General features: G+C 38.7%; 2 protein-coding genes across 7 annotated transcripts in view; both read right to left on the bottom strand.

Annotated features, from left to right (window-relative positions):
- The window catches only part of LOC133543493 (uncharacterized), a 33475-nt gene extending 15082 nt beyond the window's left edge, over positions 1-18393 (bottom strand). The window contains exons 1-4 of one of the 2 annotated variants that reach the window (XM_061888079.1): positions 18207-18393; positions 16489-16575; positions 4821-4879; positions 4134-4743 (exon numbers count right to left, since the gene is read on the bottom strand). In XM_061888079.1, coding sequence (XP_061744063.1) covers positions 4134-4743; positions 4821-4879; positions 16489-16575; positions 18207-18279 — 829 coding nt within the window. In that variant the 5' untranslated portion in view covers positions 18280-18393. Of the gene's footprint in view, positions 1-4133; positions 4744-4820; positions 4986-16488; positions 16576-18206 lie in introns of both variants that reach the window. The other variant, XM_061888080.1, reaches the window with a different exon arrangement.
- Positions 18394-20888: 2495 nt separating this feature from the next.
- On the bottom strand, positions 20889-60537 carry rad54l (RAD54 like). 5 transcript variants are annotated; one of them, XM_061888021.1, is made up of 19 exons: positions 60478-60537; positions 59940-60019; positions 59760-59849; positions 49598-49708; positions 49465-49525; positions 49268-49403; positions 49127-49196; positions 42449-42737; positions 39078-39202; positions 38848-38998; positions 36332-36458; positions 36199-36273; positions 35996-36126; positions 29184-29294; positions 28999-29122; positions 28845-28923; positions 26136-26315; positions 22960-23123; positions 20889-21173 (listed from the first exon to the last, which is right to left on the bottom strand). In XM_061888021.1, exons 2-19 carry the CDS (start codon positions 59940-59942, stop codon positions 20972-20974), a joined length of 2229 nt encoding a protein of 742 aa, XP_061744005.1. In that variant the 5' UTR covers positions 59943-60019; positions 60478-60537; the 3' UTR covers positions 20889-20971. The 5 variants fall into 5 exon arrangements, with proteins under 5 accessions (XP_061744005.1, XP_061744006.1, XP_061744004.1 ...); XM_061888022.1 differs by having other exon boundaries at positions 59940-60009; positions 60478-60514; XM_061888020.1 differs by lacking the exon at positions 60478-60537 and having other exon boundaries at positions 59940-60449.
- Between the last annotated feature and the right edge of the window lie 3868 nt (positions 60538-64405).

Raw genomic sequence — 64405 nt, forward strand, 5'->3', positions numbered from 1 at the left:
GGGGATAAGGGGGGTCAGCTGGGGAGAAGTCTAATTTCCGACTTCCACCGCAAACGTCAAAGGTTGTTGGGGTTTAGCGACACTTACTGGCGCTGGTGCTGTCTCACTGATAAAACTCATTTAGTGGCATTTTTGGCGGAAACTTTCAGGGGCAGGAAAATAAAATCCCTGAAATATTGTATGATAAAAAAACACTGTTGGTTATTAACACACCACTTATGCTATTATTATTTAATCCAGGGGTCAGCAACCTTTTTGAACGCAAGAGCTACTTCTTGGCTACTGATTAATGCCAAGGGCTACCAGTTTGATACACACTTAAATAAATTACCAGAAATAGCCAATTTGCTCAATTTACCTTTAACTCTGTGTTATTATTAATAATTAATGATATTTATCTTTGTGGAAAAACTGATCATCTTAATGATTTCTCAAAATAAATATATATATTTTTGATGACATGTTTTAAATAGGTTAAAATCCAATCTGCACTTTGTTAGAATATATAACAAATTGGACCAAGCTATATTTCTAACAAAGACAAAACATTATTTCTTCTAGATTTTCCAGAACAAAATGTTTAAAAGTTTTTTTGTAGAGAATAAATGATGAAAAAAACATTCAATTGAACGGTTTATAAGAGGAGAAAACACAAAAAAAATTAAAATAACATTTTGAAACAGTTTATCTTTAATTTCGAATCTTTAAAATTCAAAATTCAACCGAAAAAAATTAAGAGAAAAACTAGATAATTTGAATCTTTTTGAAAAAATTAAAAAAATAAATTATGGAACATCATTAGTAATTTTTCCTGATTAGGATTAATTTGAAAATGTTGATGACATGTTTTGAATAGGTTAAAATCCAATCTGCACTTTGTTAGAATATATAACAAATTGGACCAAGCTATATTTCTAACAAAGACAAAACATTATTTCTTCTAGATTTTCCAGAACAAAATGTTTAAAAGTTTTTTTGTAGAGAATAAATGATGAAAAAAAAACATTCAATTGAACGGTTTATAAGAGGAGAAAACACGAAAAAAATTAAAATAACATTTTGAAACATAGTTTATCTTCAATTTCGACTCTTTAAAATTCAAAATTCAACCGAAAAAATGGAGAAAAACTAGCTAATTTGAATCTTTTTGAAAAAATTCAAAAAATAAATTATAGAACATCATTAGTAATTTTTACTGATCAAGATTAATTTGAGAAATGTGATGACATGTTTTAAAAAAGTCCAAATCCAATCTGCACTTTGTTAGAATATATAACAAATTTGGACCAAGCTATATTTCTAACAAAGACAAATCATTATTTCTTCTAGATTTTCCAGAACAAAATGTTTAAAAGAAATTCAAATAAATTTGAAATAAGATTAAAATTTGATTCTGCAGATTTTCCAGATTTGCCAGAATAATTTTTTTGAATTTTAATGATAATAAGTTTGAAGAAATATTTCACAAATATTCTTCGTGGAAAAAACAGAAGCTAAAATGAAGAATTAAATCAAAATGTATTTATTATTCTTTACAATAAAAATAATAAATTTACTTGAACATTGATTTAAATTGTCAGGAAAGAAGAGGAAGGAATTTAAAAGGTAAAAAGGTATATGTGTTTTAAAATCCTAAAATCATTTTTAAGGTTATATTTTTTCTCTAAAATTGTCTTTCTGAAAGTTATAAGAAGCAAAGTAAAAAAATATATGAACTTATTTAAATAAGTGAAGACCAAGTCTTTCAAATATTTTCTTGGATTTTCTAATTCTATTTGAGTTTTGTCTCTCTTAGAATTAAAAATGTCCAGCAAAGCGGGACCAGCTTGCTAGTAAATAGAGGCAGCTCACTGGTAAGTGCTGCTATTTGAGCTATTTTTAGAACAGGGCAGCGGGCGACTCATCTGGTCCTTACGGGCAACGTGGTGCCCGCGGGCACCACGTTGGTGACCCCTGATTTAAACGTTAGTAAAAAAAAAAAAAAAAAAGGCAATCAATAAGCGTATCAGTGTTCTCTGACTCTGCTTGGCCTTGGGATTTTACAATATACATTTCTGTTAGTCTTTATTTATATAGCTTTAAGACACACGTGTCAAACTCAAGATCCAGCCTAACACCTCATTTAATGTGGCCTAGAAATAATGTGCATTCTTTATCTTTCTTACTAAATTTTTCATGGTTTACATTTTGACAGAAAAAAAACGTACATTAAAATTCACGTTTTGTTTTTGTTATCACTGCAAACTCGCATGTTCTTTGACTCTGCTCCCTTGGACCTACAATTATCATATAGTTGTATTTAATAAACAAATAATTAAGATGTCTCTAAACTATGAAAATACAGCTTCATCCCTTTAGTCATTTTTTTTGCGCTGAAGAAACTTCTCTATGACTTTAGCTCCAGACTTCCTGTTTACTTTGAGATGATCATTACTGCCACGTGTGGTGAAAACGTGTATTACACCTGACCGCCCATACGGAGCACAGCTGAGAACCGGATGCTTTAGGCCAGGGGTCCCCAACATTTTTTCCCATCAGGGACCGGTTTAATTTATGCATTATTGTCACGGACCGGCAGATAAAAACAGCAAAAAAGAGGACTAAAAATTAGCCTTTAGGTACCATCTGACACATTAACATTCTATATGTCCATTAATGTTCCATATGTCCCATGTACTTTAAAAAGGAGTTGTAATATACATCTATTAATAGGCTTATTGGTGTGTTTAGTGGGATAGGCGACCGTTAAGTCAGAGAAAAATGCAGAAGTTCATAAATGAATTATTGTTTCTGTGCGACCCGGTAGCAAATGCCCCGCGGACTGGTACCGGTCCCCGGACCGGTGTATGGGGACCACTGCTTTAGGCGGTAGAGTTAAACACTGAAGGTCCTCAAGGAAATGTTTGAAATGTAGGAACAAAAAATCCTAATGTGACCTCTTTCAACAATTTATTTGGCAGTAACAGGTTCATGTTTGCTTTAAAGTAAAAAAGAAGTACTGTATTTCCTAGAATTGTTGCCGGGTATATAGTATGCACCTGCCTTCAACTACTGCCGGGTCAAACTCGTTTGGCAAAATAAGTAGCGCATGCTTAGCATTACCGCCGGCTCAGGATTAACGCCGGGTCAAACCCGTTTCGCTAAACATTATTTTTATTAGCGCATGTATAGAATTTCCGCCGGGTCAAACTCGCTTCGCAAAATAATTAGCTTATGTCTAGAATTTCCGCAAGGTCAAACTCGTCACGTCACGAGTGACACTTCACCTGTCATCATTTTCAAAATGGAGGAGGCTGATTTCAATCATTTGAAATCGCATAAAGGGAAAAAGATTAAGAGCTATTCAGTAGGATTTAAGGTCCAAGCTATTGAATATGCTAAAAAGAACAGTAAGAAGCTATATTTTATTAATATACCATAGCTGCGTGTGTCAAATATGAGTCATTAAATGACTCCCGCGTCCTGGTGGTAGAGGGCGCTAGTGATCCTTCTTGCGACTACTCGGCTGCAGAAGAAGTGACAACAAGCAGCAAGAGTGAGTAGCGATCGTTTATATTTTCCTCTCGCTTGCACTTTTAACATGGAGGATCACTAAAATAAAACAGTTTTCTAAACTGGACTTTCAATCGAAGCAGGAGGTAATAAAGTAACGAAATTTCGTTCTTATCTGTGCTGAAAAGTTCAAATTTGAATGTCTAAGTCTCTCAGTCTAAAGGAAGATCTCCATCGAGACAGAGACTTTTAAAACTGAAGAAAGATAAGGAAAACTTCTATGAACAAGTTATCGATGCTTTTGATCAAAAGGAGCTGCGCATGGACTTCATTTATAAGTAAAGGTAAGACCATAATAACGTTTTTTTTAATTAAATGTGCGTTTCATAATGGTATCCTTACATCACACTCAAATTTTTAAGCACAGGCCTAAATGTAACGCATGCCTTTGTTAAGTGTCGGAGTGAGAAGAGGTTTTAAAATAATTAGCGCATGCTTGCCTTTACCGCATGCCTTTGGTAAGCGCCGGAGTGAGAAGAGGTTTTAAATTAATTAACACCCCGGCGGCAATTCAAGGAAATACGGTAATAAAAATCCATGGAGAAGACGTGATTTGACAAGAGGAAAGGTGGATTACTCACATTCGCTGTGCAGCGTCACGGACGACAGGTTGGAGCAGGATGGAAGTGTGTCCGTCAGACTTGGTGAACAGTCCGCCAACTTCAGATGTTCAAGGACTCTTTTTGGACACTCGGCGCATGTTTGCATTTTTTCAGCAAAATCGGATTTGTTCTTCTTTGCCGGGGGGCCTTCTTCATCATCGTCTTCTTCTTCTGTGTGTTCCCTGCTCAGACATCCTCCAGCCAAGAGCACTTTAGATAAGAGTCTGTCTTCACAGGTGCGTAGAATGACATGTTTGGTGACGCCGTGCTGCACCAGGCGATGGATGATGCCCATCAGTACTTCCTCCTTCTCCCTGGGCACAGTCTTCCCCAACCACAATGTGAGTTTAGTCACCGTCTTCTCTAGAACGCTGAGAACGGCCGTCTCTTTCGCTATCAAGTTGACCTTAAAGCTGTGCTCGGAGGACAGTGTCAGGGAGTTGACGCTTTTAGCTGCCGCCAGCAACAAGGTTGAGGTGTTTAAATGCTTCCAAACAGTGGCAGAAAGGTGGCAGTCGTTGATGACCGCGGCAAATATCTGCTCCATGACCGCTTGTTTCACGCCTTGCTCCGTGTGATCCTGGGACTTCTGGAATCCGAGACATGAAAGCGCGTCAGTCATCGTCTTTGAAGGTACAATACCTATCCATCACGGAGGGTACCTACTTTGCCTCTGCCTTGCAATCGCCGGGAGAGTTCCACCCATGAAGACAGCGTGGATATTCCTGGGAGGAAACATGAAGAGAGTGTGCTGATGCAATAGTGTGAGGTTGTCCATTTTCTACCGCTTATCCCGGGGGTGTCCAAACTTTATCCACTGAGGGCCACAGACTGAAAAATCAAAGCAAGCAGGGGCCATTTTGATATTTTTTATTTTAAAAAACAATACAATATATTTATGAAAAATATACATTTCGGCCTCCACTCAGGCTTGATCCCAAAGGGTTTTAGTCAAAAAATATAAAAAATGTGTCATTATTCAGTATTATTATGCAAGTTTTAAATCTCCAGATCAACATTAGGTCTATCTCAGGGTATCTGCAGGTTTCAGCAGGTCCAATTTAAGACTTTTTAAGACCTTTTTAATGCCACTTTGAATGAAATTTAAAGGGGAACATTATCAGCAGACCTATGTAAGCGTCAATATATACCTTGATGGTGCAGAAAAAAGACCATCTATTTTTTTAACCGATTTCCGAACTCTAAATGGGTGAATTTTGGCGAATTAAACGCCTTTCTGTTGATCGCGCTGGAGGCGATGACGTCAGAATGTGACGTCGCCGAGGTAACACACCCACCATTTTCATTTTCAACACATTACAAACACCGGGTCTCTGCTCTGTTATTTTCCGTTTTTTTTACTATTTTTTGGAACCTTGGAGACATCATGCCTGGTGGGTGTGTTGTCGGAGGGTGTAACAACACTAACAGGGAGGGATTCAAGTTGCACCACTGGCCCCAAGATGCCAAAGTGTCAACCAAATCACAAAGGTGAGTTTTGTTGATGTTGACTGCCAGCTAATCGATGCTAACATGCTATGCTAATCGATGCTATTTACCGGCGGTGCTAAAGCAGACATGGAACAGAGATGTATGGATAACCTGCAGATGCACTTGCAACGATAGTCAACAAAATCACAAAGGTGAGTTTTGTTGATGTTGACTGCCAGCTAATTGATGCTAACATGCAATGCTAATCGATGCTAACATGCTATTTACCAGCGGTGCTAAAGCAGACATGGTACAGAGATGTATGGATAACCTGTAGATGCATTTGCAACTATATTACGTTTCCTCCCACCCACATTTAATGCGAAAAAAACACTTACCAATCGACGGATTTAAGTTGCTCCAGTGTCAAAAGATGCGAAAGTCCTGATCGTTTGGTCCGCACATTTTACCGGCGATGCTAACGCAGCTATTCGGCCATGCTATGGCTATGAATAGCGTCAATAGCTATTCACTCAATAGCTTCAGTTTCTTCTTCAATACTTTAATACTCCAACCATCTGTTTCAATACATGCGTAATCTGTTGAATCGCTTAAGCCGCTGAAATCAGAGTCTGAATCCGAGCTAATGTCGCTATATCTTGCTGTGGTATTCCCATTGTTTGTTTACATTGGCAGCACTGTGTGACGTCACAGGGAAATGGCCAGTGTCTTCGCAAAGAGTCGAAAATAAGGCACTTTAAAGCTTTATTTAGGGATATTCCGAGACCGGTAAAATTTTGAAAAAAACTTCAAAAAATACAAGAAGCCACTGGGAACTGATTTTTATTGTTTTTAACCCTTTTGAAATTGTGATAATGTTCCCCTTTAAGACCGAAAAAAAAAAAAATCTATAAATATAAGCGATGGTTGGGGATCCCACTGTACTACAACCTCAATGACAATCAGTCAAGTTTACTTTTTGTATGTTTATTAATAAACAATATGATAAGCACCACTCTGCCAAACAGCTTATCAAAAATCTTGAGGGTTCCAAATACTTTGACATCCAAAACAAACAAACCAACGTCAGTAAAAACATAATAACCGAGGTGAGGGTGAAAATAAATAACATTTCATTAACACATACCGTTGACTTGGTCGAAGAGCAGGTTTTGGATGTGAGGTTCTAATCCGTGTCTCGTAATATATGCTGTTTTATCCTTTCCGCAGGAAAATGTATTAGCAACTAGGGATGCACCGAAATGAAAATTTGTGGCCGAAGCCGAATAAAATCTAAACGCTTGGCCGAAGGCCGAATAATGAATGCAGTTTTTCACAATTTTTTTAATATTGCATAAATAGCCTAGAATAAATATTTAGACATTTTTTTCAAATAAAGTATTTTTTTTATTGAATATTGACATTTTTTAAATATTCCAGTAGCCTTTGCTTTTCAAAAAAAGCACAAAGTTTTTCATTTTTCATTTCGTTTTTCATTTCACAGGGACGGCGTGCGCAGTGGGAGAGTGGCCGTGTGCAACCCGAGGGTCCCTGGTTCAAATCCCACCTAGTACCAACCTCGTCACGTCCGTTGTGTCCTGAGCAAGACACTTCACCCTTGCTCCTGATGGGTGCTGGTTGGCGCCTTGCATGGCAGCTCCCTCCATCAGTGTGTGAATGTGTGTGTGAATGGGTAAATGTGGAAGTAGTGTCAAAGCGCGTTGAGTACCTTGAAGGTAGAAAAGCGCTATACAAGTACAACCCATTTATTTATATTAGGCCTTCAAACAAAACATGCATTCCAAAAAAAAAAAAAAAGTGCATTAAAGTGGATAAACCCACAACAAATGAACTATTGTCCTTTTGGCAAAAGTCTGCTTAGCCACAGTAGATATGCTAATAATGTAAACAGAAGGCTCAAGTAAATCTCAATAAGTGTGTGCTTGTAACCTCATACACTTATACAGGTAGCCTACACAACAGGCTAATAATGTAAACAGAGGCCCCACTAAATCTCAATTAGTGTGTGCTTGTAACCTCATACACTTATACAGGTACACAACATTGTAACCTCACACTTATACAGGTACACAACATTGTAACCTCATACACTTATACAGGTACACAACATATCCCAACGTCACTGCACGTTGGTTGATTGCGTCACCGCGTCAAAAAAATTGTCACACGCCACTATTTGGCCTTGTTTTTAACTCATTCCACCAAAGGCCGAATGTGGCTTTTTTTGCCATATTCGGCCGAATATATTCGGTTACCGATTAATCGGTGCATCCCTATTAGCAACCTGAGAATCAGGAAACATCACACAAAAAAGATCGACAATCCCGTCATTTGAGGTGTAGGATTGATGTTTCACCACAGTGTGCAAGATCCATAACACCTCGGATTTTAATGTTGCTGTCCCGCCGAAGATTAGTGTCAGGTCAGTGCTGCTAGCGGCAGTTGTTGCTAGCTGGGGGGGCGTTGGCGCTGGACCCACGCTAAACTGAGAGATGCCCGGTGTTTGTTTTTGGCTCTCTGCCGCGATTTTATGCTTACCGCACTGCATGTACGACTCGACCGCTCTAATTCCCATGGTGCCAAGTTTGAAATCCCTCTTACAAAGTATGCACCTGGCCTCCTCGGGATTGCCAACAGGCTTAAGCCATCTTTTAATCCGGCTGTCCTCCAGCCAACGCTCGCAAAACTTGCATTTCCCCATGCTGACTGAAAGGCGAGACGCCAGGAAGATAGGAAGGAGTCTGCGTGCGACTGACACTGAAATCACTCACTTTTACTCAAAGACGTGCCCCGAAAAAAAACAAAAAAAAACTGGCCCGACAATTTAAGACCATTGAGTACTGAATTTAAGACCGTCTTAGGAATTTCTAATAAATGTAATACTTTTTAAGGCCTTAATTTTAGATACATGAAATAAAGACTTTTTAAGGATCTGCGGATACCCTGTATCTGTCAATATAATGATTTTAAAGATTTAAATTGTATGCTCTTTTCGTCACAAAAAAAAACGTTTTTTAATGGAAAAAAAAATCACAAAAAATGCAATATTTTCACCCAATAATTTTTAAAGTGGAATATTTGAGATTATATAATAATTGGAGCATTAAACAGGTCAATAACTCATAACACCATTCATTGTTATTTTTTGAGCAATGACACTTCAAAAAAAAAAAATCACACTAAAATGATTTGGGATCCAAAAGGGTCCTACTCATTTAAGTGTTAGAAAATAATTATACATTTTTTTACTGTTTACTTTTAACACAATAATCTCGAGATCAACTTTAGATCAATTTTAAGTTCCATTGTTGTTGTTTATGTTTTTGTTTGTTCGTTTTAGGCCCTTTTTAAAAAAAAAACAGCTCAGTTTTTTATATGGCAAACAGAAAATATGCTACATTTTCCCCAAAAAATATTTCAAAGTGGAAAATTGAACGTGACGTAATTGGAGCTTTGAATAGGTCAATAATTCCTAATGACATTGATTTTGATTCATTAATATTTTTTAAAGAAAGAAACAGCCTTCATGGCAGCTTTTTGTTATTAGAGTAAACATTGCAACGTTTTCTTGTTACATTTCACCCGTTTGATCCTTTATATCACTTTTTACGTTTTAAAAATTTTTCAATCGTACTTTTTAAATGTGCCGTGGGGCCTTTAAAAAAATGACCTGCGGGCCACAAATGGCCCCCGGGCCGCACTTTGGACACCCCTGGCTTATCCCCTTCAGGCGCTGGAGCCTATCTCAGCTACAATCGGGCGGAAGGCGGGGTACACCTTGGACAAGTCGCCACCTCTTTGTTGCGCTATAGAATTAACTTGACAGGGTGTTATATTTTACTTGGAAGTATCGCTTTTATTTGTGAAGAACCGGATGTCCGGTGCGGGAAGTGTTCTCGTTTGTTTACTAGCTTCGGACTTTTCAGTTGGAAGGTAATAGTTCTTCACTGCTCCGTGTTTCTTCACTTTCTGTGGTAAATATTCTTCCCAGACGTTCTTAAATACCGTATTTTCCGCACTATAAGGCGCACCTAAAAACCTAAAATGTTCTCAAAAGCAGACAGTGCCCCTTATGATCCGGGGCTGCTTATATATGGACCAATATTGAGCCACAACAGGTCTCACAACTACAGTAAGCAGCCGCCGATTTAATTTTCCTCCGTAGAAGAAGCGCGCGGTGCATGCTGGGATATATGACTGCGCTAGGCCGTGCCGTTTCATTTCCATTTGTGTGTTTATGTAAAGACCCCAAAATGGCTCCTATTGAGAGACATGATTTCAGGAAAGCAGGAATTGTCACTGAACTGCTAGACGACAGCAGCCCACTGACTCGTTTATCAATCAATCAATCAATCAATCAATGTTTACTTATATAGCCCTAAATCACTAGTGTCTCAAAGGGCTGCACAAACCACTACGACATCCTCTGTAGGCCCACATAAGGGCAAGGAAAACTCACACCCAGTGGGACGTCGGTGACAATGATGACTATGAGAACCTTGGAGAGGAGGAAATCAATGGATGTCGAGCGGGTCTAATATGATACTGTGAAAGTTCAATCCATAATGGATCCAACACAGTCACAAGAGTCCAGTCCAAAGCGGATCCAACACAGCAGCGAGAGTCCCGTTCACAGCGGAGCCAGCAAGAAAACATCCCAAGCGGAGGCGGATCAGCAGCGCAGAGATGTCCCCAGCCGATACACAGGCAAGCAGTACATGGCCACCGGATCGGACCGGACCCCCTCCACAAGGCAGAGTGGGACATAGGAGAAAAAAGAAAAGAAACGGCAGGTCAACTGGTCTAAAAAGGGAGTCTACTTAAAGGCTAGAGTATACAAATGAGTTTTAAGGTGAGACTTAAATGCTTCTACTGTGGTGGCATCTCAAACTTTTACCGGGAGGGCATTCCAGAGTACTGGAGCCCCAAATGAAAACACTCTGTAGCCTGCAGACTTTTTTTGGGCTTTGGGAATCACTAATAAGCCGGAGTCCTTTGAAGGCAGATTTCTTGCCGGGACATATGGTACAATACAATCGGCAAGATAGGATGGAGCTAGACCGTGTAGTATTTTATACGTAAGTAGTAAAACCTTAAAGTCACATCTTAAGTGCACAGGAAGCCAGTGCAGGTGAGCCAGTATAGGTATATATGTATGTATATATGTATATAAAGGTATATACAGTATAGGTATATATGTATGTATATATGTATATAAAGGTATACACAGTATAGGTATATATGTATGTATATATGTATATAAAAGGTATATACAGTATAGGTATATATGTATGTATAGGTATATACAGTATAGGTATATATGTATGTATATATGTATATAAAGGTATATACAGTACAGGAGTAATGTGATCAAACTTTCTTGTTCTTGTCAAAAGTCTAGCAGCCGCATTTTGTACCAACTGTAATCTTTTAATGCTAGACATGGGGAGACCCCAAAATAATACGTTACAGTAGTCGAGGCGAGACGTAACAAACGCATGGATAATGATCTCAGCGTCTTTAGTGGACAGAATGGAGCGAATTTTATCGATATTACGGAGATGAAAGAAGGCCGTTTTTAGTAACGCTTTTAATGTGTGACTCAAAGGAGAGAGTTGGGTCAAAAATAACACCCGGATTCTTTACCGAGTCGCCTTGTTTAATTGTTTGGTTGTCAAATGTTAGAGTTGTATTATTAAATAGAGTTCGGTGTCTAGCAGGACCGATAATCAGCATTTCCATTTTTTTGGCGTTGAGTTGCAAAAAGTTAGCGGACATCCATTGTTTAATTTCATTAAGACACGCCTCCAGCTGACTACAATCCGGCGTGTTGGTCAGCTTTAGTGACATGTAGAGTTGGGTGTCATCAGCATAACAGTGAAAGCTAATACCGTATTTGCGTATGATGTCACTTAGCGGCAGCATGTAGATGCTGAAGAGTGCAGGGCCAAGGACCGAACCCTGGGGAACTCCACACGTTACCTTAACGTAGTCCGAGGTCACATTGTTATGGGAGACACACTGCATCCTATCAGTAAGATAAGAGTTAAACCAAGACAGGGCTAAGTCTGACATACCAATGACGACTTCGACGAGACGTATATACCTTTATATAAATATATACATACATATATACCTATATTGTATATACCATGTTAGATGCCGTATTCACCCAACTGTTTGATTCGAACACTGAAGAAAAAGAATTTGAGGGATTCGTGGATGAGGAATAACTTAATAAAGTGAGCTTTACATGTTTATTTTGTGTGTTGTGTTGTGTGACATTATCCTTGGAGCAACTTTGAGTTATTGATATATTATTGCTTTGCACTATTTCCAGTGTTACTATATTGTGATTGCACTAACGTTTGATTTACCGTAACAGTATCAGACTGTTTTTTACCTGTTTATTGAATCAGGGTAAATAATAAAACCACTGTTTATTCATTTTGGGAGTGAACGGAGTTGTCAGAACGCTGGTTTGTAATTTATTAATAAAGTTTGACTGACCTTTCTGACTGTTTTGTTGACATTCCCTTTAGCGCAGCTCCATCTAAAGCAGGGGGTCACCAACCTTTTTGAAACCAAGAGCTACTTCTTGGGTACTGATTAATGCGTTGGGCTACCAGTTTGATACACACTTAAATAAATTGCCAGAAATAGCCAATTTTCTCAATTTACCTTTAATAAATAAATCTATATATATATAAAAAATGGGTATTTCTGTCTGTCATTCCGTCCGTCGTACATTTTTTTTTCCTTTTACGGAAGGTTTTTTGTAGAAAATAAATGATGAAAAAAAACCCTTAATTGAACGGTTTAAAATAGGAGAGAACACGAAAAAAATGAAAATTAAATTTTGAAACATAGTTTATCTTCAATTTCGACTCTTTAAAATAGAAAATTCAACCGAAAAAAAGTAGAGAAAAACTAGCTAATTGGAATATTTTTGAAAAAAAAAATAATAATAATTTATGGAACATCATTAGTCATTTTTCCTGATTAAGATTAATTTTAGAATTTTGATGACATGTTTTAAATAGGTTAAAATCCAATCTGCACTTTGTTAGAATATATAACAAATTGGACCAAGTTATATTTCTAACAAAGACAAATCATTATTTCTTCTAGATTTCCCAGAAATTTAAGATTTAAATTTGATTCTACAGATTTTCTAGATATGCCAGAATGATTTTTTTGAATTTCAATCATAATAAGTTTGAAGAAATATATCACAAATATTCTTCGTGAAAAGACAGAAGCTAAAAGGAAGAATTAAATTCAAATGTCTTTATTATTCTTTACAATAAAAATAATAAATTTACTTGAACATTGATTTAAATTGTCAGGAAAGAAGAGGAAGGAATTTAAAAGGTAAAAAGGTATATGTGTTTAAAAATCCTAAAATCATTTTTAAGGTTGTATTTTTTCTCTAAAACTGTCTTTCTGAAAGTTATAAGAAGCAAAGTAAAAAAATAAATGCATTTATTTAAACAAGTGAAGACCAAGTCTTTCAAATATTTTCTTGGATTTTCAAATTCTATTTAAGTTTTGTTTCTCTTAGAATTAAAAATGTCCAGCAAAGCGAGACCAGCTTGCTAGTAAATAAATACAATTTAAAAAAATAGAGGCAGCTCACTGGTAAGTGCTGCTATTTGAGCTATTTTTAGAACAGGCCAGCGGGCGACTCATCTGGTCCTTACGGGCACTGCGTTGGTGACCCCTGATATAAAGGATGCACAACGTAACCCCAGCCTCTACTGTAGCATTTATTTTATGCGCCTTATAATGCGGTGCGCCTTATATATGAACAAATTATTCAAATAAGCCATTCATTGAAGGTGTGCCTTATAGTGCGGAAAATAGGGTACTTGAAAAGTTAACACAATAAGACGCTGAGATCATTATTCATGCGTTCGTTATGTCTCGGTTACTGTAACCTATTATTTTGGGGTCTCCCTATGTCTAGTATTAAAAGATTACAGTTGGTACAAAATGCGGCTGCTAGACTTTTGACAAGAACAAGAAAGTTTGATCACATTACACCTGTACTGTATATACCTTTATATACATATATACATACATATATACCTATACTGTATATACCTTTATATACATATATACATACATATATACCTATACTGTATATACCTTTATATACATATATACATACATATATACCTATACTGGCTCACCTGCACTGGCTTCCTGTGCACTTAAGATGTGACTTTAAGGTTTTACTACTTACGTATAAAATACTACACGGTCTAGCTCCATCCTATCTTGCCGATTGTATTGTACCATATGTCCCGGCAAGAAATCTGCCTTCAAAGGACTCTGGTTTTTTAGTGATTCCCAAAGCCCAAAAAAAGTCTGCGGGCTACAGAGCGTTTTCTATTCGGGCTCCAGTACTCTGGAATGCCCTCCCGGTAACATTTAGAGATGCTACCTCAGTAGAAGCATTTAAGTCTCACCTTAAAACTCATCTGTATACTCTAGCCTTTAAATACACCCCCTTTTTAGACCAGTTGATCTGCCGTTTCTTTTCTTTTACACTCTGCCCCCCTCTCCACTGTGGGGTAAAGGGGATGGGACAGGTCCGTTGGCCATGGATGAAGTGCTGGCTGTCTAGAGTCGGGACCCGGGGTGGACCGCTCGCCTGTGCATCGGTTGGGGACATCTCTGTGCTGCTGACCTGTCTCCGCTTGGGATGGTCTCCTGCTGGCCCCTCTATGGACTGGACTCTATTATGTTAGATCCACTATGGACTGGACTCTATTATGTTAGATCCACTATGGACTGGACTCTCACACTATTATGTTAGATCCACTATGGACTGGACTCTCACACTATTATGTTAGATCCACTATGGACTGGACTCTCACACTATTATGTTAGATCCACTATGGACTGGACTCTCTCACACTACTATGTTAGATCCACTATGGACTGGACTCTCACACTATTATGTTAGATCCACAATGGACTGGACTCTCACACTATTATGTTAGATCCACTATCGACTGGACTCTCACACTATTATGTTAGATCCACTATGGACTGGACTCTCACACTATTATGTTAGATCCACTATGGACTGGACTCTCTCACACTATTATGTTAGATCCACTATGGACTGGACTCTCAATATTATGTTAGATCCACTATGGACTGGACTCTCACACTATTATGTTAGATCCACTATGGACTGGACTCTCACACTATTATGTTAGATCCACTATGGACTGGACTCTCAATATTATGTTAGATCCACTATGGACTGGACTCTCACACTATCATGTTAGGTCCACTATGGACTGGACTCTCACTATTATGTTAGATCCACTATGGACTGGACTCTCACTATTATGTTAGATCCACCATGGACTGGACTCTCACTATTATGTTAGATCCACCATGGACTGGACTCTCACACAATTATGTTAGATCCACTATGGACTGGACTCTCACACTATTATGTTAGATCCACTATGGACTGGACTCTCACACTATTATGTTAGATCCACTCTGGACTGGACTCTCACACTATTATGTTAAATCCTCTATGGACTGAACTCTCACACTATTATGTTAGATCCACTATGGACTGGACTCTTCACACTATTATGTTAGACCCACTATGGACTGGACTCTCACTATTATGTTAGATCCACTATGGACTGGACTCTTCACACTATTATGTTAGACCCACTATGGACTGGACTCTCACTATTATGTTAGATCCACTACGGACTGAACTCTTCACACTATTATGTTAGATCCACTATGGACTGGACTCTCTCACTATTATGTTAGATCCACTATGGACTGGACTCTCACTATTATGTTAGATCCACTATGGACTGGACTCTCACACTATTACGTTAGATCCACTATGGACTTGACTCTCACACTAACATGACTGTCATTATTATGTTAGATCCACTATGGACTGGACTCTCACACTATTATGTTAGATCCACTATGGACTGGACTCTCACACTATTATGTTAGATCCACTATGGACTGGACTCTCACACTATTATGTTAGATCCACTATGGACTGGACTCTCACACTATTATGTTAGATCCACTATGGACTGGACTCTCACACTATTATGTTAGATCCACAATGGACTGGACTCTCACACTATTATGTTAGATCCACTATCGACTGGACTCTCACACTATTATGTTAGATCCACTATGGACTGGACTCTCACACTATTATGTTAGATCCACTATGGACTGGACTCTCTCACACTATTATGTTAGATCCACTATGGACTGGACTCTCAATATTATGTTAGATCCACTATGGACTGGACTCTCACACTATTATGTTAGATCCACTATGGACTGGACTCTCACACTATTATGTTAGATCCACTATGGACTGGACTCTCAATATTATGTTAGATCCACTATGGACTGGACTCTCACACTATCATGTTAGGTCCACTATGGACTGGACTCTCACTATTATGTTAGATCCACTATGGACTGGACTCTCACTATTATGTTAGATCCACCATGGACTGGACTCTCACTATTATGTTAGATCCACCATGGACTGGACTCTCACACAATTATGTTAGATCCACTATGGACTGGACTCTTCACACTATTTAGTTAGATCCACTATGGACTGGAACCTCTCACTATTATGCTAGATCCACTCAAGGTTTCTCATTGTCCCAATGGGTTGAGTTTTTCCTTGCCCCGATGTGGGATCTGAGCCGAGCATGTGGTTGTGGCTTGTGCAGCCCTTTGAGACACTGGTGACTTAGGGCTATATGAGTAAACGATTGATTGATATGCGATTCTAAGACAAAGAGTTTGGCCGCCATTGACCATGCTTGCAAGTCACTCACAGGCTCACCTTTGAGGTTGAGGCCCGCTTGAAGCTCATCCAGCTGGATCACATCCAAATAGGGAAGAAGATCCTTTAGAAGTTTCTTGGGAAGACCTGAAGACATAATTTGGAGCGTATCACCGGAACAAACTGACAGGACCTCAGAACAAAATTTGCTTAGTCTTTGTTTCAAGTGGAATGTCTCACGTCAGCTCAACATGAAAATGCACACCATCATGACATCATACGACATTCCAGAAAGGTGGATCTGTTTCTTGGATCAGCTGTCTTTAGCAAAACAAACACAGCCGGTGTTTCTTTGTTTGTTGTGAAGCTTTAACACAGAGCGGTCAAGCGAACATGTTTCTCTACCACATTTCAACCAGCAAGTTTTTAGATGGGAAAATTGTGATACTAAGTCGGCTCATACCAGAGACTTGAGCGGATTATGGGACCTTGTCCTGCAGCTGTCAAAAAGGCAGATGTGATCTTGGCTCCTCCATTGGCTTATCTCAGAGACACTGGCGGTCACCGCAGCGCTCAGACTTTCAGGTATGACTTTATAATCTCACTAAAACACTATTAACACAATAAGCAGATATGGGATTTTCCAGAATTATCCTAGTAAATGTGTCTGATAGCATCTGAATCGCTGCCACGGCCATCGCCTTTTTTTTTTCTAGTGCTATACTCTAACTTTCCTCATCCACGAATCTTTCAACCTCGCTCAAATTAATGGGGAAATTGTCGCTTTATCGGGTCAAATCACTCTTGCTGCTGGTGGCTATGATTATAAACAATGTTCAGATGTGAGGAGCTCTACAACTTGTGACGTCACGCGCACATCGTCTGCTACTTCCGGTACAGGCAAGGCTTTTTTTATTAGCGACCAAAAGTTGCGAACTTTATCGTCGATGTTCTCTACTAAAATATGGCAATATCGCGAAATGATCAAGTATGACACATAGAATGGACCTGCTCCCCCGTTTAAAAGAGAAAATCTCATTTCAGTAGGCCTTTAAATCGGGGTCCACGTTAATCAATTCATTCTAGATACTTTTTGCACACTTTGCATGTGACCCTTTGGAATATAACATTTGTGAACCATGACTGACGACCTTGGTCCTTGGAAGGGGATCAAGATGACTGATTCTTTCAAATGCTATTTTTAATGAATATTCTCATCAATTCGGGTCCTTGTATCCTCAGGGTGCTCAATGACTCCCAACTGGATGGTTCAGTTGGGATGTTAGAAAATAAACAATTAAAATTGTTATTTATTACAATTGTAAATTGATTAACAAGTTTCTGGAAACTATTTGGGGTTTTTTTAAGAACACATTTTTTAAATATGTTATTTTTAATGCCAGCTCTGTGCTTACTTGCGGCGGGTAGAGCTTTGTTAACATGTATGAATGCTTTTATTGTTAAATTCATATCCGATAATATAATACAAAAATCGGTTTGAATGGAGAATCGATTCTGGCTCAAATCGTCACCTTCATCGCAATCGAGTTCCCTTACTCCCTTTTTGAAAACCAGCTGTAAAACGAGAATACAAAGTTTTACTTCCAGCAACAACTTAAATATTGTCTACAAATATATTTTATTTTATTTTAAGTGGTTTTAGGCATCGGAGCCTCCGCTTAAATCCTCTTTATATCATGATTAAGGTTAGTGTTGTTTGTTGTCTTGGCGCATTCATTCGGGATTTTTGGAAAAAGCTTTCAATTCAATTTACTCACCAAGTATCGCTGTTGTCCCCAAAACATGAAAATGTTCACTGACCGCGTTGAGACACATGGTATTTAAAGACATTTTTACAATACTTTGTGCCAATAATCGTTATTTTCTGCTGACAACTTCATAGGCTTCGACACACCGGCGACCAGCTTTGAAGGTAGCACACATGACGTAATTTCCTGTGCTGACAAAGAAAATTAGTGCCACCTAACGGCTGGGAGGAGACAACGCATGCACGCTTTCTGTGAATAATCTGTGGACACTTTTTTTTTTTAACGATCAAAAGGAGGCATTTTTAATGCAAACAATCAGGCTGAACAACTCACAATCAATACGAAACAAACACATTCCACATGTAAACACAATCTGTTAAAATAAATAAAAGTTAAAATAACAGAATAATAACAATAACTGTGTGAGGTTGCAATATTAGACTAGATAGTACTTTATTTATTCCGTCAGGAGAGTTCTGTTTTGTGGCGACTTGTCCAGGGTGTACACCACCTTCCGCCCGAATGCAGCTGAGATAGGCTCCAGCACCCCCCGTGACCCCAAAAGGGACAAGCGGTAGAAAAAAGGATGGATGGAATGTTGCTCGTTTGTGTTACATCTGTGTTGTAAACATAATCGATAACCTATTCTTAAACATCGATTATTTTTTTTAAGTTAATTTTTTTTTTTTTTAATTTTCTAAACCTTTGTAAAAGTTGAAATTTATAAATAAACAGTTGAGGAATGATAATAATCAAAAACAGTACAAAACAGCGCCAGGGGGTTGTAAATTCAAAGTAACTAAAATAGAATGCTATATATAAATATATATATATATATATATATATATATATATATATATATATATGCATTTATACATATACAGTACATATATATATATACACTCACGTACGTACGTACATACATATATATATATATATATATATATATGTACACATATACATACACATATATACAGGACTGTCTCAGGAAATTTGAATACTGTGATAAAGTCCTTTACTTTCAGTAATGCAACTAAAAACATGAACATGTCATACATTCTGGATTCATTACACATCAACTGAAATATTGCAAGCCTTTTATTATTTTAATATTGCTGATTATGGCATACAGCTTAAGAAAACTCAAAAATCCTATCTCAAAAAATTTGAATATTTCCTCAGACCAAGTAGAAAAAAAATATTTATAACAGCAAAATAAAATCAAACATTTGAAAATGTCAATTAATGCACTCAGTACTTGGTTGGGAATCCTTTTGCACGGATTACTGCATCAATGCGGCGTGGCATGGAGGCAATCGGCCTGTGGCATTGCTGAGGTGTTATGGATGCCCAGGATGCTTCAATAGCAGCCTTTAGCTCATTTGCATTATTGGGCCTGGTGTCTTTCAGCTTCTTCTTCACAATAACCCACAAATTCTCAATGAGGTTCAGGTCAGGGGAGTAGGCAGGCCAATGGAGGACAGTATTGCCATGGTCAGTACACCAGTTACTGCTGGTTTTGGCACTGTGGGCAGGTGCCAGATCATGCTGGAAAATGAAATCATCATCTCCATAGAGCTTTACAACAGATACAGCCACAATAGCCGTATTCCCATGGTCAAGCCACTCCTGAACTCTAGACCACGGAAGAAGCGTCTGACTTGGGCTATGGAAAAGAAGCACTGGACAGTTGCAGAGTGGTCCAGAGTTTTGTATTTCATTTGGTAGTTGAGGCGCTAGGCTCTGGAGGAAGGCTGGAGAGGAGCAAAATCCAAATTGCCTGAAATCCATTGTGAAGTTCCCACAGTCAGCAATGGTTTGGGGAGCCATGTCAGCTGCTGGTTTTGGTCCACTGTGTTTCATCAAGTCCGTAGTCAATGCAGCTGTGTACATGCTTCCATCTGTTGTAAAGCTCTATGGAGATGATTATTTAATTTTCCAGCATGATCTGGCACCTGCCCACAGTGCCAAAACCAGCAGTAACAGGTGTACTGACCATGGCATTACTGTCCTCGATTGGCCGGCCAACTCTCCTGACCTAAACCCCATAGAGAATTTGTGGGTTATTGTGAAGAAGAAGCTGAAAGACACCAGACCCAATAATGCAAATGAGCTGAAGGCCATTATTGAACCATCCTGGGCATCCATAACACCTCAGCAATGCCACAGGCCGATTGCCAACCAAGTACTGAGTGCATTAATTGACATTTTCAAATGTTTGATTTTGTTTTGCTGTTATAAATCTTTTTCTTTTTAACTTTGTCTAAGGAAATATTCAAATTTTTGGAGATAGGATTTTTGAGTTTTCTTAAGCTGTATACCATAATCAGCAATATTAAAAGACTTGCAATATTTCAGTTGATGTGTAATGAATCCAGAATGTATGGCAGTTTCATGTTTTTAGTTGCATTACGGAAAATAAAGGACTTTATCACAATATTCTAATTCTCTGAGACAATCCTGTACATATACATATATACATATACACTTATATATACATATATATACATACAAATACATATATATATATATATATATACACACATATATACATTTCCATATAATGTTGCGTTTGTGTTGACATGAATTCAACTCTTCATCTTGAGTCTGGTGACAAAATGAAATGGTGTTTTGTGTTCTTCATTGTTTCCAAGCTTTACCTCAGTCAGACTTTAGTGTGAAAGCCAAACATCTTATTCAAACAAACTTTATTTTAGAGTTTTGATGTAAACTTAAAGACAGGTGAAGTAATAAATATGTCTGTAGGGAGGCACTCACAGGACGCCCCTCTGGTCTTCGTGAGAGCGCTGATGGAAGACGAAAGAGATGGCGGCGTCCCAGGAGGCCTTCAACACCTGGTCTCTCAGGCCCTTCTTGTCCAAGCAGTGGTTCCACTGGGAGAGGTCGCTGGTGCAGTCGGACTCCGGCGGGGGAGGGCGGGCCTGGATGCCGTTGACGCAGCGGCGGCAACGAAACCTTATTTCGCCACAAGGAGGAGTCGTGGTGAGGGTTAAGTCAAGAACACACTGTTTAGTTCTTTAAAAATATAGATTGTTAAACTTAGCTAATATTCAAAGATTAGCATCAATACGAATGGCCCATCAAATCCTTAAAAACACCGCACCAGCGCCTTTTAAGCACTTTGTCCAGTTTATATCTGCTGTGTCAACCAGAAACACGCGAGCCTCCACCAGGGGGCAGTGTAGCGTACCCAGATGTAAAACATCTTTTGCACAATTAGCCTTTTCATTTAAAGCCATAAAGCAGGGGTGTCGAACTCAAATACAGAGTGGGCCAAAATTTTAAACAGGTTGAACAAATTAACCTTTTTAATAGGGACCCAAACAAGTTTTGCATTAAATATTGAACAAGCAAGGCTTATATAACTTTAGTGACATGCAAAATCCAGTTTCAAATAATAATAATAATAATTAAAAAAATATCAATGGCATATCAAATAAAATTTAAATAAAAATGTTATGCCTTTTTTTCTATTTGCAATTTTCTGAGGTAAATATCAATTTTTTTCCACAGGCTAATAATAAATTTGAAAATAAAATAACAATAATGAATGAACCAAACATTCAAGCCTTGAAGTAGCAAGAAAAAAATGCATGAATAAAACGTTAATTATTGGTCAGTTTGCTGGAAGTTTCCCGGAAGAGTTAGTGCTGCAAGGGTTTCTGGGTATTTGTTCTGTTGTGTTACGGTGTTCGCCAGAAATGTGTTTGTCATTCTTGTTTGGTGTGGGTTCACAATGTGTGGCACATATTTGTAACTGTGCTAAAGTTGTTTATACGGCCACCCTCAGTGTGACCTGTATGGCTGTTGACCAAGTATGCCTTGCATTCACTTGTGCGTGTGTGTAAAAGCCACAAATATTATGTGACACGCTGTTAGTATGGAGGAAAAGCGGACGTGACGACAGGTTGTAGAGAACGCTAAAGGCAGTGTCTTAAATGCACGCCCCCAATATAGTTGTCCAGGTAGAACTTCGGGAGTCTACTGGGAAAATTAGGAGGGTTGGCAAGTATGAGTATTAGCGGTGAATGCGGTGTTACAGCGGCACAGACGCTGCATAACACCGGCGGGCCAGCTCTAATGCTAAATTGATATTGCCTCAAGGGTCAAATTAAATTACACGGCGGGCCAGATTTGGCCCGCGGGCCAGAGTTTGACACCAATGCCATAAAGGAACGGTACCACCTCACAAGAAACTTGAAAAGTTTAACAGATGACTCTACATTTACAATTAAAGTTAAAAAGTGGCTTTGGAGCAATCAAAGCTGCTCACACGGTCACTAAGGGGGGCACTGTGTTTGACAGATCAAATTAATGTGTATTATATTCATCCATGACAGCATTTTTGTTGTAAATTATGAGGTGTGTGTTAAAATCATGCTTGTTTTTGTTGTTTTACAAATGACAGATGTAAACAAGAGCATGTATTATCTTTGTGTGATGATGTAAATGAGATGTGGTTGTATTGTATATTAAGTATGTGTCCATGAAAGGGCATTTTATGACCTTTTTTTTAATTTGATTATGTGACATGATATGATTTTATTGTAATGATTTTACTGCATGATTTTTGTATCCCTTTAATTTAGGTAGCTAGGGACTAAAGATGGAAATGAGCTATTTAGCTATAATCTGGTACAGATCATCTCTGTCTTTGAACTTAATGTTTCTGTGCATTGTCCCTTTAAATAAAGACTAAACTAAACTAAAAAAAGAATGCGGCAGAAGTCGCCATCCTTACTTGTCGTGTGTGTCGCTGGCGGTCTCCTCGTTGAGCGCAAAGAGCTCGCGTAGTTCTCCCAGCGAGAAGTGGCGCTCCACGTCCTGCTCCTCGTCCACCACGCAGCTGCTCAGGGCTTTCTTGTGGGCCTGCCTCTGCAGGATCTTCTCCTCGATGGTGCCCGTCTGCGGGGAGGAAACTAAATATTCTTCACGTTTTCCACATTCCAATAAGTTGCCAGTTTTCCACTGAATTTTGTATTTTCCGGAACAAAATTTCCCATTAAAATGAACAGGGTTCCCCCCTGCATGTGAATGACCGCAGCAAAATAAAAGCCGGCACAACTTTAAAAATTAAGGTTTATTACGTGAAAACAAATTAAAGTACCGTATTTTCCGGACTATAAAGCGCATTTATTTTTTCTCTCAAAAATCGACACTGCAACCTTATAACCCGCTGCGCCTAATGTACGGAATAATGTCAGAATAATTGTATCTAAGTTATCACAAAACTTTCGGTTTCCATGAGTTCCTGGCGAGGAGACAAAAGCTGTCTTAGATCTTACGGAGCAAAAGGCTTGTAAAACTCCACTGTGGACGATGGGAAGCGACATGAAGGTGTCGCTTTCTTAGATCTATTGTAATCCACAGGAAGATCTACGAAGCGCAGAGGAAGCAGGACCTGACGCAAACTCCAGGCATCTTTTCTTTGAACTGTTTTGTGACCGAGGGCGACGGCTGTTTACGACCCCCTCCCCCCTTATAAAACAGCTGTTGCCATGTAATCAGGGAAAGTCCAAATAAAAGAGGCGGCGTGCAATCTTTTCGTCAGAGCGTGGGACGACATTGTACAAGGGTACAGGTCTACGCGTTCTCCTCATTGAGCTAAATTGAATCCTGCCTCTATTTAATTCCTTGCTTCTTGTCTGTTTAATAGATGTCATCGGTGTTTGAACCTGACAAATAATTCTGGTTTTGCTTACCGACCTCGAAGCTATTTTATTTGGTAAATGGTGTAATGATAAGTGTGACCAGTAGATGGCAGTCACACATAAGAGATAAGTGCAGACTGCACTATGATGTGAATGAAGTGAATTGTGAAGTGAATTATATTTGTATAGCGCTTTTCTCTAGTGACTCACAAGCGCGTTTACATAGTGAAACCCAATATCTAAGTAACATTTAAAGCAGTGTGGGTGGCACTGTGAGCAGCTGGGTAAAGTGTCTTGCCCAAGGACACAACGGCAGTGACTAGGATGGCGGAAGCGGGGATCGAACCTGGAACCTTCAAGTTGCTGGCACGCCCATTCTACCAACCGAGAAGTACCGCCCCATTGCCATATTGATGGCAATATGACTCAAGGAAACAACAACATTTTACATGTTCCATTGAAAATACAGAACATTACACACAACGTTAAAAATTCTATCAAAATGTTTTAGTAGGACTTTGATAGATAGATTGAGAGTACTTTATTGATTCCTTCAGGAAAATTAAAAATTTGGTAAGCTATGAAGCCACACCGCTTGATGGATTGTACCGTGCCTCAACATAGGAGTATTAATATGGTGTGTGTATAAGGTAAACCATTACCTGGCATTTTGTTTCGCAATATTATGCAAAAACAACTTTTCTTACCTTCTGGTACCTGCTGATATGTATTTGGGATCTGCATGAATCCTGAAAAATTGTACAAGTCCGCCTTTGTAGTCCGTGCCAACAACGTAGTCGATAATCTTCTTTTTCTCTATCTTATTGTTATGTGACATTCATCCTCCACTGTTGCCATTTTGTAATATAAAGTAGTGTAAAGTTCTTACTTATATCTGTCAGTCAACTCACCTTGAAAGCACTAAAACATACCGGTGTAGTGACTTTACATTATTCACCTAAGGAACTTTAGTTATTAGAGAGTTCTGGTCACGGGACACATTTCGGGCGTTGTTGTTGCACACGTGATCCACGGATGAGGAGATGCTGCTCCATTATTGATTGAAATGAGTTTGAATGTCAATTAAAACAGTTAGCGCCGTCTTTTGACACTTCTTCCACTACCGTCCTTGCATGCAACACCGCGACAACAAAGATGACGGGGAGTAGTCGCTGTCCAAGGTGAACCATGTAAATAAGACCCGCCCGCAAAACGGCGCATCCCGAAGCGACTGTCAGAAAGTGGCTGGAAGATGATGTATAAAACATCATCTATGCAACATTTTGAGCAAAGAACCACCATTACATGTTATGTGGACCACAAGGAAGTCAGTTACATTTAGAAAATAACAATAATAATAATATGACTCCTTTAATGCGCCTTATAATCCGGTGCGCCCTATGGTCCGGAAAATACGGGAATATAATGTATGCATGGTAATAATATATAGCAGGGGTCGGGAACCTTTTTGGCTGAAAGAGCCAAGAAGCCAAATATTTTAAAATGTATTTCCCTAAGAGCCATATATATATTTTTTAACACTGAACACAACTAAACGCGTGCATTTTTAAGTAAGACCAACATTTCCAGAGTATAATAGGTCTCTTATTCTTTATAATAACATTGTTATTCCAAAGCTAACTGTGGAGGGGGCGTGGCCTGCGGGCCTGCAGCAAAGCAGGATGTTGCCAGGACCGGCCTCGAAATCAGCGACAGGTGCGAAGATGGCCCACCTGAGCCTTGTTATCTAATTACCTGTGGCTCTGTTATAAGCAGTAGCCAAGAGGAGAGACAGGGTTGGGGCTGGAGCCAGAGCGCGAGTGAGGACGAAAGACAAAAATACAATTGCTGGAAAGCAACTGAGAGAAAAATACAATAAAACAATATTGTAACCCTAAAACAGGCTCTTGGTGGTCTGAAGAACCCCGAGGAGGGCAAGCCCCACACTAACCAATGATAAATAAATTACTTCTTACCATTAATGCAACGTCTTGAACATAAAAAAGCATGAGAAGGTTTTATATTTTGAACGTTATTTTTAACACTGTGATTACAAGTGGAATTATTCATTACTTATCCTGTTAAGCAATGTCAGCTCAGATTTATCCGAGAGCCAGATGCAGTCATCAAAAGAGCCACATCTGGCTCTAGAGCCATTGGTTCCCTACCCCTGATATATAACTTAATTTGCAGGCACTATTTTGTAGTCATGCACCAAAAATGAGGTGCGCGTCAAGCATCAAGTCTGAGGGCGCGTGCTACTCACAGACAGCAGTCGGTAGATGTAACACGTCTTCTTCTGGCCGTCTCGCCACACCCGCGCCATGGCCTGCTCGTCGTTGGCCGGATTCCAGTCGGGATCAAACATGACCAAGCGGTTGGCGCCGATCAGATTGAGTCCACAGCCTCCCGCCTTGCTGCTCAGCATGAAGATGAACTCTGGGTTCTAGAAAAAGGGGAGGGACTCAACTTGGTTAAGAGTGTCAACAACAACAACAAAAAATATTACTTTTGAATGAATTGCAATTCTTATTTTTAACGATTCCTATTTGATTCAAAACTTTTTTTTTTTTTGTATATCTGTCTTGTCCAATTAGGCAAAGCCTATTGTTGATATTGATGCCTGTATCTGCTGTACAGATTTCCTTTACAAAACATTTGTCTTTTACTTTATTCATTGTTTGGGTGGCATTTTGTAAACAAAACCATTTTTCTTTTGAGTCAGTGGTGTACAAAGTGCGGTCCGAAGGGGTCATTTTAACGGCCCGAGGCACATTCTAAAATAACTGTAAAAAATTTATTTTTAAAAAGTGAAAAAATAACTAACAGGTGAAATGTAAGGAGAAAATGTTGCAATGTTGACGAATATCACAAAGCTGCCATGCAGGCTGTTTTTTTTTTCTTTAGACTGTCATTGCTCAAAAATAATGAATCAGAATATTTTTATTGTGAATTATTGACTTGCTGTATGCAAGGTTTCAATTTCTTCACAACAAAAAAATCCACTGTGAAATATTTTTGGGGGGGAAATATTGCATATTTTATATGTTTGCTATGTAAAAACTAAGTTTCCTTTGACGAAAAAGACATAAGACAAAAATAAATAATAAAAAAAACTTGATAGACCTGAAATTGAACTAGAGATTATATAACACTTTAACACTTTTAAGAGAGAGGCTCTTTTGGACCCCCAAAAATAAAAAAACTAGAAAAAAAACAGCCACTGCTCAAAATGAATAATTAATCAAAATCAATGTTATAAATTACTGACCTATTTACGGCTCCAATTATTCAATTATTTTACTTTGAAAATTGTTTGGGAGACAATTGTGCATACGTTATATGTTTGCCATTTAAAAACAAAGTTTTAATTGACAAAAAGGACACTAAACAAACAAACAAACAAAAAACATTTAAAAAACTTGATGTATGACCTATTTTGAACACTTTTATGAGTGAGGCTCTTTTGGATCCCCAAGAATAATAAAAAAAAAACTGTCATTGCTCAAAAAATAATAATAAATCAAAAGCAATGTCGTAATAAATTATTGACCTCCTTAAGGCTCCAATTATTTCACATCAAATATTCCACTTTGAAAAATATTTGGGGGACAATATGTGTTTGCCATATAAAAACATTTTCTTTGACAAAAAGGGCATAAAACTATTTAGTAGGATTTAAGGTCCAAGCTATTGAATATGCTAAAAAGAACAGTAAGCCGCTTGGTTTTATTAATATACCGTAGCTGCGTGTGTCAAATATGAGTCTTTAAATGACTCCCACCTCCTGGTTGTAGAGGGCGCTAGTGATTCTTCTTGCGACTATTCGGCTTCAGAAGAAGTGACAACAAGCAGCAAGAGTGAGCAGCGATTGTTTATTTTTTCCTCTCGCTTGCACTTTTAACATGGAGGATTACATATCTAAAATAAAACTGTTTTCTAAACTGGACTTTCAATGGAAGCAGGAGGTAATAAAGGAAGATCTCCATCGAGATAGAGAGACTTTTACAACTGAAGAAAGATAAGGGAGACTTCTATAAACAAGTTATCGATGCTTTTGACCAGGAGGAGCTGCGCATGGACTTCATTTATAAGTAAAGGTAAGACCATAATAACGTTTTTTTTTATTAAATGTGCTTTTCATGATGGTATCCTTACATCACACTCAAATTTATAAGCGCAGGCCTAAATTTACCGCATGCCTTTGGTAAACGCCGGAGTGAGAAGAGGTTTTAAAATAATTAGCGCATGCTTGCCTTTACCGCATGCCTTTGGTAAGCGCCGGAGTGAGAAGAGGTTTTAAATGAATTAGCGCCCCGGCGGCAATTCAAGGAAATACGGTAATCACGGACCTGGCACCCAATGTTATTGTCAAAATAAATGCATCTAAGTTATCACATAACTTTGTGTTTCAATGAGTTCCCGGCGAGCAGACATAAGCTGCTTTTGATCTAACCAATCAAAAGGCTTGTAATACTCCACTGTGCAGGATGGGAAGCGACATGAAGGTGTCGGTTTCTTTGATGAATTGTTATCCACATGATTTTGTCTTGACCCGAGATCTACAAAGCGGAGAGGAAGCAGGACCTTACCCCCCCTCCAGGCACCTTTTCTTTGAACTTTTTTGCAAACAAAGGCAGCGGCTGTTTACGACGCTCCGTCCCTTTAGTAACAGCTGTTGCCATGTAATCAGGGAAAGTCCAAATAAAAGAGGAGGCGTACAATCTTTCGTCGTGGTGGAAAACTACAGAAAGTACAGCCCAGACGTTTCTCCTCAATTCGCTAAATTGAATTATGTCTCTGTTGAATTCCTTGCTTCTTGTCTGTTTTATAGATGTCATCAGTGTTTGAACCTGACACTTATAAAAAAAAAGTATTGATTTTAAATCGAGAATCGTCACCTCCAAGAATCGAATAGTGTGGTTCCCAAAGATTGGACAACTCTCTTTGGCGCCTCACGCAGCTTCACACTTACTGATGGACTGTTGAATTGCTCCACAATCTTGGCCCGTTTCTTGATGGACATGGTGCCGTCCAGTCGGACGTAGGGGTACCTAAAAGACAGCAGCAGGGCTGGAGTAGCAATCCTACATTAGGCATGATCCCCCCGCCACCTCTAAAAAACGCACCTTCTAGAATTGCACAGCTTCTCGAAGATGTCCAGTGTTTGCGTGTAGTTGGAGACCAGGACCACCTTGTCGCTGGTGGTCGTCCTGGTCATGGCCAGAATGTAGTCCAGGACCAACATTTTCCCTGGAGTAGAACAGGCGCACGTTGAGCGGCGCACATCCCTTCGTGACTTCGGCCTTCTTACCTGACAGCTGAGGCTCCACGCTTTTGATGGAGTAGCCCGGCGGGAAAAGATCCAGAGCCCCTTCGAAACCTTCCTCGCCCTCCAGGCACTTGTCGTAGATGAGGGCTGGGTCTGGCACACCACAATCATCCCTTAACACAGTCTTTTTCAAACTTTTTGGAGCCGAGGCACATTTTTAGCATTAAAAAAATGTGGAGGCACACCACCAGCAGAAATCATTAAAAAACAAAACTCAGTTGACAGTAAAAAGTGGTTGCAGTTGTTGGATATGACTTTAAAACATAAGCAAGCATGCATGACTATAGCTCTTGTCTCAAAGTAGGTCACCACCTGTCACATCACACCCTGACTTATTTGCACTTTTTTGCTGTTTTTCTGTGTGTGTAGTCTTTTACTTCTTGTCTTGCACTCCTATTTTGGTGGCTTTTTCTCTTTTTTTTTTGTAGCAGTTTCATGTCTTCCTTTGAGTAATATTTCCCGCCACTTCTTTATTTTTTTTTTCGCAATCAATATTTCAGTTGTTTTTATCCTTCTTTGTGGGGACATTGTTGATTGTCATGTCATGTTCGGATGTACTTTGTGGACGCCATCTTTGCTCTGCAGTAAGTATTTGCTGTCGTCCAGCATTCTGTTTTTGTTTACTTTGTAGCCGGTTCAGTTTTAGTTCGGATCTGCATAGCCTTCCCTAAGCTTCAATGCCTTTTCTTAGGGGCACTCACCTTTTGTTTATTTTTGGTTTAAAAGCCTACTGAAACCCACTTCTACCAACCACGCATTAATATATCAATGATGAAATATTAACATTGCAACACATGCCAATACGACCTTTTTATTTTACTAAATTGCAATTTTAAATTTCCCGCAAAGTGTCGTGTTGATGTCGTGTTTGACGTCTCGGGTTGTAGTGGACATTATTTTCCAGCCCGGTCCAAGCTATAAGTAGTCTGCTTTAATCGCATAATTACACAGTATTCTGGACATCTGTGTTGCTGAATCTTTTGCAATTTGTTCAATTAATAACGGAGAAGTCAAAGTAGAAAGATGGAGGTGGGAAGCTTTTAGCCTTTAGCCACACAAACACAGCCGGTGTTTCCTTGTTTAAAATTCCCGAAGATGAAGTTTTACTATGGATCAGAGCGGTCAAGCGAACATGGATCCCGTTTACATTTCAACTGGCAGTTTTCGGTGAGAAATTTGTGGTAATAAGTCGCCTCTTACCGGAGACATCAGCGGAGCTTCCGTTCCGCTGCAGCTGCGTGACTTCCCTCAGAGACTCTGGCATCAACACACCCGTGGCCACACCCCTCCGACTCTCAAGTACTATTTAATCTCACTAAAACATTAGCAACACAATAGGCAGAAAAGGGATTTTCCAGAATTATCCTACTAAATGTGTCTATTAACATCTGAATCGCTCCCACTGCAATTGCCTTTTTTTTTTCTAGTTCTTCACTTTAACTTTCCTCATCCACAAATTTTTCATCCTCATTCAAATTAATGGGGAAATTGTCGCTTTCTTGGTCCGAATAGCTCTAGCTGCTGCTGGCTATGATTGTAAACAATGTTCAGATGTGAGGAGCTCCACAACCAGTGACGTCACGCGCACATCGTCTGCTACTTCCGGTAAAGGCAAGGCTTTTTTATTAGCCACCAAAAGTTGCGAACTTTATCGTCGATGTTCTCTACTAAATCCTGTCAGCAAAAATATGGCAATATCGCGAAATGATCAAGTATGACACAGAATGGACCTGCTATCCCCGTTTAAATAAGAACATCTCATTTCAGTAGGCCTTTAAACATCACACACGTTTTTACCTGTGCAGTGCCTCCCGCTGTTTCCGACATCTACAAAGCAATTAGCTACCGGTGGCCACCTACTGATATGGGAGTGTTTTACAGGGTTACTTTGCCGAGCTCTAGACAGCACCGACACTCAACAACACATCATTTGCAGACTATAATAACTGGTTTGCAAAAAATATTTTCAACCCAAGTAGGTGACATGAGATTATCTCCCACGGCACACCAGGCGCCCTGCGATGAGGTGGCGACTTGTCCAGGGTGTACCCCGCCTTCCGCCCGATTGTAGCTGAGATAGGCGCCAGCGCCCCCCGCGACCCCGAACGGGAATAAGCGGCAGAAAATGGATGGATGGATGGGCACACCAGGCTGTATCTCACGGCACACTAGTGCGCCGCGGCACAGTGGTTGAAAAGCACTGCCTTAACATGTACACCACCATCCCATTCCAAGACAAGTATTACACCAAGAAAAATGTGGAATTATGGGAGAATGTGGAAAATAAACAGCATGAATGTTTTGATGCGGAAATGTGTTGGCATTTATTTTGATGGGAATGTGGAATTCTGGCAAATAGATCGCCCGAATCTTTTGCTGAGAAATGAACATTTTCCTCCCCCCTCCTCCACAATGTGGAAAAATAGCATTTTTTGGAATGTAGAAATATACTATGTTAATGTATATTAGCGATAGGCATGTAATCGATATCAATAAAAAAAGTGTTCGACAAAATGTTCCCCTTTTTTTTCTTCTTCATCGGAAAAAAACGAAAGTTGCGAATCAATAGAATAGAATAGAATAGAAAGTACTTTATTGATCCGTGGCGGAAATTCAGCACCACTTCCTCTCTCGCTAACAGCCAATCAAGTAGCAGTATCGGCTATGACATTTCAGATGTGTCGGTCATGCTGCCTCTGTGTGCATATCGCTTGCGTCATCACAACATTCGGTTTTCAGAGGACACATTTTCAATGCATCACTAATTATGCATACCAGTTAGGTTATATATTCACCCATGCATACATTATATTACTTTAATTTTTTTCCCCGTAATAAACCTTCATTTTTAAAGGAGTGCCGTTTTTTATTGCCGTGGTCCATTACATATAGGGGCAAACCCTGTTCATTTTAATGGGTAGTTTTGTTCCAGAAAATACTAAACTCAGTGGACAACTTGGACATTTTGGAATGTGGAAAATTGATCGTTTGAAGATCATTTTGATACTGTAATGTTTTAAATGTAAGTGTAGAAAAATGACATTCATTTTAATGGGGATTTTTTTAGGGGCCGGAAAATGTGGAATTCAATGAAAACCAGGATTGTTTTTAAACAGACATTTTAAATATAGATTGCCCGAATTTTGTGTTGTGCTAATGGTTTGAATTGTTCTGGAAAATTCTCAAGATCAAGAGAAATTTGTGTTAAGGAAAATGTGGAATTTTGAACAACGGTGGGAATTTTGGATGTAGAAAATTGTTCCGTCAAAATGTTTTTTTACTTTGGAAGGTTTAATCAAAGGTGTCAGAGTCGTTTTTACAGAGGGCCGCTTCGAACAGTAAACAATATTATTACACAATTTTTTTTATGCGGGCTTCACGGTGGCAGAGGGGTTAGTGCGTCTGCCTCACAATACAAAGGTCCTGCAGTCCTGGGTTCAAATCCAGGCTCGGGATCTTTCTGTGTGGAGTTTGCATGTTCTCCCCGTGAATGCGTGGGTTCCCTCCGGGTACTCCGGCTTCCTCCCACTTCCAAAGACATGCACCTGGGGATAGGTTGATTGGCAACACTAAATTGGCCCTAATGTGTGAATGTTGTCTGTCTATCTGTGTTGGCCCTGTGATGAGGTGGCGACTTGTCCAGGGTGTACCCCGCCTTCCGCCCGATTGTAGCTGAGATAGGCGCCAGCGCCCCCCGCGACCCCAAAAGGGAATAAGCGGTAGAAAATGGATGGATGGATAGTTGATTTTTTTTTCAAACTAAAATGTAAAAAAATATGATAAGTTGCAATAATTTCACCTCTAAATGTAGTGTATCATACTGTAAATGGAAAAACAGTACTGCTGTTTTTATTGTAAAAAAAAAAAATGGCAGCTCAGTTGCCAGAATTTTAATGTAAAATAAACTTTTTTTTTACTGTAAATAAAAAAATCCGATTTTACAGTAAAATTTTGGCACCTGGGCTGCCAGTTTGTTGGTTTTTTTACAAAATCAAAAACTGTAGATTTTTCTGTAAATGCCAAAACGGCAACATAGTTTAATACAGTAAAAAAAAAAAAAAGTACTGTTCAATGAGAGAAAAATGCAGTAAAAAAACACAGTAAATTTCTAAATTTGACTATGAAATCTATTACTACTTTTACATGGCACTATTTGATGGATAACTTGTTTTGAAATCATTATTATAAATATTTATTTATATTAAAAAAATGGTTTGAATGCTTGATCAAAATTTTTGCATAATTAGACACGCCTTCCGCCAGGATGCAGTTAGTTTTGGCTCAAGCAACCCCCCCGTCCCGCCTCGAACGGGACAAGCAGTAGGAAATGGATGGATGGATAGACAATATTTAAGTCTTTTATGATGTGGTGGACCACATCATAAAAGAGTATGGAGTACATATCATTTTTATTTCCCAAAATAAAACTAAATAATAGATTAGATTAGATTAGTTAGTACTTTATTTATTCCGTCAGGAGAGTTCCTTCAGGAAAATTAAAAAAATACATTTAGTAAGAAAAGCTACAGTACTTAATTGATACATATTATTTCCAGGGCCAAATAAGATGAAGTGGCGGGCCACGTCAGGCCCCCGGGCCTTGACTTTTTGACACCTGTGGTTTAGGTTGACGCATGTGGACCTTGTAAAAAAAAAAAAAAAAAAAGTCCATTCATTTTAAATAGGAATTTTGACTTAATGAAATTATCCATAATTTTACTAAGACAAAATTCCTATCCTTTTCAATCTTTATATCCACCTTGGAATGTAAGATGAGAGAGGAGTTGGTGCAAAGTGGCCTGTTTTTTGCGGGGTAAAGGAGGATAAGAAAAACACATTATCTGATAGGGAACATAAATATTTTGGTTAAACATTGAAATGGCAGTAATACAGCATCAATCACAAAAGAAACCCATTTGGAGAATAACCTCATGACCAAAAGACAAATACAATATCAATTTGTGATCTTCGACATTACAACAGTTTCATGCTCATAAAAGGTGGGGGTGGATGGTGTAAAAAGTACCAAGCAGTACTAGTATAGTATCGCGGTACTAATGAATCAAAAACGGTACTATACTCTGTTTGAAAAGTGCCGGTTTGCCATATATATATATTTTTTTTATAGGTGAGACGGCGCATCGTCGTCTCGTCATGACATTGCTGGTTTTACGGGCAGAGGAGCATGTTCGGCAGCGCGCACACACAGAGTACTTACAAGCAGACAGTGTGTAGACAGAAAAGGGAGAATGGAAAAAAAAAAGACCATTCATTTTCAATAGGAATTTTGTCTTAATGAAATTATCCTTAATTTCATTAAAGGGGAACATTATCACAATTTCAAAAGGGTTAAAAACAATAAAAATCAGTTCCCAGTGGCTAGTTTTATTTTTCAAAATTTTACACCTCCCGGAATATCCCTTAAAAAAGCTTTAAAGTTCTTGATTTTCGCTATTTGCGATGCGACTGTCCATTTCCCTGTGACGTCATACAGTGCTGCCAATACAAATATGGCCGTTACCACAGCAAGATATAGCGACATTAGCTCGGATTCAGACTCGGATTTCAGCGGCTTAAGCGATTCAACAGATTACGCATGTATTGAAACAGATAGTCGGAGTATGGAGGCAGATAGCGAAAACGAAATTGAAGAAGAAACTGAAGCTATTGAGCGAATAGCTATTGACGCTGTTCGGCCATAGCATGGGTGTACCTAATGAAGTGGCCTATAGCATGGCTGCCTTATTGGCATCGCCGGTAAAATGTGCGGACCAAACGATCAGGACTTTCGCATCTTGTGACACTGGAGCAACTTAAATCCGTCCATTGGTAAGTGTTTGTTTCGCATTAAATGTGGGTATCTAGTTTCAAATGTAAATACAGCTAGCGTAAATAGCATGTTAGCTATTTACCATGAATTTATTAAAGTGGACCCCGACTTAAACAAGTTGAAAAACTTATTGGGGTGTTACCATTTAGTGGTCAATTGTACGGAATATGTACTGTACTGTGCAATCTACTAATAAAAGTATCAATCAATCAATCAATCAGTATCGATTAGCGTAGCATGTTAGCATTGATTAGCTGGCAGTCATGCCGTGACCAAATATGTCTGATTAGCACATAAGTCAACAACATCAACAAAACTCACCTTTGTGATTTGGTTGACTTAATGGTTGCAAATGCATCTGCAGGTTATCCATACATCTCTGTGCCATGTCTGTCTTAGCATCGCCGGTCAAATGTGAAGACACTTTGGTACATTCAATGGGGGTCTGGCGGCAGATTTCTTGCCTGTGGTGCAACTTGAATCCCTCCCTGATAGTGTTGTTACACCCTCCGACAACACACAGACGAGGCATGATGTCCGCAAGGTTCCCAAAAATAGTAAAAAAAAAACGGAAAATAACAGAGCTGAGACCCGGTGTTTGTAATGTGAAAATGAATATGGCGGGTGTGTTACCTCGGTGACGTCACGTTCTGACGTCACCGCTAAAAGACCGATAAACAGAAAGGCGTTTAATTTGCCAAAATTCACCCATTTAGAGTTCGGAAATCGGTTAAAAAAATACATGGTCTTTTTTCTGCAACATCAAGGAATATATTACACTTGCATAGGTTTGGTGATAATGTTCCCCTTTAAGATTAAATTCCTATTGAAAATGAATGGTGTTTTTTTCTTTTTTCTACAAGGTCCACATGCAAGCTATTTGAAATGTATTCCTTCCAGCATTTATACCCGCTTTTATCTGTTCCAATGAGAAAGGACAGTGTTTCAAGTTCAGAAATCTTACGGTTGCAGAGTTTCTTGAGCGATGTGATGGACGAGAGCGAGGAGACGCTAACCTTGCCCCCTTGCAGCGCCTCCACGGGCTTGGCCTGCCTCAGGAAGCGCTTGTAGAGCTCGGTCTGCAGGGGGGTCAGCCTGCAGGGGGAAAGCCAGCACGTCTTTAGCACGCCGAGCCCAGTTTGGATCGGCACTGACCCGACCACCTACTTGCAACAGACCACCTGCTCTATCTTCACCGGCAGATACTTGGACAGGATGTCGGACGTTCTCCGGATTAAACACCTGTGGAGAGACGCGGCAGATGGCGAAGTGGACTTGACGACCTGAAGCAGGAAGCTACCTGTTGACGATGCTGATCAGCTCCTTGAGTTTGTCCTCGCCGTTCTGTCGGTCTTTGTCACTGGCGTCCGCATCGCGACCCTTCAGGATGGGAAGCTCGAAACGCTTCTTGAACTCCTGAGCTGTGCCTGGCATGATGAGATGATACCAGTGGACAGTTTCATCAAACTTTGCAACAAGAATTTGTGCAGTTTTGTTATACATTTTTTCAGAGGGAAGGCGATTGTTGTGGAAAATTGAACATTTTAGTAATCTCTTGTCTAACAACAAATTTAGTCTCAGTGCTTCTTATGTGCCTTATGTTGTATTGTTTCACCCAAACCAGGGGTCGGCAACCCGCGGCTCTTTAGTGCCGCCTAGTGGCTCTCTGGAGCTTTTTCTAAAATATATGAAAAATGGAAATGATGAGGGGGAAAAAAAAACACATTTTTTATTTTAATATGGTTTCTGTAGGAGGACAAACATCACACAAACCTCCCTAATTGTTATAAAGCACACTGTTTGTATTAAACATGCTTCACTGATTCAAGTATTTGGCGAGCGCCGTTTTGTCCTACTAATTTTGGCGGTCCTTGAACTCACCGTAGTTTGTTTACATGTCTAACTTTCTCCGACTTTCTAAGACGTGTTTTATGCCACTTCTTTTTCTGTCTCATTTTGTTCACCAAACTTATAACGTTGTGCATGAATGCACAAAGGTGAGTTTTGTTGATGTTATTGACTTGTGTGGAGTGCTAATCAGACATATTTGGTCACTGCATGACTGCAAGCTAATCGATGCTAACATGCTATTTAGGCTAGCTGTATGTACATATTGCATCTTTATGCCTCATTTTTAGCTACATTTGCGCTCATTTAGTTTCCTTTAAGTCCTCATAATTCAATTTATATGTCATGACACACTATTTGTATGTAATATGGCTTTTAATTTTTTGCGGCTCCAGACAGATTTGTTTTTGTATTTTTGGTCCAATATGGCTCTTTCAACATTTTGGGTTGCCGACCCCTGATCTAAACTATTTGGGCCTGTTTTTCTTGTCTGTTAGAAAATACATTTTTATATCCCCCTTATGGTGGTCTCATTACCTATATTTTAGTACTGGTAACAAAATGTATTTCAATACTTTTCTAAATAAAGGGGACCAAAAAAATGTCATTATTGGCTTATTTGAACAAAAAATCTTAGTGTACATGAAACATATGTTCATTATTGTAATTTAGTCCTAAAGTAAAATTGTCAACATACTAGACAACTTTTCTTTTAGTAGTAAGCAAACAAACAAAGACTCCTAACTAGTCTGCTGAGGTATGCGGTAACATATTGTGTATTCAATAAACAAAGAAACAATATTTTTGTACCTATTATTTTGTCCACATTATGAGGGACAAACTGTAAAAATGGATTATTAATCTACTTGTTCATTTACTGTTAATATCTGCTTACTTTATCTTTTAACATGTTCTATCTACACTTCTGTTGAAATGCAAGAAGCACTTATTCTTCTGTTCTTTGATACTTGACATTAGTTTTGGAAAATAAGGCACATTGTATGAATACAATTAAAAAAAATATTAAAAAAAAAAAAACATAAAAAAGAGCCAACAGGTGAAATGTAACAAGAAAATGTTGCAATGTTGACTCTAATAACACAAAGCTGCCATGCAGGCTGTTTCTTTCTTCAAAAAATAATAATGAATCAAAATCAAGGCTCCAATAACGTCACATTAAATATTCCACTTTGAGATATTATTTGGGGAAAATGTTGCAAATGTTGCTATGTAAAAAAGTAAGCTGTTTTTTTAAAATAATGTTTTAAAAAGGGCCTAAAACAAACAAACAAAAAACATAAACAACAATAAAACTTATAATCTGAAGTTGATCTGGAGGTTATTGTGTTAAAAGTAAACAGTTAATAAAATGTATCATTTATTTTTTTTAACACAGTAGGACCCTTTTGGATCACCAATAATTGTTGTGTAACTTGTTTTTAAGTGTCATTGCTAAAAAAATAATAATAATAATGAATTAAAATCAATGTTGTTAAGAGTTATTGACCTTTTTATGGCTCCGATTATTATATAATCTCAAATATTCCACTTAAAATTTTATTGGGTGAAATTATTACATATTACAGGGTTTTCTTTGACAAAAAGGGCATACAACTTAAATATTTTGATAACTTTATATTGACAGATAGACCTAATGTTGATCTAGAGATTTAAACCTTGAATAATATTTAAAATAATAATACTGAATAATGACAGATTTTTTATATGTTTTGGACCAAAACCCTTTAGGGTCCCCGGGATCAAGCCTGAGTGGAGCCCCAAATGTATATTTTTTGTACATATATTGTATTGTTTTTTTTAACATAAAAAATATCAAAGTGTGCGGCCCTCAGTGGAAAAAGTTTGGACACCCCTGCCTTAAAGCTTCTTTTGGACATTTCCATATTGAATGAAAAAAAGTTCCACAACAAGGTCGGTTTGGCCTGACCGCATCAAAAAGCAGCTTACCAAGGATGCCAGCGTTGACAAAGTGGACCAGGCTGAAGTACTCCAGCAGGTCATTCTGGATGGGTGTGCCCGATATGAGCACTCTCCTCTGGGCTCGCATGGCGTTAAGAGCCTGGTACGTCTGGTTGTCAGAGTTCTTCAGCCGATGGCCCTGCAGTGAGTCAAACACACACAAGAGTTAAGGCTGGAGTGACTAACTTGTGCTGCACATTTCTCCACACAGCAAACACCTCGTCGCAGACGACGAGTCCAACTTGGCCTTTGTGCAGAACTTCGGCGTGCAGCCGAAACGTCTCGTAGGAGATGATGAGTATGGGGGTCGGTACTCGGAGGCCCCGCTGGGAGATGAAGTTGACTAAAAGGCAGCGACAGATGGACACGTGACAAACATGAATGCGTGTTGTGACATGACTTCTGTTATTATTTACCGAAATACAACTAGGAAGAAAAACAATCTTGTCAGCAGAAAATAAAAAACATAATTTTTTTTATCTTGATTTTAGACATTTAAAATGTTTTAGTCATAATTCTTTTTTAAATTATTATTTTTTTAATTTAAAAGTAGATTTGTTGGTATCTAATTATTGTTACTATAACTCCTATATGAGAAATATTACTTACAATAAGAAAAAGAATCTGCCAATAAAGTTGCAATGGCAGATTATTTGTTCCTATTTCAAAAAGTAGACCTCAGATTTTAGTAGGTAATATTTATGATAAGCAAGTTGATCTAAAATAAACTGCCTGGTTGTCTGTCTGCGATGAGGTGGCGACTTGTCCAGTTTGCAGCCGGGATAGGCTGCAGCCCCACCGCGACGCCGGGAGGGACAAGCGGTAAAAAATGGATGCATGGAAGATATTATTTTCAGCAGCCTCTATTTTTTCCACTGGTGACTTTATTGCACCTAAATTAAATCTACATTCTATTCCATATCAATCGTGGCGAAGTTGGGAGAGTGGCCATGCCAGCAATCTGAGGGTTACTGGTTCAATCCCCAAATTCTACCATCCTAGTCACATCCGTTGTGTCCTTGAGCAAGACACTTCACACTTCACCCTTGCTCCTGATGGGCCTTGGTTAGCGCCTTGCATGGCAGCTCAGCTATCAGTGTGTGTGTGTGTGAGAATCAGTGATGTGCGGTGAACTAAACACCAGGTGAGGCATACATACTTTTTCTTCTTCTTTTTTTTAAATTAAATTCATATGTGCAGCTATAGTCATTGTTGATTTAGGTTGCACATTAGAGTAACAGGAAAAAAAAAAGGGAGTTATTCGCTTTCATAAAAACGTTATCATAATGACATTATGATATGATAAATGGGTCCAAAAAGTATTTGATAAAGTTGTTATTTAATACTTTTTGGTCCCATTTGCTTTTAACAAAAAAAAAATCAAGTATTGTGAGTGTATATTACCTTTCTGTATTTGTATCTGAAGCAGCAATAGCTATCCTCCATGAAAACATACTTTGTATGATCGCATTCATTTTGTCTTAAAGTCCAGTTAAGAGAAGTATTTCATCTTGGATATAGTATATAATCCTCCATATTGGCAGAAACATTTATTTAATTAAATTTCATTCCAAGAAATTAAACAATATTTTTGCATCTGACAAAAAACCCCCACAAACGCTGGCTTACTCTAATAAAAAGGCCATGTTTCTTATAAATACAGGTTAAAAAATTTTTTTTTTTAAATGCTGGCTTCTGCTGGACAAACCTGTGTCTGCCAGCTTGAGCGCCCCCACTTCTCCCAGTGCGGCGAGTCAGAGTACTGCTGAGGCATTGAACTGCAAGTTGACAATATATCACCCCCTACCTTGAGGCAGAGGTACTTGCTGCCTCATGACCTGCCTTTTCCACGTGGCAACAAGCATGCGCCCTCTCCCACGCACACGCCCAATACACACTGTGTGTAGCCGTGGAGGCACCGCCTGTGTCTGCCTCACTTCTTGTCTGCTGCATTGTTTTGATCAGGAAACATGGAATTTCCGCGATTTTGACCATGAAAATTATCAAAATATACAGGAACCACACCAAAATCACATAGAAAGCATAAACAAAAGAGAAATATTAAAACTTATTTTATTTTATCACTTCATTTTGGAACATCTCATGGTTAAGCCACCTAGTGGCAGGTGAGGCACTGCCTCACTTGCCTCCCCTGACAGCACGTTACTGGTGTGAATGTGGAAACAGTGTCAAAGCGCTTTGAGTTCCTAAAAAAAGGTAGAAAATCGCTATAAAAGTACAAGCCATTTACCATTCTTTACCTGACGGCAAACACAAAAATGGTATTAAATGTTAAATCAATAAACTACTGCACGCTTACATGGACTCAATCTGTACTTAGCTTTCATTTCAGGCCAATGTTATTTTACTGTATTACATTTCTTTCAAAACAAAAAAAAAGTGTTGATATTCACCATAAACACACTTTGACACTTAATTCTGGCTGGGTGAATAAAAATGGCCTTTTCTGTACCTAGAATCAGCGCTACAATGATCAAGGCTTTTTCTTGTGGTCTTAACTCGGAGTTAACTAGAAGTAAAATATATATATATATATATATATATATATATATATAGAGAGAGAGAGGGAGAGAGAGAGATACATACATATATATACATACATATATATATACATATATATACATACATGCATATATATATATACATACATGCATATATATATATACATACAGTAAATACATACAGTATATACATATACACACACACACATATATATATATATATATATATATATGTATATATATATATATATATATGTATATATATATATATATAGGTAGAGAAGGCCAGGAGAAGTCTAGCAAAACATGGCAGTGGTGTCAGAGAGGAGAAGTCTAGCAAAACTCCTAGCCATTATGGACAACACTTCCCACCCACTGCACTCGGACCTTGCGGAGAGAATGAGCACGTTCAGTGGAAGGCTCAGACTCCCAAAATGTAACACTGAACGACACAGGAGGTCCTTCATACCGACAGCCATCAGACTGTATAATGCATATGTTCCTTCTTGACTGCACTTAAATGTAGAATATATTTATATTATTCATATATTATATATATAATATATGTCATGTATTATTTATTATTGTTTATTGTGAGCGAACTGTGGTCCTGAATTTCCCCCAGGGATCAATAAAGTACTTTCTATTCTATTCATATATATATATATATATATATATATATATATATATATATATATAGCGATATATAGCGCGGCCCCTGGTCAATTTTTTTTAACCCAATACGTCCCTCGGGTCAAAAAGTTTGGGGACCCCTGCTTAAAGGTTTATTGGCGCTCTGTACTTCTCCCTACATCCGTGTACACAGCGGCGTTTTAAAAAGTCATCAATTTTACTTTTAGAAACCGATACCGATAATTTCCGATATCACATTTTAAAGCATTTATCGGATATTATCGGACATCTCTAATTGATAAGATAGAACATTTCATAGAAGCAAAGACAAACTTTGTATCACAACTGTATTATTAGTGAGCGTGTAACTGTTGATAAACGACTCCTTGACTGCGTCGAAGCCCAGAGATAATTACCAAGTTAGAGATAATTACCAAGTTTCCGGTCTATGTCGTCCTTGGAGCCTCCGTCGATGGCCAAAGGCGCCACGCGTCCTCCCAGCCACTTTGCCACCTCGTTGAACCAGTTGCGGACCAGACTGGACGGCGACACCACGATGACCTTGTCTATCTCCGGCTTGGCGTCGGTGCTCTGGCGAAGCAGCGTCCACATCAGGGTGATGCACTGCAGGGTCTTGCCCAGGCCCATCTCGTCGGCCATGATGCAGCCGTACGAGCCCGGAATGCGTCTGCCCGTCACGCAGTCCCACAGGAACCTCACCCCCTGGATGTCATGGGACTTATTGACTCTTGGACACATCATAATAATCCCCTCAAATACCCCCCAAAATGGATTAACTGGCTGGAATATAAAGACAATACAACATACATCCATAAACCTGGATGCATATGCAAATGTGAAATATATTTATTTGTACAGTAATCTATTTATTTTATATCTGCACCTTATTGCTCTTTTATCCTGCACTACCATGAGCTAATGCTACATTTTGTTCTTATCTGTACTGTAAAGTTCAAATTTGAATGACAATAAAAGGAAGTCTACCGTATTTCCTTGAATTGCAGCCGGGCATATAGTATGTGCCTGCCTTGAATTACTGCCGGGTCAAACTCGTTTCGCAAAATAATTAGCCCATGCTTAGTATTACCGCCGGGTCCAACTCGTGACGTCACGAGTGACACTTCCCCTGTCATCATTTTCAAAATGGAGGAGGATGATTTCAATACCGGTAATTTGAAATCACATAAAGGGAAGAAGATTAAGAGCTATTCAGTGGGATTTAAGGTCCAAGCTATTGAATATGCTAAAAAGAACAGTAAGCAGCTATGTTTTATTAATATACCGTAGCTGCGTGTGTCAAATATGAGTCATTAAATGACTCCCGCCTCCTGGTGGTAGAGGGCGCTAGTGATCCTTCTTGCGACTACTCGGCTGCAGAAGAGGTGACAACGAGTGACGTGATATGTGCACGACGGACCATTTAGGATGTAACACTCCTATGCTGGCTATGTAAACAACCGGGCTGAAATAAAGCATGTTCCAGTCCTAAATACCCAGTATACTATTTATACAATAACACTTCATGGTGGCAGCGGTGGGATAAAGAGATCACCCACGGAGCAGAACAGGAGGGGGAGTTTTCCGAGGATAATTCTGTCGTCGCCAGCACGTGAGGAGCCGAGCTAACTGATAGCAGCGGTCTGATAGCAGTTTTCTAAACTGGACTTTCAATCGAAGTAGGAGGTAATAAAGGAAGATCTCCATCGAGACAGAAAGACTTTTGAAACTGAAGAAAGATAAGGAAGACTTCTATAAACAAGTTATCGATGCTTTTGATCAGAAGGAGCTGCGCATGGACTTCATTTATAAGTAAAGGTAAGACCATAATAACGTTTTTTTTTTTTATTATATGTGCCTTTCATGATGGTATCCTTACATCACACTCAAATTTTAACTGCATGCCCTTGGTAAGTGTCGGAGTGAGAAGAGGTTTTAAAATAATTAGCGCATGCCTACCTTTACCGCATGCCTTTGGTAAGCGCAGGAGTGAAAAGAGGTTTTAAATTATTTAGCGCCCCGGCGGCAATTCAGAGAAATACTGTAAGTCTATTACGCAGTTGTTCACTACAACTTGCTGAAAACTGTATCATCATATAAGTGTTTTTCATATCAGTCGATATCGATAATTACCGATATTTTTTATGTCCTATCAAAATCAGAGGAAGCTTACTTCTTAAATGAAAATGTTTACACTTAATATATTTTCTCCTGCTCTTTATCCCCTCAGCGTTCAAGGCAGAAAGGGAAAGAAATGTCAACACAAACTTGGACAACAATAAGTTGTAAAATCACATTGAACACTTAACATTAGGCTCTGGAATTGAAGGCGCCAAAATAAGGAATATGTACTGTATTTTTCGGACTATAAGTCACAGTTTTTTTCATGGTTTGGCCGGGGGTGCGACTTATACTCCGGAGCGACTTATGTGTGAAATTATTAACACATTACCATAAAATATCAAATAATATTATTTATCTCATTCGCGGATGAGACGAAGAAAATGTCAGCAATCATCACACACACGTCAACCAATAAGAATTCGGCGGGGGAGGCTCATGGCAGAAGTGCATTGTGGGTCATGGAATGCTAACTGCTATATGCTAATGCCGTAGCTATTAAAATGGATCACTTCATCGTTGGCGGTAACTTATAAAAAGTGAGAAGGGCTGAACAAAAATGGCGTTGAAAAGGAAATCATGTAGTGCAGATTACAAGCTGGATGTAGTGAAATATGCAGCAGAAAAGGACAAGAGGAAGCGGCGCATACCTTTGGAGTTGGCAGAGTTGTTTAGAAGCCACATCCAGGAAGAAGATTTCATGGGATTTATGGATTAGGAGTGAGAGATAGTTTGGTAAAGGTATAGCATGTTCTATATGTTATAGTTATTTGAATGACTCTTACCATAATATGTTAGGTTAACATAGCAGTTGCTTATTTATGCCTCATATAACCTACACTTATTCAGCCTGTTCTTCACTATTCTTTATTTATTCTAAATTGCCTTTCAAATCTCTATTCTTGCTGTTGGGTTTATATCAAATAAGTTTTCCCCAAAAAATGCGACTTATACTCCAGTGCGACTTATACATGTTTTTTTTGCTTCTTTATTATGCATTTTCGGCCGGTGCGACGTATACTCCGGAGTGATTTATAATCCGAAAAATACGGAGAAATGCTTAATAAACTGTAAGAAAAATACAGTTGGGGAAAATAATCCATTTTTAGAGACATTGCAATTCAGATATAGACGAATATGAAATATATTAGTAAACGTCAATAATCTATTTATTTATTGTAAATAAAATAATGCAGAGTTCTAAAATTTGGCCAACTCAGCGACCAGCTCCTTTATTTTAGTTCCAGTTATGCACACATTTAGTAAATGTGAGAAATGTTTTAACTGTTTCTTAAAAATGCACTGCTGTTAATATTGCAAGTGATAAACGCTTATTTAGTGCAACAAAAATAAATGTAAAACTGCATCAACATATGTAAATTATAGATGCATCCTGAATCGTAATTGTACTATGAAGTGCCCAAAGATTTCCACCTCTAAAGAAAATAGTGCAAAGTGTAAAAATGTAAACAAAGAGAAATCTGAGATTGGCTATTTTCTGCAGGTTTAGTGGCAGGAAGTTACAATTGTGCTCTAAAGCAGTGGTTCTCATATGGGGGGACGCGTACCCTGGGGGTAATGGAAGGTATGGCAAGGGGTACGTGAGATTTTTTTTAAATATTCTAAAAAAAATAGAAACAATTCAATAATCCTTTATAAATATATTTATTGAATAATAATTCAACAAAATATGAATGTAAGTTCATAAAGTGTGAAAAGAAATACAACAATGCAATATTCAGTGTTGACAGCTAGATTTTTTGTGGACATGTTCCATAAATATTGATGTTAAAGATTTATTTTTTTGTGGAGAAATGTTTAGAATGAAGTTGATGAATCCAGATGGATCTCTATTACAATCCCCAAAGAGGGCACTTTAAGTTGATGATTACTTCTATGTGGAGAAATCTGCATTTAGAATTGAATCACTTGTTTATTTTTTTCAACAAGTTTGTTATTTTTATATCTTTTTTCCCAAATAGTTCAAGAAAGACCACTACAAATGAGCAATATTTTGCACTGTTATACAATTTAATAAATCAGAAACTGATGACATAGTGCTGTATTTTACTTCTTTATCTCTTTTTTTTCCACCAAAAAATGCTTTGCTCTGATTAGGGGGCACTTGAATTAAATAACTGTGATGAGGTGGCGACTTCCGCCCGATCGTAGCTGAGATAGGCACCAGCGCCCCCCGCGACCCCAAAGGGAATAAGCGGTAGGAAATGGATGGATGGATTAAATAAATGTTCACAGGGGGTACATCACTGGAAAAAGGTTGAGAACCACTGCTCTAAAGAGTGAGCACAGTCAAGGTACTGAGGTCTTGGTGGGGACGAGCGCCTTGCATCATTTCCACACCACATTGGTCTGACTACGGTCCCCTTTAAAAAATGCCATACTGTCGTGATACGTTTTTGGTTTTTTTGCTCTCTGCAGAACTCATTTTTACTTTCTTTTCTCACTTCTTGCAGAGAATCGACCGCGAAACAACAAGATGGCGCAACCATACTAGGTAGTTGATACTCTCACCTGATTGGCTGTTAACGTGTCAATCCCACTGATCAGTGATCACTTGCTCGGTTACCAGACAGCAATTGCCTCTGTTCTTACAACTAACCATACCTTTTGCAACTTCCGTTTGATAAACGATATTTATCAAACGTTTTATCAGACACATTTTTTATTGATATTGAGTACATATCTATTGCGATTTAAATTGATATCGTTTTACTGCCCAGCCCTAGAGCCAAGTGTCAAAATGTGAGCACTAAAAAAACCTGAGAAGTATTTTCTGCAGGTTTAGTGCCAAGAAGTTATGGCTGTGCTCCGCGCCGCTAAGGTGGTGTGGTATTACCAGTCTTGGGGCGGACGAGCGCCTTGCATCATTTCCAGACCACATTGGTCTGACTACGGTCCCTTTTTTACAAATCTGAAAGGTGACTTTTCCTCTTTTATCCACAATTCACTCGCCCTGTGCAGGCCTCACTTTCAGTTTCTCTCCTCACTCCATGCAAATAATCTGGAGACAACACGATTAGTGTCAACTATCAACCAAACTTGATAGTCGATACTGTATCCTGATTGGCTATTAGCATGCCACGCCCACTGATTACTTCCTGCGTTGCTCGGTTACCAGGGAGCAGGCGCCTTTGTTGATGCAACCAACATTGCTTTGCAACTTCCCTATTATTAATATATATTTTTAAATTAAACGTTTTATCAAACACATTTTTATTGATAACGACTATGTGTCTAAACGCCAAAAGTTTAGACACACCTTCTCATTCAATCTTTATTTTCATTGTAGATTGTCACATCAAAACTATGAATGAACACATGTGGAGTTATGTACTCAACAAAAAAAGGTGAAATAACTGACAACATATTTTGTATTCTACTTTCTTCAAAACAGCAACCCGTTGCTTTGATTATTGCTTTGCACACTCTTGGCATTCTCTCCATGAGCTTCAAGAAAAAGTCGCCTGAAATGGTTTTCACTCCACAGGTGTCATAGTTTTGATTTGACAATCTACAATGTAAATAGTCAAAAAAAATAAAGAAAACGCATTGAATTGAGAAGGTGTGTCAATTTTGGCGAAAACATTTTTGTTGAAAAAATATGCATAATCTACCATTTTCGGGTTTTGTCGGGACTCCTGATGAAGTTTTGAGACATCTCCTACATCTAAAAAGACCAGTATTGGGAAGTTAAAAAAGACAGGTTTTTTTTGTTTTTTTTCCCTGAAAGGACATTTTGGCGAAAAAAAAGTTTTCGGAAAAAAAAAATTCTGCCTTTTTCGGGTTTTGTCAGGACTCCTGATAAAAGTTTTGAGACAGCTCCTAAATCTAAAGGACCATTATTGTGCTGTTGAAGCAAGACAGTTTTTTTTTTGTGTGTAAGGATCTGGACTATCACCGTTATGTTGGATCCACTATGGATTGGACTTTCACAGTATCATGTTAGACCCGCTCGACGTCCATGGCTTTCGGTCTCCCCTGGAAGGGGGGGGGTTGCATGTTCTATATGTTTCAAGGTTTCTCATAGTCATTGTCACCGACGTCCCACTGGGGTGAGTTTTTTCTTGCCCTTATGTGGGCTCTGTACCGCAGATGTCGTTGTGGCTTGTGCAGCCCTTTGAGACACTTGTGTTTTAGGGCTATATAAATAAACATTGATTGATTGATTGATCCCCCCCACCCTTACCACATTTTAGCCAAAAAAGGTTTTCGAAAAAAATAAATTTTCTCCCATTTTCTGGTTTTGTCGGGACTCCTGATGAAGTTTTGAGACATTTCCTACATATAAAGAATCAGTATTGGGCAGCTGAAGCAAGACAGTTTTTATTTTTATTTTTGTGTAAGGGTCCCCCTTATCACATTTTATGAAAAAATATTTTTGAAAAAAATATTTTTCGGGTTTTCTTGGGACTACTGATGAAGTTTACCATGAATTGAGGAAGTTGAAAAACTTATTGGGGTGTCACCATTTAGTGGTCAATTGTACGGAATATGTACTGTACTGTGCAAAACTTTCAATCAATCAATCAATCAATCAATCAATCAAAAGTTTGGAGACATTTACATCCAAAGGACCGGTATTGGGCGGTTGAAGCAAGACATTTTTTTTTGTGTGTGTAAGGGTCCCCCTTTACAACATTTTACTGAAAAAATGTTCTCGAAAAAAGTACATTTTCTGTCGTTTTTGGGTTTTGTCGGGACTCCTGATGAAGTTTTGAGACATATCCTACATTTAAAAGACCAGTATGGCGCAGTTGAAGCAAGACCGTTTTTTAATGTTTGTTTAAGGGACCCCCTTACAAAATTTAGCAAAAAAAAGTTTGTAAAAAAATAAGCATTTTCTGCCATTTTCGGGTTTTGGAAACTTTTGGCCTGTACTAAATATTGATCTGGTTTTATCACCCAGCCCTGCTCTCTATTAGCCCTGGCTAAGGTGCAACGACGGAGGTTACCTCTCTCTGATGCGGTCTGAGCACCTTCCCTAAGATGGGATCCACAACGACGTGGACGGGAAGTTTGTCCCTGCAAAAGAAACGTTTAAAACCAAGCATAAGACCAAAGAAGTCATGTAAGCCATACGGTGATAAACCTACTTGTCCGCTTTGAGCAGCTGGTGGGCGCCGAGCAACTGGGGCTCAAACAGAACCAGGGCGTCCTCTGCGAAGGGGTCATGGAGCGCTCGCCTCACGCCCGCACGCTTCAGACCGAGCGCTCGGATTCCCAGCGGGCCTGCGGGGAGACCACGCCCACAATCAGCTCAAATACCGAGAGGCCAGAAGACGCAGCTTACCAGTGTAATTGTGGATGGGAACCTTGAACGGCTTGGAGAGGATCCTACGGATGAACTCCTCCTGCGGGGGACATTTGCCACAGTTGGACTCGGGTCCTACAGAGAAGTCAACACGCGGCGTTCATGCTCTCACGTGCTTGTCGGCGTCCGCACACTCCGGCCGAGCGTTCAGCTGCGTCAGAGGCTTCCTGAACGGAGACGTGTGATGGTCTCGCACCTCTGCATCACTTTTGCTTCTTTTTTCCTGCCAACCATCACACAACACACACTCTCTGAATGTGAGTGGTTTATTAATAGGCATGTAACGGTATCCAAATCTCACGGAACGATATCAGGGTTTCCCTTAAACTGCCAAGATGCCTGTGGCGGAGGGGGCGTGGTTATGGGCATGGTCACCGTCATGTCATCAAGTAATTTGCAATATTTTCTATTTTTTTTAAAAAGGACACAAAAAAATGTATACATACAATTAAAACAAATAAGCGGTAGAAAATGGATGGATGGATGCTATTAATTAGTATTAACATACTTTTTTTTATCGTTTTGCCATAATTGTGTCAATGCTCCCAAGTTTTCTACACCAAAATTATTCTATTCATTCTTCTTCTTCTTGTTCTCCAAATTTTGGCGCGCTCTACCTGCCACATTTTTCACCTCACTCAAAGCGTTCCTACTTCAAACTGTTCAGCCTACTCAGGAATCGCAGGCTTTTCCTTGACAAATCCCAAAAATTCCCAGAATTCAAGGTTTTCCGAGACATTTTTCCCATCCAAAAGGAACTTGCCATTTTTCAAACTTTCACCATTTCCAATTTTTTTTAACCGATTCAAACCATTCCACCTTCAAAACATTCCACTCATCCTGCTAACTATCATTTTTCCAAGTTCCAAAAAAATTCCAGGAATTCTCGTTTTTTTCAAAGACTTTTTTCACATTTTTTCAGTCGACTACTCTCTTTACATTTTTCAACCCACTTCAACCGTTCCACCATCAAAACATTCCTCTTAATCAGGACAAAAAATAAAGTTGCTTTTTGAACTGGAAAAATTCCCGTTTTTCACGAAATTTTTCTAATACAATGTCTCAATTAAAAGTGTTAAAGGGGAACATTATCACAATTTCAAAAGGGTTAAAAACAATAAAAATCAGTTCCCAGTGGCATGTTGTATTTTTTGAAGTTTTTTTCAAAATTTTACCGGTTTCCGAATATCCCTAAAAAAAGCTTTAAAGTGCTTGATTTTCGCTATTTGCGATGCGACTGGCCATTTCCCTGTGACGTCACACAGTGCTGCCAATGTAAACAAAAAATGGGAATACCACAGCAAGATATAGCGACATTAGCTCGGATTCAAACTCGGATTTCAGCGGCTTAAGCGATTCAACAGATTACGCATGTATTGAAAAGGATGGTTGGAGTATGAAAGTATTGAAGAAGAAACTGAAGCTATTGAGCGAATAGCTATTGACGCTATTCATAGCCATAGCATGGCCGAATAGCTGCGTTAGCATCACCGGTAAAATGTGCAGACCAAACAATCAGGACTTTCTCATCTTGTGACACTGGAGCAACTTAAATCCGTCGATTGGTAAGTGTTTGTTTTGCATTAAATGTGGGTGTAAGGAAACGTAATATAGTTGCAAATGCATCTGCAGGTTATCCATACATCTCTGTGCCATGTCTGCTTTAGCACCGCCGGTAAATAGCATGTTAGCATCGATTAGCGTAGCATGTTAGCATGGATTAGCTGGCAGTCAACATCAACAAAACTCACCTTTGTGATTTCCGTGACTTTATCGTTACAAATGCATCTGCAGGTTATCCATACATCTCTGTGCCATGTCTGCATTAGCACCGCCGGTAAATAGCATGTTAGCGCCGATTAGCGTAGCATGTTAGCATCGATTAGCTGGCAGTCACGCCGCGACCAAATATGTCTGATTAGCACATACGTCGACATCAACAAAACTCACCTTTGTGATTTCGTTGACTTTATCATTGCAAATGCATCTGCAGGTTATCCATACATCTCTGTGCCATGTCTGTCATCGCCGGTAAAATGTGGAGCCACTTTGGTACATTCAATGGGGGTCTGGCGGCAGACACTTTGGCATCTTCGGGCCAGTGGTGCAACTTGAATCCCTCCCTGTTAGTGTTGTTACACCCTCCGACAACACACCCACGAGGCATGATGTCTCCTAGGTTCCAAAAAATAGTCGAAAAAACGGAAAATAACAGACCTGAGACCCAATGTTTACAATGGGTTGAAAATGAAAATGGCGGCTGTATTACCTCGGCGACGTCACATTCTGACGTCATCCCCTTCAGAGCGATAAACAGAAAGGCGTTTAATTCGCCAAAATTCACCCATTTAGAGTTCGGAAATCTGTTCAAAAAATAGATGGTGTTTTTTCTGCACCATCAAGGTATATATTGAGGCTTACATAGGTCTGCTGATAATGTTCCCCTTTAACTATTTCAACATTTCTCGACTAATTTGAAAAATTCCAATACCAATCATTTCCACTTATTCAGAACATTCAAATGTTTTACCACTTTCAAAATAATTCCCGTTTTTCCATGAAATTCCTAAATTTCCATGTAATTCCCATTGAAAAGAAAATGTTTCAAAGTTTCACAACTCCACATTTCATCCGATTCAAACCATTCTAAATTCAAAATATTCAGCGCGTACTCACGAGACCAAAGTGATTGCTGTTGGAATTGTGCCAGCCGGTTTGTTAACATAAGATTGGCAATAAAAATTAAAAATTGTTGATAATTTTTTATTGTTGATAAAATAACATCAGACTTTGTAAGATTTCTTCTGGGGTTAGAGTATATTATTATTACTTTAATTTATTTGAAAAAAAAAATAATAATAATTTTAAAATAGGTATTTTCAAGGTGTGGCGATAATAAAAATGAATAAAATTACATTAAGGGGAAACGCTGGATATTAAGGCCAAAGTACGAATTTATTGTGGTGTATGACAAAAAAAAACAAAAAACTTTGTAAAAATTCCATAGTGTGTAAAATGAAGTGTCAGGAATGTAACGGATAAACACACTTACTGTAATTGAACACAAACATAATGCCACAATGTTCTAATCATATTCATTACTACAAACAACAGAACATCCACTGTTTAAAACAAATGTTTTAAAAGAAAAACGTTCAGTTGATGTCTGTAAAGTAACAATGTAAACATCCAGTGTAATAAACTACATTTAAGTGTCTTTCAGCTTTTACATGATGGGAAGCAGTGTCCTCTGCAGTGGTCATTTTTTAATATCAGTCTGGAAAATGTTGTTTCTCATAAAAGGAAACTAGCAATGAGTGTTTGCAATTACAAAAGAAAGTGCATATACATAAATAAATAGCTTACTGTGCAGATTAAATTATTGCACTTTAGCACATTTATGGATGTATTTTATATTGTCTTTATAGTCCAGCGTGTTAATCCGTTTTTGGGGGGAATGGAGGGGATTATTATGATGCGTTCAAGAGTATTACGGCCTTAAGGAAGAAGCTGTTACAGAACCCGGAGGTTCTGCTGAGGAGGCTACGAAACCTTTTTCCAGAGTTTTTTACAATGAAAACAACAAAAATAAAATTATAGCCAATATTTCAGAATAAGTCCCACCAATAGCGTAATAATTATGTACGTTTAAATCATTCTGATACCCATGTTATCTTAGTTGCCTTGATCATAGGGCCATACATCTCATTTCTATTAGTGAGCTGATAGAGCTGATTTGAACAATTTCCCTTGTGGATCATTACAGTTTGTCTAAGTTTGTCTAAGAGCTTATATTAAAGGGGAACATTATCACCAAACCTATGCAAGCGTCAATATATACCTTGATGTTGCAGAAAAAAAGACCATGTATTTTTTTAAACTAATTTCCGAACTCTAAATGGGTGAATTTTGGCAAATTAAACGCCTTTTTGTTTATCGGTCTTTTAGCGATGACGTCAGAACGTGACGTCACCGAGGTAATACAGCCGCCATTTTCATTTTCACATTATAAACACTCGGTCTCAGCTCTGTTATTTTCAGTTTTTTCGACTATTTTTTGGAACCTTGGAGACATCATGCCTCGTGGGTGTGTTGTCGGAGGGTGTAACAACACTAACAGGGAGGGATTCAAGTTGCACCACTGGCAAGAAATCTGCCGGCAGACCCCCATTGAATGTACCAAAGTGTCTTCACATTTGACCGGCGATGCTAAGGCCGACATGGCACAGAGATGTATGGATAACCTGCAGATGCATTTGCAACCATTAAGTCAACAAAATAACAAAGGTGAGTTTTGTTGATGTTGTTGACTTATGTGCTAATCAGACATATTTGGTCACGGCATGACTGCCAGCTAATCAATGCTAACATGCTACGCTAATCGATGCTAACATGCTAGTTACGCTAGCTGTATGTACATTTGAAACTAGATACCCACTTTTAATACGAAACAAACACTTACCAATTGACGGATTTAAGTTGTTCCAGTGTCACAAGATGCAAAAGTCCTGATCGTTTGGTCCGCACATTTTACCGGCGATGCTAATAAAGCAGCCATGCTAAGGGCCATTTCATTAGGTACACCCATGCTATGGCCGAATAGCGTCAATAGCTATTCGCTCAATATTTTCAATTTCTTCTTCAATTTCGTTTTCGCAATCCTACTCCATACTTTGACTATCTGTTTCAATACATGCGTAATCTGTTGAATCGCTTAAGCCGCTGAAATCCGAGTCTAAATCCAAGCTAATGTCGCTATATCTTGCTGTGCTATTTGCCATTGTTTGTTTGTATTGGCAGCACTGTATGACGTCACAGGAAAATGGACAGTCGCATCGCAAATAGCGAAAATCAAGAACTTTAAAGCTTTTTTTAGGGATATTCCGGGAGGTGTAAAATTTTGAAAAAATTTTTGAAAAACAAAACAAGCCACTGGGAACTGATTTTTATTGTTCTTAACCCTTTTGAAATTGTGATAATGTTCCCCTTTAACCATTTTTAAAAAATGCAAATATTTTAAAAAAGTTTGAACATTTTTACTAAAAAGGTCACATCTAAAATATTGTGCTCCATTGAGTTTGTATTGAAGAATTTGACTAGAAACGCATGCATTTTCACCAGTTTCAAAAATCCATACATTTTCTAAATCTTTATCACAGGGAAATCATACTTACAGAACTATAATCGTCTTTATAATAATAATAATAATCCTGGTTTCATGTACAGTACAGGCCAAAAGTTTGGATACACCTTCTCCTCATTCAATGTGTTTTCTTTATTTTCATGACTATTTACATTGTAGATTGTCACATCCAAACTATGAATGAACATGTGGAGTTATGTACTTAAAAGAAAAAAAAGGTGAAATAACTGAAAACATGTTTTATATTCTACTATTTGGCACCAGCGCCCCCCGCAACCCCAAAGGGAATAAGCGGTAGAAAAATGGATGTATGGGATATTCTACTTTCTTCAAAATAGCCACCCTTAGCTCTGATTGCTGCTTTGCACACTCTTGGCATTCTCTCCATGAGCTTCAAGGACACCTGTGACGTGACAACCAGTTCAGGTGACTACCTCTTGGAGCTCATGGAGAGAATGCCAGGAGTGTGCAAAGCATTAATCAGAGCTAAGGGTGGCTATTTTGAAGAAAGTAGAATATAAAACGTGTTTTCAGTTAGTTCACCTTTTTTTGTAAATGTAAATAGTCATGAAAATAAAGACTGAATGAGAAGGTGTGTCCAAACTTTTGGCCTGTACTGTAAATCCATGCATCCATTTTCTACCTCTTGTCCCTCTCCGGTTGGCATGGGGTGCTGGAGCCTATCCCAGCTGCATACGGACAGAAGGCGGAGTACACCCTGGACAAGTTGCCACCTCATCACAGGGCCAACACAGACAGACAACATTCACACACTAGGGACCATTTAGTGTTGCCAATCAACCTATCCCCAGGTGCATGTCTTTGGAGGTGGGAGGGGCCTATCCCCAGGTGCATGTCTTTGGAGGTGGGAGGGGCCTATCCCCAGGTGCATGTCTTTGGGGAAAGTCGGAGTACCCGGAGGGAACATGCAAACTCCACACAGAAAGATCCCGAGCCCAGGATTGAACTTAGGACCTTTGTATTGTGAGGCACAAGCACTAACCCCTGTTGCACCGTGCTGTCTTAGTACTGTAAATCGATTAATTTTTTTAAAGGCCTACTGAAAGCCACTACTAGCGACCACGCAGTCTGATAGTTTATATATCAAAGATGAAATATTAACATTGCAACACATGCCAATACGGCCTTTTTAGTTTACTAAATTGCAATTTAAAATTTTGCGCGAAGTATCCTGTTGAAAACGTCGGAATGATGACGTGTGCGCGTGACGTCTCGGATTGTAGCGGACATTTTTTTCCAGCCCGATCCTAGCTATAAGTAGTCTGCTTTAATCGCATAATTACACAGTATTCTGGACATCTGTGTTGCTGAGTCTTTTGCAATTTGTTCAATGAACAATGGAGAAATCAAAGAAGAAAGCTGTATGTGGGAAGCGGTGTATTGCGGCTGCCTTTAGCAACACAAACACAGCCGGTGTTTCATTGTTTACATTCCCGAAGGTGAAGCTTTACTATGGAACAGAGCGGTCAAGCGAACATTATTCCCGACTACATGTCAACCGGCAGGTTTCAGTGAGAAAATTGTAGCAATAAGTCGGCTCTTACCGTACACATGAGCAGAGCTTGCGTCGTTCATCGTGCACCTGTCAAAGAGGCAGCTGCGGACTGTCTTGCCTCCTCCGACCGGCCGTTCCGAACGTGGAATGCTTCCACCGTGGAGGAGGGGGAAAAAAAGCTCAGCCCGGCCCGACCGGCTGCCTTCGCTTCGCCTCTTTGAGAAACGTGGCTTCCCTCAGAGACACTGGCGGTCACCACACCCCTTTGACTTTCAGGTACGACAGTATAATTTCACTACAACACAATAAGCACATAAGGGATTTTCCAGAATTATCCTAGTAAATGTGTCTAATAACATCTTAATTGCTCCCACTAGCCTGTCTTTTTTTTCTAGTCCTTCACTCTCACTATCCTCCTCCACGCTCAAATTGATGGGGAAATCATCGCTTTCTCTGTCTGAATCGCTCTAGCTGCTTATGGCCATGATTGTAAACAATGTTCAGATGTGAGGAGCTCCACAACCCGTGACGTCACGCGCACAACTGCGGTCATCCGGAAGGCCCAGCGGAGACTCCATTTCCTGAGGGTGCTGAGGAAGAACAGACTGGAGAGGCAGCTGATGGTGACCTTCTATCGCTCGGCCGTCGAGAGCCTGCTGACGTACTGCATAACAGTGTGGTACGCCAGCTGCACTGAAGCAGACAAACAGGCGATTCAGAGGGTCATAAAGTCGGCACAAAAAAATCATCGGCTGTCCCCTGCCCTCCCTGAAGGACTTACACAACTCCCGTTGCCTCAACAGAGCAAAAAACATTACCAAGGACAGTACACACTCTGGCTTCCACCTGTTCGACTTGCTACCATCAGGCAGGCGCTACAGGTGCATCAGAGCCAGAACAAACAGGCTCAGAGACAGCTTCTTTCCCAAAGCTGTCACCATGTTGAACTCTAACTTATAATAATAATAATTCACCCCTATACAATATAATGCCCTGTGCAATACTACCCTTCGAGTCCAATACGTCCGTCACTGATTGTTATTTATTACTTCGGTACTCCTGTCTTGCTCTGTATATTGTACAGTATTTTTATTTTGTACTTCTGTAGTGTTTTGTATATTGTACAGAATTGCTTATTATTTTTATTGGATAGTAGTCTGTTTATTTCAATTGTTAGTTTTTCCTTTATTACCTCTTATGTCATTTATTTCACCCCATATTTGTTCCCACAACCGCACCTTAAGTTGGAGTCTTTAATCTCGTTATATGCATATATAATGACAATTAAGTTCATTCTATTCTATTCTACTTCCGGTACAGGCAGGTTTTTTTTAATTAGCGACCAAAATTTGCAAACTTTATCGTGGATGTTCTCTACTAAATCCTTTCAGCAAGAATATGGCAATATGGCGAAATGATGAAGTATGACACATAGAATGGACCTGCTATCCCCGTTTAAATAAGAACAGCTCATTTCAGTAGGCCTTTAAGTTATGCACACATACCTAGTGTACTGTATGCACAACAGTTATCAGAGGTGGGTAGTAACGCGCTACATTTACTCCGTTACATCTACTTGAGTAACTTTTGGGATAAATTGTACTTCTAAGAGTAGTTTTTATGCAACATACTTTTACTTTTACTTGAGTATATTTATAGAGAAGAAACGCTACTTTTACTCCGCTCCATTTATCTGCAATCAGGTCGCTACTCGCTACTTTTTTTTTATCGATCTGTTAATGCACATTTTGTTTGTTTTGATTTTGTCAGACACGCATTCAAAGTAGGAACTACACATGCCTGCGTTTCACCAATCACATGCAGTCACTGGTGATATTTGGACCAATCAAACAAAGCCAGGTGGTCACATGACCGTCACACGTAGAACCCGACATGCTGAAAAACTTATTGGGGTGTTACCATTTAGTGGTCAACTGTACGGAATATGTACTGTACTGTGCAATCTACTAATAAAAGTTTCAATCTATCAACCAATCAATCAAAAGTATAAAGGAAAAAAGACCCTTTTTATTTCAACCGTACTTCCCGTCAAAAGCCTAAAGACTGATCGCACAGTTCCTGTCTTCACAATAAAAGCGCCGCTCCATCGCGCCTGCGCTAACAAAATAAGAGTCTCCAAAAGCCAGCGCAAACAAGCTAGCAAGCTACAGAGTTTGCCGCCAATGTATTTCTTGTAAAGTGTATAAAAACGAATATAGAAGCTGGACAAATAAGATGCCAAAAACCAACGAGTTTCATGTGGTATTAGACAGAAAGGAGGAACTTTTTTTCTCCTCCATTTGAAAACCGGGACGTTATCAGCACTATACTGTCTGATTCCAATCAATGCAAGTCATCAGAATCAGGTAATACACCAATTTATATTCTTGTCTTCATTAAAGATAGGAATCTATATGTTAAACATGCATGTATATTCATTAAAACACCTTTAACATTTCAACAAAAACGGCAAAATAAATAAATATAAATTATATACTGTATATATAAAGGTATGCATATATATGATATGTGTGTATGTATATACGAGGTAGATCACCTCGACTTGGTCATTTATTAAGTAATTGATTAACGTTGAAAAACTTATTGGGGTGTTACCATTTAGTGGTCAATTGTACAGAATATGTACTGTACTGTGTTATCTACTAATACAAGTTTCAATCAATCAATCAATCAATCAATCAATCAATCAATCAATGCCTACTGAGCCCATGGTGCTGTTAAGTTATTGTGGCTCAATTTGCCTTAATTTTTTATTTTTATTTTAATGTATTATTATTTAAAATATAATATTGTTTTAGTTGCTTAAGAGATATTCCTGGCTCTGAATTTGCTCATTGCTATTTTTATATTTTTGTGCATTATTTGTTGCCGTAATCATTAAACGAACAGGTTACTCATCAGTTACTCAGTACTTGAGTAGTTTTTTCAAAACATACTTTTTACTTTTACTTAAGTAAATATTTGGGTGACTACTTCTTACTTTTACTTGAAGTACTGGCTGTCCAGAGTCGAGACCCAGGATGGACCGCTCGTCAGGACCCAGGATGGACCGCTCGCCTGTATCGGTTGGGGATATCTCTACGCTGCTGATCCGCTTGAGATGGTTTCCTGTGGACGGGACTCTCGCTGCTGTCTTGGATCCGCTTGAACTGAACTCTCGCGGCTGTGTTGGAGCCACTATGGATTGAACTTTCACAGTATCATGTTAGACCCGCTCGACATCCATTGCTTTCGGTCCCCTAGAGAGGGGGGGTTGCCCACATCTGAGGTCCTCTCCAAGGTTTCTCATAGTCAGCATTGTCACTGGCGTCCCACTGGATGTGAATTCTCTCTGCCCACTGGGTGTGAGTTTTCCTTGCCCTTTTGTGGGTTCTTCCGAGGATGTTGTAGTCGTAATGATTTGTGCAGTCCTTTGAGACATTTGTGATTTGGGGCTATATAAATAAACATTGATTGATTGATTGAGTAATAAATCTCTAAAGTAACAGTACTCTTACTTGAGTACAATTTCTGGCTACTCTACCCACCTCTGGCAGTTATACATTCTTATGATCACACTTGGGCTTTTATTTTGTAATATTTGGACTAACTCACCGCTGTGCACGTCCACTCTTCATCTTCATCATCATCATCCTCCTCCCCTTGTTTACGTTTGAGGACCTGACTGGGGGCCAAACTCCTTCTCTGTGTGATCACACAAGCCTGACGTTACAAACAATAATAATAATATAAAAATAATAATAATAATAAATGAGGCTAGTTTTGCTAGCTCACCATTTCCGCCCGTGCCTCGAAGCTGCAGTTTGGCTCGACGTTAGCCCGCTTTTGTCATCCAGCATCGCGCCTAGAGGACACTAAATGCGGTGTTTAAGCCCACAAAGACAGCATACATGAACCCAGCATGACCCGGGCAGCTTAGAAAGAGCGAGTGAAGTCAACATGAACATGAAAGTGGCCGCCATCACCGCCTCAAACTGCCCGCCAAATGTGTTTTGCAACTACGGCAAGCCAGAAGGGGGAAAATGAATCATTAAAAAAAAGAAGTTGATTTGAACCATATTCGCACTTATTAGTGTCAGCTGTGAGAAACATAAATATAACGCGATTATTACCAACTATATACGAACTTGGTTATGATTGCAGCCTTACAGCAGTTTTGTTATTTTATAACAAAACGAGAGCAGTTGTATCTATCATGTATGGGGAGGGCTAGTAATGTTACACAAAAATGGAAATTTGTAAATATTTTCCCCAGAACTCAGGATAATTTTTTTAGACACTAAAAGTGCAGCTGGGTGAAGAAAGTATTTACCTTTCGCCGATAATGTTCTTCTTTGGTTTAATGGCGGTTGGCAAACAAGCTTGTGCTGCGCATTAGCGCCACCTAACGACATGGAGTGTGGAGCGAGGTGGAAGTGTCGCGCCAAATGTCTTCCCCCCATAACCTATTCATAAATGTAAGTTTCTTAATACCCAACCTATATTTTGTGCCTTTAAAAAATATTTTGAACTTTACATTAAAACACTCTCTACCTCTAACGACAAAAAAGCTTTGAAAACGATGATGCTGTGTTCCAAATTTAAGTTGTTTAGTGAATCTGAATGAGCCTATGGCTTTGCACTTTGTTGTTGTGTATGTATTTTTTTTGTATTCTGTTTTTGGTATTTTGAGTTTGGAACCCCCTGGCGCTGTTTTGTACTGTTTTCGTAATGTTTTGTAATGTTTTATATTGTTGTTTGACTTACTGTTTGTAATTGTTGAAATGTATAAATAAACATTAAAAAAACAACACACATTTACTTCCGGGGTCATGATTAATACAGACGTTTTATTAACAATATATTACAAAAAAAACTATTTTTTTAAAATTAAAAAACAATTTACAAACACAAGCTATGGGATGGCTTCACGGTGGCAGAGGGGTTAGTGGGTCTGCCTCACAATACAAAGTTCCTACAGTCCTGGGTTCAAATCCAGGCTCGGGACCTTTCTGTGTGGAGTTTGCATGTTCTCCCCGTGAATGCGTGGGTTCCCTCCGGGTACTCCGGCTTCCTCCCACCTCCAAAGACATGCACCTGGGGATAGGTTGATTGGCAACACTAAATTGGCCCTAGTGTGTGAATGTTGTCTGTCTATCTGTGTTGGCCCTGCGATTAGGTGGCGACTTGTCCAGGGTGTAACCCGCCTTCCGCCTGATTGTAGCTGAGATAGACGCCAGCGCCCCCCGCGACCCCAAAAGGGAATAAGCGGTAGACAATGGATGGATGGATGGAAGCTATGGGATGACATAAGAGGAAACATGAGGAAATGTGACCCCGGAAGTAAATGCGTCATATCCCATAGCTTGTGTTTGTAAATTGTTTTTTATTTTTATTATTTAAATTGTTATTTTATTTTTATAATATAGCCTTAACAAAACGTCTGTATTAATCATGACCCCGAAAGTAAATGAGGGGGGGGGGGGGGGGGGGCGGAGAAGGTTTTTGTAGGGGGAAACCATAGACATGTTCTAACCCAGGGGTCACCAACGCGGGGCCCGCGGGCACCAGGTCGCCCGTAAGGACCAGATGTGTCGCCCGCTGGCCTGTTCTAAAAATAGCTCAAATAGCAGCACTTACCAGTGAGCTGCCTCTATTTTTTAAATTGTATTTATTTACTAGCAAGCTGGTCTCGCTTTGCTCGACATTTTTAATTCTAAGAGAGACAAAACTCAAATAGAATTTGAAAATCCAAGAAAATATTTGAAAGACTTGGTCTTCACTTGTTTAAATGAATTAATATTTTTTTTTACTTTGCTTCTTATAACTTTCAGAAAGACAATTTTAGTAACAAAATACAACCTTAAAAATGATTTGAGGATTTTTAAACACATATACCTTTTTACCTTTTAAATTCCTTCCTCTTCTTTCCTGACAATTTAAATCAATGTTCAAGTAAATTATTTTTTTATTGTAAAGAATAATAAATACATTTTAATCTAATTCTTCATTTTAGCATCTGTTTTTTCGACAAAGAATATTTGTGAAATATTTCTTCAAAATTATGATTAGAATTCAAAAGAATCATTCTGGTGGATCCAGAAAATCTGTAGAATCAAATTTAAATCTTATTTTAAAGTCTTTTGAATTTCTTTTAACATTTTTGTTCTGGAAAATCTAGAAGAAATAATGATTCGTTTTTGTTATAAATATAGCTTGGTCCAATTTGTTATATATTCTAACAAAATGCAGATTGGATTTTAACCTATTTAAAACATGTCATCAAAATTCTCAAATTAATCTTAATCAGGAAAAATTACTAATAATGTTCCATAATTTATTTTTTTTAATTTTTTCAAAAAGATTCGAATTACCTAGTTTTTCTCTTCATATTTTTCCATTGAATTTTGAATTTTAAAGAGTCGAAATTAAAGATAAACAATGTTTCAAAATTTTATTTTCATTTTTTTCGTGTTTTCTTCTCTTTTAAACCGTTCAATTGAGTGTTTTTTCATCATTTATTCTCTACAAAAAAACCTTCCGTAAAAGGAAAAAAAAAGTATGACGAATGACAGACAAAAATACCAATTTTATATATATCTATATATATATATAAAATTGAGCAAATTGGCTATTTCTGGCAATTTATTTAAGTGTGTATCAAACTGGTAGCCCTTCGCATTATGCAGTACCCAAGAAGTAGCTCTTGCTTTCAAAAAGGTTGCTGACCCCTGTTTAAGTGTACGCAGCATGGAGCTCTACTTCCAACTGGCGCTGACGAGACGCGGGGCCGCCATCTTGGAGTGGTGATCCGCTCCACTCAGTGCAATTCATTTGTGAGGAGCAATGAACTGTCAGTACATTTCATTCATCTTACCTCACGGAATACCACTCATTTTCACCCGCTCTTTTATCATACGTGTAACTATGATAAATGACACATGTTTTATTATTCATAGTTTGCTTGACAGTAATAGAATATTCTTATATGCTATAAAAAAACAGACTTCCCAGATCAAAACTGGGAATATAATCCCAGAGAAGAGGGAAAAAACGGTCAGCAATTAACACAATACATGTAAATCAATCATTAAGATAAATCAATCCAAGCTGTCAATACAATTTAAGTGAAATTAAATCAGCTTCAGACTTTTTTTGTTTGATATTGTCATTACTGCCACACGTGGTGGAAAAGTGTATTACAGCTGGCGGTCCTCCAGAGGGCGCCTGCAGCCCAACTATGGTTAAGAAACCCTGATCTAAATTGACTCCTGAAATGTGTTGACCTTTTTGATTCAAATTGAAGAATTATTGTGCAAAAATATAACATTTTTGAACATAAAACATTTTTATAAAACGTCCTCAAGACGAATATGCAGCATTAATCAAGCATTTAATGACACATTCGGCATTCGTCATATATATTTATTCTCTTTCTGAATTGGTGACAACCAATTTTTAAACAGTTTTTAGACTGTCCCTGGATGGCGCTATTGTCATTTTCTTTTCATGTTTGGAAGAGGCAAAAATGATGTAGAACACCGTAGAAATAAAACCACAAAGGTTGGCAATAAAAGTTAAAAATAGCGTCGGACTTTGTGTGATTTCTTCTTGGGGTTAGAATATATTATATTACTTTGATTTCTTTTTGAATAAAAAACAAAACTATTTTTAAGGTGGGAGGGTTATAAAAATGCCACATTCAGTTACATTAAAGGGAAACCTTGGATATTAAGGCCAAAGTATGTATCTAAATGTGTGTGTGTGTGTGTGTGTGTGTGTGTGTCCTGCCAAAAAAAAAGCTTGGTAAAAATTTCACTTTCAAAATAGTTTACTGTGTAGAAAACGTACAAAATCAGTGATTAGATGCAAACTGTTATGACAAGAATGTTTGCAGACCAAACATTTTGCTCTAAAAACACCAACTAACAGATTATAATCATCACCATCAAATGAAATATTTATTTATGACTTACTTTCGTTATTCCTTTGCCAATGTTCGCCATCGTGGACACTTGAAAATCCCCCAAAACATCACACATGTCTACAGAATCATAAAGGTGAGATTTATCTAGCAATTAAAAAATGAGGACTTTAGGAAAGAATAGTGAGAAGAAAAGCAGACTTTGGCTTTTATTAAGCATTTTGTAAAACGTTGTAACTTTGATATAAAAATGTTTAATACAAATAAATATAATAATTTAATCAATAAATATATTTGTGTACACTAAAGCAACGATGCCTTTTAAGACTCTTATGAA

The sequence above is a fragment of the Nerophis ophidion genome, linkage group LG26 (genome assembly GCF_033978795.1).
Source record: "Nerophis ophidion isolate RoL-2023_Sa linkage group LG26, RoL_Noph_v1.0, whole genome shotgun sequence".
Classification (NCBI taxonomy): domain Eukaryota; kingdom Metazoa; phylum Chordata; class Actinopteri; order Syngnathiformes; family Syngnathidae; genus Nerophis; species Nerophis ophidion.

Coding starts and splice junctions, on each gene's coding strand:
- rad54l (XM_061888021.1), bottom strand. Junction 49,404..49,464: donor TCCCATCCACAATTACACTG/GTAAGCTGCGTC, acceptor GTCTCCCCGCAG/GCCCGCTGGGAATCCGAGCG. Junction 29,123..29,183: donor CGTGGAGCCTCAGCTGTCAG/GTAAGAAGGCCG, acceptor GTTCTACTCCAG/GGAAAATGTTGGTCCTGGAC.